We start from the raw sequence: 71,134 nt of genomic DNA, 5'->3' as shown, positions 1-71,134 counted from the left end.
CCCGGATAAGGAGAAGCTCCTGTAGGAGAGAGGACAGTTCCAAGTAGTGTTGCCTGAGCTCAGTTTCTATAGTGGTCAAGAGGCGCCCATTACTAGCCTATATTAGACTGATGGCTGCTAGACTTACCCAGGGAGAAGATCTCCCAGAGAAGCACTCCAAAGGACCACACATCACTCTGTGTGGTGTACACCCGGTCAAAGATGGTCTCAGGAGCCATCCACTTCAGAGGGAGACGCGCCTGTAGCGATGATTAATAGTTGATACACAGATTAGGGATCTGCTTTACAGTTCATAACAGTACTATCTGTAATCTACGTGTCAGTGTAAGGTGACTCACGTCTCCCTTGCGGACATAATCTGGGTCTTTGTAGACGTCTCTAGCCAGGCCAAAGTCACAGATCTTCACCACGTTGTTCTCTGACAGCAAGATGTTCCTGGCTGCGAGATCTCTGTGGATACACTGCAGACCACACAGACACAGAGCAGTTAATGAGAGCAATTTATTTGAACTGCCAATGTCACTATTCAACTTTTGTATCAACTTTGTTTGTGTTTTTATGTTGGTTTTCAATGTTTTATTGTTTTTATGATTATATGATTAGAGCCAGCTACCTCATTTTGTTGTGTTCTATACAGTGACAATAAAGTTGACTTTGACTTTGACATAAATGCACAGGTGATGGTGCTCTCTACAGTCCATGTAGCCATTTCACCTTGCGAGAGGACAGAAACTCCATGCCCTTGGCCACCTGGAAGCTGTAGCTTATCAGGTCCTCCATGGTCAGATGGTCACAGTCCGAGCTCTCTGCAAGCGCATGATGCATGTCAGTACTCAAATGACAAAATATTTAAACAATACTATAATAGACAATGTATACAGGAAATCAAGGACAGACATTTGTGTACATCAGCAATGAGCAGGGAGCAAAACTGAAAAGCATGTGTTGTTTGCAGCACCTTCCTGGCTGTCCAGGTTGATGTCTGAAGTGTTGTCTCCCAGTCCGGAGCAGACAGCTGTCCCCGTGCAGATGTCCAGCTGGGTGCTCTTCCCGAGACCCAGGTCCCCTTCAGTCACATCCTCCTCCACACACACCCACCCCTGGCCCCCCACCCTCTTCCTCTGTCACCACAGAAGAACAGCAGTGTTAGTTAAGAAAACAAGAACAAGAGTTGGAAAACAAAATTCACCACACAGTTATTGTTGATAGATGCTACAAGTTTGTTAGTCTTTTATAAGAGACTGAAACTGTACACATCTGTGGGCATCTGTGGGAAAGATGTCCTCTGTACGGTTACCTTCATTTTACAAATGGAAAATATTAATGAAATATTCTTTGAGTATGTCATCTGTGTGTGTGTGTGTGTGTGTGTGTGTGTGTGTGTGTGTGTGTGTGTGTGTCAGTGTGTGTGTCAGTGTGTGTGTATGTGGGGAGGGGGGCACAATACATTTGACTTGTAATGACAATAGTCACTGTATGGGTCAAGCACCTCAAAAGGGGCAATGTATGAAATTTGATTTATCTTAGAGAATGTGAATATGCAATTTGTTGGAATGTAAATGTAATGCATTTTGACCCCCAAACACTCAATAAGAAAAAGACATCTGTGGGAAAGATGTCGTAAATCTCACAGTAATGGAGTGTATTGCTGTGTAATGGTGTGTGATCAGTGGTGTGGCAGTGTGTGTACTGGTTCAGAGTGTGTGTAACCACATCAGAGGCTGTCTGTGGTTTACAGGCTGCATGGGGGTTACAGATCATTTACCTTAAAGGGACTGTACTCTCCACGCTTGCTCTTCAAGTAGCTGGAGAGGTTTCCATGTTTACAGTACTCTACAATCACCATCAATGGCCCTGAGGAGAAAGGGAAGAGTAAAGCGGTTGGAGATCAAAGTAAGAATGATCAACAACTCCTAACTATGCGTTACAGGACCACAGAATGCATCTAGGGTGTATTTTAACATGAAATGTGAGGCATATAAGGGAGAGAGGAGAATAAATACCAGCCGCCCCCCCCAGTGAACATGGCTAACTTTGTGTTTGAAGCAGATATGTAATTAGGTCAGAACACTTGTTAAACTCCATCACTAGTTCTCATAAAGAAGACTCAAAAACGCCATGTGCTCTGTACACAAAAGGAACAAAGTAAATGGGCTCGTCTCACTGGAAAATCCAGAGCAGAAGAAACAGAAGCAAAAAAAAAAAAAAAACCTATGCAGTTATGCTTGAGATATATGTATGATTTAAATAAACAGTAGAGATGTATTGAATGGTGTCTTACCCCCTGGCTTAGTACAGGCTCCCAGCAGGTTGACAACATTCAGATGGTGACCGATGTGGATGAGGATTTTCAGCTCTGACATCAAGGCGCGATGCTCACTAGATGTGGCGCCCTCTGTGACAGACAGAAACTTTGCTCTTCATCTATGTATGTGTGCACATGTGTGAGTGCACGTATGCAGGTGTGTGTGTTTAAGTGTGTGTACACCATATATATGGAAGCATATGGTATATGCAATTTGTGAAATGGTGACGTAATCCTACATTTTAATTTTAATTTAACATTTGGCTCAAAATACAAAATTAAAAAATAATAATATTATTCATATTCACCATTTCACATACCACTACTGACATTTAATTTATAGATTTTTTTTTTTTTTTTTTAGCATTTTATCAGCCTCAGTCAGATGCAAAATGGAAAATTAAAATGTATTTCACAAGCTGCATACATGTGTTTCATGTTCTTATGTGATAATGGTATCATGGTATCAATGAAATTTCATTATCAAAGACTTACTACACTGTAAGGAAATTAAAATGGTATAAAAAGTATAAAAAGTGTCTGCTGTATTTGCTATTTAACTCACTGTTGTTGCACTTTTTACATTTGGACCATTTGAATTTTACTATCTTTAATGTAGGTTTTTGATAATTACATTTCGAATGCCTTGTGTCAGTACTAGTATAATAAAATGTCAAATGTAAATGTCATTACTGAATTCGAATTTTCATTGTGAGCCAAAATTTGCACATTCAAGTGGCAGTTTTGGATTCAAACGAGGGATTACATTGACATCTTACATATTGCTTTTCCATTTATATTATGTGTGCCGTTTTGTTTCATGTACGTATCTGTCTAGAAGAAGTGGACACGATACCAACCCTTAAGCATCTTGACTGCGACAGTCGTACATGTGGTGGCTTTCTCAATCCCAAAGGCTGCTGCTTCCACCACTTGACCAAATGCTCCTCGGCCCAGGGGATCACCTTCAGACAGGAATGAACAAAAGCTCTGGGTTCACCTCCTTGCAGCCAATAACATCATTACAAATATTTTTACTCTGATTTTTGGTATAGTATATACTGTGTGTGCTCCAGTGTGGGGTGACGTGCCACTATACTGATTCCTAGAGTGAAATTCTCCACACTTTTTGTCACTTGTCTGTAAATGGCCCTTAGTTTAGTCGGCCCTCAATTTTGCAGAGGGCACCTTTCATAAGATCTTTCTGACACCTCACCTAGCTTCAGCCTGTCCCGAGGGAACTCCCATTTGTTAGCATCATAAGTGAGTCTTTCACACTGCTCGTCCATGGGCATGTCCTCTGAGTCCAGGATCATGGACAGGTAGCCTGTCTTCAGGTCCCCACCATTTGACTGAGACACAGAGACAGAGAGAGAGAGAGAGGGGGAGAGAGGGAGAGAGAGAGAGAGAGAGAGAGAGAGAATGAGAGGCATATAGAGGTCTGATGTGTGTATTAATGACCTACATCGTGTTTCTATGGTAGCGCTTCCCCCTTTCCCTATAGTTCAACTGTATATGATTTTTGCACACACGGTGACCGGTGCCTCTTCAGTAAAAGGGGCCATGTCAGTGTTGTGAGCGTACGTGACTTCTGGGAGCAGAGAGCGATCCTGTTGTCTCTGGATACAAAGGAGAGTGTCCGCTGAGAGCCAGGCCAGTCAGGTCTAATTAGTCATACACAGACTCGCTGTGCGTGCTTGTGTGAATGTGTGTGCTTGTGCGTGCGTACGTGTGTTTAATTGTTATCTTTAATTCATTATAGGCTCCTCTGTGTGTGACAACAGAAAAAAACAAGGTAGAAAAAGTACAGCAAAGGGAGGATGAGAAAGTTCTTACTCTCTTTCTGCTGCGGATGACAAAGACGATCAGTAACCAGAAAAACATGGCAATGACCACTGCACCAATGGGAACAATCAGCTCCACAGTAGTCTTTTCCTCTGCACCTAGAAGAAGCAGAACATTATAATTTACAAAACGTATTCATTAATCTTCACTTGAAGTATTATGGATGCTTCAAATAGATTATTCTACTGATACAACTTTGAGGCACATTCCCTCAGGAAAAAAAATGGGTTTGTCACTCTAGCATGTGGAATACAATGTTTAATGACGTGTGTTGGCAGCACTCCACATGAATTTCAGACAGGTTTGTCTTGGGCGTTTATCTCTATGTGTATGTGTGTGTGTTTGGGTTTGAGGAAGGAGACTTTTGGAATTTGGACTGTACGCATACTGATATTTTATCTAGTCATAACAAATGGCCAGAAGTCAGTAAGAATAACTGCCAAAGCCAACTTGGCAGTAGTTATCTCAGCCACCACAGTGTAGACTTGACCACCTCTCCCTCCTCACCCCTTTCTGACATTCAAACCAACTACAGACCCAGTAGCTCTTCCTCCCACTTGCGTTCTCAATTCCTCCCCCACATGAGACGAGCTCCTCGTTAGCACTCTCCATCCCTTGTTAGCATGGCTGGCTGGCGCCTGAGCAGCCCTGAGAGCTAACTGGGGGGACAAGCCGATGGCGGGGAACAGGTCACGTAGGCCCTAGTTTCCAGTTAGCACATTTGTTTGTTTGTTGCTGTGTCCCAGTGTTCAGGACAGAAAAGGGTGGGGAGGAGAGCTGAGGCTGGAGCTGGGGCAGGGCTGGCCTCTCCTTTTGTCCTGCAGTCTCCTCATTGTTTTGGATTTAGAAACTCCCAGGAGGATGTGTGCTAACAGGGCCAACTTCCTGCCAAGCGGAGGTTAACTTCATCTTTGATATAAAAAATGTCATACGTGGAACGTGTATCAAACCTTGAGGTCATTTATAAATAGTCTTTGTAAAGTGATGGGTAGTGATGATGGGTTAAGGCTCAAAACACCTGGGGAGACCAATGACTATATATTCTTTAATGTAATAATATCCAACAGGATATTATTACATCATTCTACATTGTTACATTTCAGTTGGATTATTAGTAGTATTTCCTGCTTGGCACAAATATCTAATTTGTGAGTACGGGCAGGCTCTGACCTTCAGTCGTCAAAAACGCCTGTGAGGTGTCGCAGCCACGGAAGTTACATGCAGTGCAGGTGTACAGACCACTGTCGTCCTTCTTGACGCGCTGAATCGTCAAAATCTGGTTAAGACGGCTCAGAATCACACCTGAAAACAATTCATGTTATACGTTAAGAGATGTGCCAGAGCACCACCTTACGAAGTGAGTGGATGGTGAGTGACAGGCCATGCGCTCACCTGAGCCTTCCTGTACAGTGTGGTTGTCTTTGGTCCACACCACGATTGGGCTGGGTGTACCGGCAACATCACAGACAAAAGTGACTGTTGCACTAACATTAACTTTTTGGTCCGTTAAATTATTCAGAATCCGTGCAGCTTCAAGACCTAGAAGAATTGTGCAGAGTCATAAAGAAATCATTTTAAACACACTGCAAAAATAGTCAAATGATCAGTATTGAGTTTAGAAATGTTCTTTATCTTTTAATACATGGCAAATAACACCATTCAACAGACCTAAAAGGGGCTGGGCTGTAAGCAAATAATTAAGTATAAGTGAGGTAAATAAGTAAATAAGATAATGAAAGTAAGTAGATAAGTAAGGTCAAGAAAGTAAATAACTAAATAAGTAAGTAAAAAAGAAAGTACAAGTAAATGATACAAGTAAATAATTGTAAACAAGTACAAATAAGTAAACAAGCGTAAGTCAATATAAATAAGTAAGTATAAGTAGACTTAAGCCAATATAATCCAGTAAAACTGAGTAAGTTAAAGGAAGTATGACTACTGTTTACATGAGTTAGTAAAGGCATCTTCTTTCTCCAGCTTCCTAGATTTCAAACTTGTGTTAAAAATTCAGTTTTCAAGCAAAAATTCGGAGAATCAGCATATAAACTGAACTTTCTGAGATGGGTGGAGTTTTCTAGCTGTGTGTGTTTCTTACAGCCAAAACACACCAGGCACACGTCCATTATAATCCACTGAAGCTGCAACACTGACCACAGAGGATGTGTGCACCTGCAGGAGCCTCACACTACAGATATCTATTTTTGTGTGACTGGTTTATAGTTTTTTCTCTATGCACAGCTACGTGGCTCACCAACAGGGAGAAACACGACTGCCACGCACCCAACACACAACACAGGCGCAGTTGGTGTAGCAGGTAAAAAAGCCTGCTCGGCCCCACCAACGTGATGCGCCACATCCATGTCTGGTGTATTTTAGGTGTAAGTAGACAGAAAAAATTGTAGGCTGATAGGGCCCTAAATGAGAATTAGAAATTAGAAGTGGGAGAAATTCTGTATTTGTGGTCATACCTCTGAGTGAGAGGTGGTGAAGCAGGCAAGTCCTCTCCCCAGTTTTAATGCTCTCCACCTGACAGGCATACAGACCCTCATCCTGACGGGACGCATTTGGCAGTGGCAGCTCCAAGGTCAAGTTGGTGCCCTGCTGTCCGGCCAGCACGGCCTGAGACAGGGGCCGCGGGGGCAGGGGTAGGGAACGACAGGGCTGCACCGACGGGACCTGCCCCAAGTCTGAGATGTTGGACACACGGAACCAGGCGAGGTTCGAGTAGATTAGCTTGTCTGCCTTGCACCTCAGAACCACATTGTTCTCCTCCAAGGGCTCGCTGGACGGAGACACACTCAGCTCAAGGCCACCTAACAGGAACACAGATGGACAAACGAGCAAGAATGAGAACTGCATGATAAAAACAGCCGTATAGCACTGATTACTAAAAGAGCATCCTACATAAAACAGAAAGAAAGAAAGAAAGAAAAAGAAAGAATGAAAGAAAGAAAAAGAGAAAGAGAGAGAAAAAGCTATGTGTGGTGCTCACGTGTCACAAGAAAGACGATGACGCGTGAATCTTCTCCTGCTTTGTTGGCAGTCAGGCATCTGTAGAGGGTGTGGACCTCAGCTTTCTGAATCTTCAAAGAACTCCCAGTTTTCTATTGATAGGGACAAAAATATATTTAAGCACTCTCTTGAAATTCAGTTAAATAATAATAATAGTACATAATAACAATAACATAATGCACAATGCTTAAAAATAAAATAAATGCTTGTTAATCTTTTGATGGGCTGGATTATGTTCTGGGATGTGCGAGTGTGCAGGTGGTTGTATTGAGGAATTTACCTTTTGTGCATGATCGGTATCGGTCGTAATTCGCTCAATACGGTTCTGACCAGTGCTGTTGCTGATGTCTCTCCAGCTGGTGCACTTCTCCAGGTTGAACTCAGACTTCATCGGTCCCGACCTGTTGAACAACAATGGGCAGAATCAAGATGACGCATCTCAAACATCTTAATGCGATACTTTATTTCTCAAGGGGAATTTGTTAGATGGGGTCCCAGTGTGGAGTTGGTTATAGAACAGCCCCTCTATAGGACACCACTGCTCCCTATGCCACTCTGCTGAGGCAACAATACAGATGCAGCAACTCTACCTACAGGACCTTGTGTCGCACTGAGACACACACACACAACACACAAACACACAAAATCACAACCCTAGTATGAATAAGGAACTGTGACTTTCATAATAACGGTCATGTACTTGTTTTTCCTAATTTCCAAGAATGAAAAAAGAGAAGACTATTTTGGTTGGGTTATGCAATGTCATTTAAACTGTGGACACAAATACACATGTGTACACACACACACACACACACACTGCTGTCAGTCCAAGTTAATAAAGACAGAAAAACATGGTATTCTGAGAACAAAAAATGAATGCAATTTAGAAAAAACAGAAACTAGATTCTGACATGACAATGAGGACAAGGAGGCTTGGCTACAAGCAGAGAAGCAGCTTTGATGGGAAGAAGTCCTTTTTGATAGAGAGCACAAAGAGAACAACAGGAAGCATAGCGCAGGACAGAGGAAGTGCTCTGATGTGCAGGCTGAAGATAAGACCCTGCTGATGGTCTGCTCTGGTCAAAGCAGCCACGCACTCCTGCCCACCTCTATAAACAATCTTCAAGTCACTGCATACCTGACCAGGCTGCTGTGCAATCAGTGTTGCCAAGGCCCCAATTTTTGCATCACATTCACAGAGTAGCTCTCTTGAACATTAACACAGAACACCAACAGAGCCAGGGAGGTAAGCATGTTGCTTGAATTAGTAATATCTGATCGTGCATACTGAGTGAAATATTTAGCAAATACATTCCAAATCTGAATAATTGATATTATTCTAAAAATGGACATTGTGAAGAACATGAATCACATCCGCTGATCTGCATCGGGTCACTGTTTTGCTCTCATTGTCTCTTCTCGTGTTTTTATCAACATCACGAAAGCAGCTATTCCTCCGCTACATCAACAACCTGTTGACAGAAACATGAATACACAAAGGGAGGCTCGCCCTTTCTCTCTCACTCACTCACTCACTCACTCACACACACACACACACACACACACACACACACAGGGTTAAGACGGTGTTAGTCTGACTTACTGGAATGCATCTGGACAGTCCTCTTTTGACATCCACTGCCACTGGATGTGTGAAGGTGTGGGGATTCCTCGGGCTGTGCACCTTAAGGTTGGGCTGCTGCCATACGTGTGTACATCAGTATCCACAGCCACCTCTTTCTCAATGATATGAGGAGGCACTGTAGAAGAAAACATACAGAATGGAGATAAGATAGTTAACAGCACTTTCAAAACTTCAGGATCTATGCACCGTCACAGGGTCAGACGTCTGAAGCAGGGTTTCCCAGCTGACCAGCAGGATCAGGCAGCTCAGGAAGACATGGGAAAGAGGAAAAAGAGCAGAAGCATGTACATGCCATTGACCAACAGCTGGAGAGAGCGCTTCTGTTCCTCCTTGGTGATTTTATTGGTCAAGACCACTGTATAGTTCCCTGCGTCTTTTTCTGTGATTCCACGGATCACCAGGGCATCGTTTCTTGGTCTTATCCTGTAATCCTCCTTGCGAAGTTGCTGGCCATTTTTATACCTGCACAGACAGAGATGTGTCACATTTTAAAATTATCTGTGGTAATCTTATAATATATCTTGGGAACAGCAGATTATACTGACAGATCATATAGACTGTGACTTGGGCTACCAACATGTTTTCTGTGCAACATGATATGTATGTTTAAATGCAAGATACACCTCTACTACTGTTACTTCCGCTTTAATTACCACTGATGCACGTACCATTTAACAATGGGGTCAGGGTAGGCCGAGTACTTGACAGGAATCATGGACTCAGACGCCTGATCGCCCACATTTACCTCCAAAACCTTCGTCCACGGATCTTTTATCTCAATGAACGGCTTTTCTGGAGGCAGGAGCAGAAATCACAAATCATTGTCAGCTACATAAATCAACAGTATATAACGTAACTTCAAGAATTATGGTTCACTCAAGCTGACACTTGTCAAATTTGACACATTAAGTGGTTTATCTTTGGTGTTTGCCAGATTGCTGCTGGCAAAATAATACCAAACTACATACTGAGGAGTTTTTTTCCACTGTTCAGTTGTATTCCTATAAATTATAACTGAAGTAACTGATAGGCCTACAATCGGTCAGTGTTGGACACAAAGTTGGAGACATCAGGAACCCCTCCATGTGCAGGTGTAGCCTTACAATAATAGATACACTGGTCACGTATTAGTTTCAGTTTGTTTGTTTGTTTGTTTTTGTTTAGGACTATTCTTTTCTTTTGGCTGACATGGTTGATGTTATGTTGGTTCATGCACAAACATGAGGTAAAGTTAGCCATAGCCACTAAGCTTTAGCTAACATTATCATTAGCTACTTTCGTTAGCTTTGTTAGCTCCTAATGTTAGCCACCAAGCTAGCTTTAGCCACCAAAACTACTTGGTTACGGTTAGGAAATAAATAACGTTAAAAACAAACACCGGTCTCGCTTGACATGGGAACTGAACTCTGGTCTCCCATGTGATGTGAAAGTCCATGTAGTTGAGTCGTCCACCATCCCATCCACCTCCTTACACAGACTTTATTGCTCATTATAGAGACTGCCAAGATGATGTTAGGCCGCGCTGCATTGGGTCGCATCCGCTATCTTCCGAGGAACATCTTTGGCTTGTTTATTACCCATTATCTAGCTTCTGTCACTTTCATGAAAAGAATTTTTTTTAAAAAAAAAGCTGAACGACTTATATGATCAAGATGGTAAAAAATGGTTAAATGAAAGGAAAATGAAAAAGAACACTATCATGATATAGATCCTACTCAGTTAGCAGCTCAGGACTGGATTACCAACCCGTGAAATACATAGTTGGTGTGAGTTCAGGAATTATAAATCATTGGAATTGCATGAACGGTTTGGCAGTGGATGGGATTCACAAGCCGGAGAACTGCAACAGCACATTTGTACTCTTTGTGGCCCGCGTTGCCGGTAAAAGAACTACATAAATGCCCATGCAGAGCAAAGAAACAGAAGCAACTGTAAAGTTTTTAGGTCATAGTCAGTGATCAGGTCACTGGTTCCCGGATTGAGGCACAGCAGTGTACAACCAGCCAGGTACTTAGCTTAGTAGCTTAGTTTTTTCCACATGGGAAATGAGAAAAAAAGATATTTCGTAAACACATACGATCCTCGGAAGATGGCACCTGTTGCCCAACACGGAGGCACGATGTAAATTTGCATTCTCTATACTACACAGTATACTGCACCCTGATACAACCTTGTGCTTTTGCTTTCCTCCATGTACTTTTTTTCCTCTGGTGAACCAATGTAACTATCACATGTTTTGATGTGACACTGGGCAGACCAGAAATAGCAAATATAGGTGAATACAGGATGCAACCTCTTGTGGTCCCATTAACAACTACACCCACACTGAACCACTTGTCACATATCATAGTTTCCTCTGTAGTCATCATCAGGACTTCAACATAAATGGGTCCAAGAGTCTGTAACCAGTCCTTCAGTGCAAGTGAAATCATTGCTTTTGTGGCATGACATATTCCATGGAGGCAACCCAGCAGAAATAAACAAAATATTAGGAGCTTCAGGGAGGGAGGAAAATATTTGTCAGAATGCCTTCAGCATCTCCATACCTACCATAAACCTTAAGAAACGCTGAGGTGCTTTTGTCCATCTGGCCACTAGATGCAGTGCAGGTGTATTCTCCAGTGTGATTTACTGTCACGTTCTCCACCACCAGCTTGTTGGACAGTTCCAAAGAGTTCCACAGCTTCTTTTTTTGGGAGACCTTCTGGGAGCCGTTTATTGAGGTCTGAGTGAACAGAAACACGTGAAGAATGCATTGTGAATTGGTCTGTTAAAAAGAAAATCCTCGCTCATTTTGGCACCTGAGAAGTATGATGATTGATTTCTACTATATAGAACATAGTGTGAGAGAACTTAATACAAAGGTGGTGGCTGTAGTCCAGCAAGGTGATTGTTGTTATGTAAGGAACAAAGCTTATGCAACCAGAGCATGAAAAAACACGTGGTCAACTTTAAACTGTGACCTTGTACACAGCTGAAGGATTCCTGAAAGCAGGAAGAGAGGAATATTTGCGAGGAAAAAAGGAAGTGAGATTTGATGTTTCTGGTGTCTCTGATCAACATTTACAGGATTATATCTTAATGGTTCATTTCAAATATATCAAAAATTACCAGTGTGATTGAAGGCCATCACACCAGTTCTCTAAAAGTTTTCACAGCAGCAAAGCAGAGATGGCTTGGGTTACTGACCAGGGCCTGGCCAGAGTGTGTCCAGTTGAATTCGATGCCCACATTGAGCTCGGTGCTGGCAGTGCAGCTGAGCTCCAGTCGCTCCCCCACAGACAGCCTCACTAGCGTGGGGGTCAGGATGAGGTCATGGATCTTGTATCCTGCGGAAAAGGGAGGGAAGACATGGCAGTGAGTTGACAGCCTATTGTTCCAGACTACAGACTGGCTCACTCACTCGTTATTCTGATGCTCTCTCTCTCTCTCTCTCTCTCTCTCTGTCTCTCACAGACTGTGTAAATAATAAAAATCCACCTTACCAACAACAGCAACTATGTAGAGAGGGGACTTGAACGTCTCATTGCCTATCTGAGTCTGGCAGAACACGACACCGGCATAGCTGATCAGGTGACTGGGAACGGTGAATCCCGTCTTGGCGTCCCACAGAGAATTCCCGTCTGGATAAAGTTCCTTCTTTGGATACTTCTGACCGACAGAAAATTAGAGATGTGTCATATAATTGAGTCTCACACTCTTTTTTTTTTTTTTTTTTTTTTTACTTTTCAGCTCCTGATGCACAGTATCTACAATTAAAGGGGCACTATGTCAAATTGCAGAGGGTGGATTGTGAGCTGAAATAAGACTCAGCTATCATAATCTAGTGCAAGCTTAATTTTTGGCAGTGGAATCAAAAGGGTCCTCAGCTCAACTGATCCTCTGCAGCCCTCTGGACCTTTAACTTCACTTTGGAATCTAAGTCAGTATAATTTATACTGGCTTAATATTAACAACAGTTTTTTTCATGTTACATCGACCAGAATAAAAAAAAAATTTCCATGGCATATGGCATATGACATGAAAACTCTGTAATAATTTGAATTAGAACTGATATGCCAATAGGGAGAGCTGGAAACCCAGTTAACAATGTGATTATCAGTTTTGTACATGTGGCGCCCATGTGAAAGAGAGTATTTGAATCTCACTGGGTCTCCCTGTATAAATAAAGGTTAAAAAAAAATATTCACCATTTCTGTCAAAATTGTCATATTAGCTTAATGAGGGTGAAAATTAAAGGCACCCTGTATAGTTTTCCTTGCAAACACACTTGGTTTTGTTTACATTCATTTTTTTCCATCATGATACAGTGTCTATGTCCATGGGACCAAATAAACATGTTGAAAGAATTTTTTACCTCAAAAGATATTGAAAGCCTTACTTTGAATATTTTGAAATATTTTGGATTGTTTACATTAGTGTGTGTTATATGCCAACCCCACAGTGTGCTGGAGGAACATGTGGTGTAAACTGTATTTTCCTGGTGTGCACTATAGAGCCACAAATGGTCAAAAACCACATTGGGTGAGTTTAAGTGAACACAAAAACAATTTTGATACAACTCTCGCTTACAGTATGGAGTGTAACGTTGAGATTCTCCATTGAACCGCGGCATGGTATGACCACACGTTCCCCTTCTCGGATGAACACCACTTCGTATTCTTTCTCTAATGGCACGAACGGCATCTTGTCATCTAAAATTGAACCAAATGCACAAATGTTACATGTATACAAAATTCAAGGAGAAAATGATTCAATTAAAAGCACCACCATGCCCTCACACACAAGAACTCAAAGCAAAACAACATATAAGACAAATTACAGCAACACAACAAAAAACAATATAAACATCATAAGATAACAAGATTCAAGACAACACAGTACAAATCACAGGAAAGCACAACACAATGACACAATGCACTGCAAAACAAAACAAAACAAAACACAGCACAGCACAGCATAAGAGATTCCCTGCAAAATTGAGGATTAGTGTATCCTCACCATAACTGAAAATGAAAACATCTAGTATCTCCTTAGAGATTCTAGTGGTGAGTTGTGCTGTTTCTTCCAGTTCAAGCTAAAATGCAGCAATATTAGATTGGGGCTGTGGGACTGCGATGCAGGAGTGGGAATGCTGTGGGAATGCTCTTGTTGCACCAAGGAAAGGTCAAGTTGGACTGTACCTCTGACAAATACATGCACAGCTGCTGAAGTCTTGCCGTCCTCGATCTCTAGGTCTTTGTAGGAACAACGATACTGCCCGGTTTCATTGACAGTTGCGTTGGAGATCCGTAACGACGTGCAGAAGAGTCCGGATCCACTGCAGTCGACTGTGGAGAAGCGTCTGCTTGTAGAGGGAGTCGTCCACGTCAGGTACTGGCGACCACTGCCAGAGTAAGGAAGAGAGATTTAAGTATTTATTTGTTTATGTACATGTATATGTGTGTATGGGTATGTGGATAAATGGATGGATGGATGGATGAAATGTAGGCTATGGCATTATATTTATATACTTCATAACCACTTCTTGGCTCTCACCTGCAGGTGAGCTCCAGGTTATCAGATTTATTCATCCTCTGGTTGCCATGGATGCTGAGTGTTGGGGGATCAGGCATAAACCTCGGTTCGATAGCTGGAAGAATGATCAACTGAAATCAATCACCTGAAAGACTGACTGAATTCAACAAATCCAATCAACAGTGATGACATTAGCCAATGTATGGCCTTAACAAAAGCTACTTTTATAAAGGGTTCAGTGGTCACATCACCATTGTTTGCCAAACTCACACAGGATGCTCTTTGAAGACATTTTAATGGAACATAAATTGATTCAACAGCACAAGTTCTACAACAATAGCTGAAAGTGTGTAATATCCTAGTTTGGGGGAAAATTGCAATCAGTGCATCACAAAACTGGGAATTCAAGTCAGGGCTGATTGTTTTGTAACTGCTTTTCTGGCTACTCTGGGCTGTTTTTCCACTGCTGCAGCAAATGGCGGAGCTGTGTCAAAACAGGAAGCAGGGGAAGATGGGCCGGGTCAGGCTCAATAGCCCGGCACTGTATCGCCTAGGTGGGGTTCCTGTTTCTGAGGATGCAGGCAGAGCCTTCCACCTCCCTGTGAGGCCCCCGAGCATGGGCATATGGTCATGCTGAACAATAAAGCAATTAAAGACTCCTTAATGTGTCTTTATTTGAGTTAATAACCCCCAGATTAAACTGTATGTCAACCCTTGATGCTATTTTATAGTAAACAATAAAACTGTGAAATAGTCACCCCTCATCCACATTTCATATTTCCTTGTGCCCATGAGAAAAGAAATTCTCTACCACTGCTTTATGTTGCTCACATTTCAAACTTAACATAAACACTTTTTTTTATTAAGTTGCAAATGTATTCATTATGTTCTGGATGAACTGACAAATACAATTACCCCGCAAAGCAACAATTAAACACTTTTCCACATGAAACTGATCAAGTAGAGAATAAATAGGTAACATGTTGGTGTAGGAGGAACACTTGACTACAATCAAAACATCTTAAACCATTATTAAATTTCTAATGTTTTAGGTATATGACACAGTTATTAATGAGTTTTGCTCTCACCAGCGACATAACTGATTTCCAGAATAATGCCACAGAGGAGAATGACGGAGACTGCCTGAGCCATCATCCGACAGTAGAGATGGACTTGCCCCACATTCACATCCAGCACAAAAGTTCACTCCGGTGATAATCCTACACGCTCATCACATCACATGTCCGTTGATCATTTATGCTTTATAGTCCCTTCAAAGATCCGTCTGTGAAAGTTGGCCACAGTTATGCTGGAAAAAAAAATCTCAGGAACACATAGGAAAGTCGCTCCGGTCTGAGAGCGGTGAGAAGCGCCGACACTGTCGCCCGGTCCCCATGGAGTTGAAGTGCTGCTGAGGAGGGATGGAGAGGCAGGGGAAGGCGCTTCAGCAGGGAGGAGCGTCACTCTGTCACACTCCTGCTCCGTCTAAATCCACTCACACACTTGTTTGGTAATTTAGGAAAGTTAAAGAGTGAACTTAGAACAAATAGACTTCATTGAGAAAGGTACAAAAGGCACAGAGCCTGTGTTTGACTGTCTGTGTTAGTATAGCCTAAAACTTTTTTTTTTTAAGATATGGTTTAAGTTCTGCACCCTGTATTTGGCATACAATTTATGTTTGGCATATTTATTATGCACTGAACAATCAAGCAATCAATAACATCACCATCATGACATTTTGGAAAAACAAGAAGTTATCCGTCATGGTAGTTTAAATGTAGGCTGGAAATGCGTTAGTAGCAAATTCTTTGCACCAACACAGCAGCACATAACTGATGATGTGTTTGAGCTGAAAAGATGCAAACACAGCCTATTGCTCTAAAGAATTGCATTCAATTCATAATACTAACAATACTAACAATAAAAAGACCATTTGAGAACATTTGCACCTGGTCTGACATAATGATATTTAAACTGCACTGTATGCTGCCTTTACTTATTTTTTTTATTTATTTAGCATTTTAATTATTGCTATCGCTTTTACCAATTGTCTTATGTTGTGTGTACTTTTAATCTTTTAATCTTGTGCCTTGCTGCTTTTATGAGAGTGGCAAACTCAATTTTGTTGTAAGAACTGCAATGACAATAAACTTCTTTATGTCCTTATATTAATAGTCATCTTAGTTACAGCTCTGAGGATACAGTCATCAGTGAATTTGGAATATTGACTGATTAAATTTAGATAGCGTTTTCCCCTTCTCTTTAATCCCTTTACATGTCTGCCTATTTATTTTAATTATCTGAACCTGAATAAAAACACTAATGAGTGAAACTCAGAACAAAAGAATGTCCTTTTTATTTTTAGTTTTCAAAATAGAAAATCCACCAAGGTCCAATCACTCTCACAAAGTGTGCTTTTATGATTGTTATTTCATGGGCAAAGATTCAAACGTATCCTCCGTATGATGCTGTATTTCAGCTGATGAAATTAGGTGCTCTGGGTTTTGATGTTGGCATGGACTGTGGAGGGTTTGATGAGATGGGGTTGAATGTTATGCGCTATCTCCACATGTTTCCTGTCCTGGTCACTTCTACAGGGATTCTCCTGACTAAACCACCCACTCCTCTCCAGGCCGACACTTCCTGCAGGGCACTCCAATACCAACCGCATGTTTGGAAAAGCTGGAAACAGAAACATTTTCCATTTTCAATCTGCTTTTGTTTTCCAGATTCACAACATGAGGTGATTGCTTTGAACTCTGGCCCGCTCAAAGACAAAGAGCAACATAAAAGAAGATATATAAAAGATATATAAAAACATATATATAGCTGGGGAAAAGCACAAACAAAAATGCTAAAGCTTTATGAGATGCTTTATGAGGTGCAAATCCACAGTTTCTCAAACATTATTTAAAAAAAAAAAACAGTTAAATTAACACTGTTAGTGCATTTAATGAGCATTGTAAACACCCAACTACAAAGAAACAATAGCACAGAGGAAAGACATCGGCTATAAAATAAAGATTTGACAAAATTCAATTCAACCCCTGATACAGTATTAAACATATAAATGGTAGGCATTATAGAAAAGATCAAGGATTTGCACATCATCTCAAATGGTGCAAAGTTACCCTCTCCTCAGTAAATTAGGTTTGATTATGGACACTGAGAAAAGGGAGTCATTGTACAGTATGTGTAGGTTTTCAGTAGCAGCCTGGGAGTGAACTCGAGCTCCTTTTGTGGGGATTCATCATGATAAGATGCAGCAAACAAAGACAGTACGGGCCTCTATATCATGTGCTCCAGTTTGTACGAGACAAAGGGAAACAAGTATAGAATCACAGCTGCATCTCTCTTTCTCTAGATGGTGGATTTATGCCATCCACCAACCTTCCTGCCATGGCCTTTTTAATTTTACATCTTGTTACTGACATTGGCTGAATCTGCAGATAATAATTTATAACTATATGGTAATAATGGTAAATAACTGTGTCCACTGAGCATAAACTGGTTGGAAGAAGAGCGGGTTTTGCAATCTATAGGCAAGGGGCCTGGTGAGGTTCCTGCTCTTGGCACAGCAAAGAGGAGAGGAGGGACAAAGGAGGACAGGGAAGGGAGGGAAGCAGGAAACAGTACACACTTCCTCAGACAGGATACTGTGCTCCTCTAGAGGCATCCTGGAATCAGATGCCTCAAAGGCTTTACTGTGTCTTCCACACACAACACTTACTCGCCTTTGACACATTACCGCATTGTACGCAGGGGAAACGCTTCAAGAGACGGGGACATGTTGTTCACATAAAGGACAGGTGTTGCAAAATAGCATCAGCTTTAGACATTATGATAGTTGCATCAGATGACTGCCCTCATACTGTATCTGTCCCTGTTAAATATACCATGCATAAATAAAGACCTCTGAATCTCACAGGAAATAGAAACAAATCAAGACTATGTTGCTGAGAAAAGACATTTCTGTGGCAAGTGTTAGTGGTGCAAAATTAATCGTTGTTTGACACATTAAAAAAACGCAAATATCACCTCAATAATCGTTGTAATACTGACTTACACAACGGTATAACACTAATATGCAGTGGTGGAAAGAGGACTACAAATTGCTACTCAAGTAGAAGTACTGTTACTTTACTGATATTTTACTGCAGTAGAAGTACTGCTGTAAAAATCTACTGAGGTAAAATTAAAAAGTAGCTGTTTTTATGCACTCAGAGTAAATCTTTAGATCTTCTGCATGCAGTTATGAAAGAATGAGGGTACAGGGTTCAAACTAGATTCTTTCAAAGGTGCATTCTGCAAATCTGCCGAGAGCTGATTGAAGTGAGGACCCTGTAGACTCAACACAAAATGACACATAAAATTATGCTTGAGCCTATATGGCTCTCAGTTCAATTCACCAATATTATTCCCTAAATCCACATTTTTGTCAGCTGAGTCTCTATGGTCCTGGTTTCAATCCATCTGTAATTTCTTCATGGTGCACCTTTGATTGGAAAAAAAGAAAAATAAAGCAGAAGCAGATTCCTCTTCCATCTTTGCTAACTGAGCGTTCATCGTGAATGGTCCCACAATCTGTCAGTGATCATTTGTTCTCTGTAATGGGTGTGATTCAAAATGTAGAGAAGTACAATACTCAAGCAAACACATACTTACGTCACTTACTAACTTTAAACAATACTCACAAAAGCACAGGTACACAAAAAGTTATTCTGCTGTTCAAAGTCAAGACAGAAGCTACTAAATCTTAATAGGAACACCAGGCATGGGCCATCAGACATTTTTAAAAGATGGACAGCAGTGTGGAAAGGTAAGTGGTAACTGATTATTGCAAAAAACGTCAACCACTTCAGGTAAACATAAAGCTTCAAATTTCTCATTTTGCTGGCAAGGAGCAAGTCTCAATAGGACTACACAGACAATAAACACAGTCTGTTGACTGGTTATGACAAAGCACTGCCTTGATCTGATGAAGTTTATTGCTAATTGAAGATGGTCCATGCTTTCACTTAGTTAGGACGGCTGCTCTACAAGCTGCTGCATGTGGTTGCACAGATCAGGTGCTGCCATCTGCTGTAACCTCTGCCTCTAATCCATGTGACACCAAATTCCAGTTTAAACGCTGTTATCGCCGACGTTTAATCTGAAGAATTTTACGTAACTGTGAATAATTTATCCATAACATTTAATTGATTAATTGGCGTTTTCTGTCAACACTCCGATTACAACCGGAATTGAGGCGAAATGTTTCCCACCGGACATTTTCTCACGGTGCACAAAACAATGCACACCGACGCCGAGCAGGAAAATGCCGTGGAGCCCGATGGGTTTCTGCGCTGTTGATGCTCTGTGGTCATTCTTGTCTTTGTGTTTTTTCTCGGCTTATTTTGTTCACAAGGTTTCACTGCAGTGGCCGAAAACATTTGAACGATCTTGTGTTTATGTGTTATTCCAGGATCTTATTCGCTACGGCAAAACGAAGCAAAACGTACAGCGAGACAAGTGGCTGCGTGTGTTTGACGTCCCAAAGAGGTAAACGTGTTGAGACAGCTTTGCAGACCCCCAGTTACTAGAAATGACAGCCTACAGTTTGGTTTCATTGCTCTTCTTGCTCAAACTTAAATCCCAACATGCAACAAATTACAGTTGTAGTTGATTAGTTTTGGTTTTTCTGTGCTGGTTTTGTTTTTGTTGTCCAATCAGATGGTTCTGGCACTTCTATGCACTCTCTGTTGGCTGGAATGGCCTTCTCCTGGCCCTGTCCTTCAGTGTGACACTACAGAGTCAACCGTACCCATCATGGTTGACTAGGATAGTGGAGCTTCTGACTGGTGTGCCAAGGCCTGACAGCCAAGGTGGGCCACATTCCCTCTGTGCTTAATGTCCTCCTCAGTGCATTCTTCATGGTGTCTAATATCACTCTGGCTGTATAGTTCCCCAGGTGTCCACTTTGCTGGTACAGCTGCTGCTCTGGCTGCACTGCCTCAGGAGGCTGCTGGAGTGCCTGCTGGTCAGTGTTTTCTCGGATGGAGCCATACATTTGGTCCAGTACGTGTTCGGCTTGGGGTATTACATCATGCTGGGATTGACAGTCCTCTGTTCGGATCATGTGGGGCTTCAAAAAGGTGAGAATGGAATTAGCCGTGCCCAAGTGAGGTCTCTGGTGATATTCTGTGGCTATTTATGTTTGTGCTTCCCTTTTTCAGAGGCTGGCACTCTGCTCTCCCAGCTGGACTGGCTCCATGTAGCTGGCACTGCACTTTACATATGGGCCTCACTGCTGCAGCACCACTGCATGGTCACACTGGCCAGGCTTCGCACTGGAAACTCAGGTAGGCTTGTGCAGTTGTCTCAGCTCGAACTAGTAGTAGAGATATGTACTAATCATGTAAACAGGGACGTAAACAGCTGTGGTCAGAACAGTTCCTCGCATCACAGTGTTGGTCTCCTGCAGGAACAGTGCAGACGCTGGCTCACAGGGTGCCAGAGGGAGGCTGGTTCAACCTCGTGTCCTGCCCGCATTACTTTGCCGAGCTGCTGATCTACGTCTCCTTGAGTTTGGTTTCCGGAGGCCTCTCCCTCACCTGGTGGCTTGTGGTGCTTTATGTGCTCTTCAACCAGGGACTGGCAGCACAGCTCTGCCATGAGTTCTACATCAGCAAATACAACTCATACCCAAGACATCGCACTGCATTTATACCTTTTGTTTTGTGACTTAAATGTCAGAGAAGTGAGGTTGGGATCTGTACACATGGACACATGGACAAGGAAATCTTGGTGGATAAAGAAACTCACAGCTCCCTCAGCATCTTCCTGTCAAGGTGCCTTTGACAACAGAGCTTAACCCCCAGCTGATCCAGTGGAGCAGCCAGCAGTCAACAGCACAGGACTCTGTTTGTTCTAGACGGCTCCTGGGTGTGAATGTGTGTGTACCTGCATAAATGTGAAGGATGGCAGTGCTGCACAGATATGCATACTCAGCAAAACTTTTTTCCAGATTTAAAAGTGATTGCTCAGGAATGCTGTGAGGATATGGGGTGAAAAGAAACTACGCTTTTTGTTTTGTTTTGTTTTGTTTTGTTTTTTTGTTACTATAAGAAACAATCTTGTACTAATTAAATCTTGCAAATACAATCAGTAAACGTTTATGAGTGAAGATGGAACAGTTGATGTTTCTTTAAATTTCTCTGTGGAGTCTGATGCAGACTCTACAGATGCACTTTGTTTACTAATGTTAAAGATGAGGCTGAGGATAAAACCCTCCTCAGGATCATGCCAAGACCAACAACCTGGAACACTTTTAAAATGCCTGTCTTGAATCAAACGTTTTTGGTGTCAAATATTCACAAAAACATAAATAATGGAGCAAAATGCTGTTATGTTCTGATGTTATGATGGAGTAAAAGAGTTGTCCTGAACTCCTGAAGTGTTTTTAAGTTATTTTCTTGTGAGAACTGGCACTCGTTATTCCTAACACACCATATCAAGGTGGGGCTCTGTGCTTTGAAACTGCGCAGTCCGCCTTTAAGGTTTTCCTTGTGGAGCTTCGGCTGCAGCCACCAGGGGGCGACATAACTGACGTCTCCAGCGCTATAGCAGTAAGTGAGACACACTGGACGTGCAGACCCCACCCTCCTCCGCGTCTGATTGGCTAGTAATCGCTGCCGTCGACTACGGTTGGGTGAGAGCTACGCTTAACCAATCAGAGGTAGAGGGGGGCGGGGCTTCATGCGACGTGCACGTCCACTCTGTCAACTGCCGACCAACACTGAAACCCGACAGAGACCGGTACCCGGAGAAAATAAAGGTCCGTGCAAGTCTCGACGAGCCACCACAAGCGACATTTCCTAACAAATCTTTTCACATATACACTTTGGAGCAGTTCATGAATTATAAGTTACCAGTGTTACAATGAAAATCTGTTATTCAGTGGTTCAACGTCAGGTGTATGGGACTTGTCTACTTCCTGTATGCGAGCGTTCTCTCACATTAAAGTGCAAAGTTACTGTATTTGTAATAGTGCCGGTTTTATGGTAAATGTAACCGACGGCATCTTTAATTGTCGTGTTTGAATATTCACTGTAAATGAGTCTACTGATTATTCAGAGTGTAGAAAGTTTCTTTCAAATATGCTGCTGGATGATTAAAGAACACTTACATTTTTAAAAGATAGCTGGCCTAGCTTAGGCCCTTGTGAACCAAAGAAAATAATAGAAATACTGGTTCGACTTGCATTGACAAATCAGCCTGTCATATAACTACCCTGCGTTCCAATACCCATACTACCATACTATTTAGTAGGGAAAAAAAGAATTAGTATGTCCCAATACATACTAAACTACATACTTTGTAAGGGCAGCTGCAGTACATACTAAAAGTAAAAAGTATAAGTATGCGATTTGGAACGCAGGGATGGTGTCTTCCTCATATCCTTGTTTTGCGTGTCTGTCATACGGCACCTTTTTTCCATGACACACTTGTTATTGACAGTGTGATTAGCCAATCACTATAAAGAAACAGCAGACACGTAAGCTTACGACGCACACGTCACTCTCTCAGCGGTCCAATCGGTTCACTGGGTTCCTCCCCTTCGAGGCAGCAAGTTTCCAACTTACACCGACTTCGCTTTGATGGAGAGCCACTGAGGAGCTCGTAATTTTTCCTTTTCCAAACTGTTACTATGAAGTCACCCACTTTCGCTGCTACTGATATCAAGTGGACCACGGAAGACAGTTTTTAATTCGCACCCAAAGTGTCTTTGTTAAGTGTTTTCTTGGAGAAGGAGCTGTTTGTTTTGCTTTGTTGAAATGCCTCTCATGGTCGGCGGAGGAGATGGACGGGCTGCCACTAATGTGATGTGCTGTTTCCTGTTAACCCTCGCCGCCGCTGTTGTGTTGTCGTCCGCCGGAGTTGCGGCCAGTCCAGATGAGCACAAACCGGTCCAGGAGCAGCCCCCGCAAGATGTTCAGGCTGTGAGTTGGTTTTCACCGACAGCACCTCTCACCGTCGTCGGTAGTTTGAAGTTGACTGTGCCGGGCTAGCGCGTCCTAGCTAGTTAGCTAACTAGCATCACAGCCCCAAAATGAGATCCTCTCTCTTTTTTTTTTTTTTTTTTTTATCTAGTGTTAGCTCAGGTGGGCCTGTTTAGAAACCCAAATATTTGCGGAGATGCTGAGAGGGTATGGTGACAACCGTGCAGAGTGGAGGTAGCTGGGTCAGGCTGACACTTTCTCAGTTTTGTTGTGCAGTTTGGCCTCTTTGAATATCCTGATCTCCTGTTTTAAAACCCCTGTCTCTGCTCTTGTTGTTTCTTGCCTTGCAGAAAATCCCAAGTCCCCATCCTATAGGTCCAGTGGTTAGTGAAGATGACCCCAGCAAGGGAAACCTCGGCTTCATCCATGCCTTTGTGGCTGCCATCTCTGTCATTATTGTCTCCGAGTTGGGAGACAAGACATTCTTCATTGCAGCCATCATGGCCATGCGATACAACCGTCTCACCGTATTAGCGGGGGCCATGCTGGCTCTGGGCCTCATGACTTGCCTCTCTGGTTGGTAGAAATAATGTTCTTGGTCCTGTTCATATCTTTTATGTGAAGTTACCTCTCCATGTTGTGTTGAAGTTGTTGTCACTGTGTTTCCCCAGTGCTGTTTGGCTATGCCACCACCATCATCCCAAGAATCTACACCTACTACGTGTCCACAGCTCTGTTTGCCATCTTTGGTGTGCGAATGCTGAGGGAGGGGCTGAGAATGAGTCCAGATGAGGGCCAGGAGGAGCTGGAGGAGGTGCAGGCAGAGATCAAGAAGAAGGACGAGGAGGTATAAACTAAAGGGAACACCTGTAGATTTATAGGCCTTGCTGTATGTTGTCCTGTTACAGCTACAGAAAATAATGTTTGATTTCTTTCCAGAATGTGGACAGAAATCAAACATTATTTTGGCACAAATGACTTTCAACCACCACAACTTTGGTGTGTCCACAAGTCACTCTTGTGAGTTCACCCCAGTCAAATATTTTTCCCTCTTTTTCAGTGCAAAAATGTCTCAAGATGTCTTTCACAATTTGGGTTCCCTTTCTGTCAAAGCTTGCACCGCTTCCCTTTTTGTTTGTTTTGCTGGCAGAGTGTAACACATTGTGTCTCTGCAACACAGTGTCAGCCACTAAAACAGATGACTTGTCAAATGGCAGCATGATTTAACAATTTAAAGGTAAAATTGACTTAATGGGAGTTCATGTATTAGCCTGGTTGTTTACTCTAAATTAGACTTTAAAAGTGTACCTTAAAATAAAAAAGCCATAAAGAAGTGTTGTCATGGATTAAAATTGAGGGGCCTGCAAAAGACACAGATACTAGTAAAAAAAAAAGGTCACACCAAAATCAATAGAAATTAACCATTATTATAGAAGCTATGTGGGGAAAAATGTTTCCTGCACAAACTTATCTGCAGTCATTAAAATCTCCCCTTATCTTCAGCACTATGTAACAGGCGTCCACATCTCCATATCTCTGTTCTCTGAAATGTGGTAACTGCATGCAGATGGATTTAATGTGACCTCTGAGCTCAAACACATAGTAAGGAGGTATGAACACTTACAATAATAATAGTAAATAAAAAAAAAAAATCTCGAACTGTGATCTCTGAAGCTCTTCCAAGCTTTCCCACGTGTATTGTACAATTATTTATGTACAGTAAACACATCAAACAACTTTTTAATTTATCTAAGTTGCTACACAGATATTTTTATCCAGCATTTTAGTCAGATGTCTCTGTCTGTGCAGCTCCAGCGGTCCAAGCTGGCTAATGGGGGCCTGGATGTGGAGGCGGGAACAGGGACTACGTCACCTCAGGGAAAGTGGCACAGCTTCATCTCACCGATCTTCCTCCAAGCCCTCACCCTCACCTTCCTCGCAGAGTGGGGGGATCGCTCACAGCTGACCACCATTATTTTGGCTGCCCGGGAGGTTTGTCCGCTGTCTGGCACACACCACTCATCGGATGCTTTTACACATATGGCCTTACTGTACATTTTCTAATTGTGTGTGACCCTGTCAGCTACGGTTTCTGAGCCATATCACAAAGGGTAGATGTCATTTATGTTTTAATACACTGATCATTAAATTTCAGGCAAGGCAATGCATGTTTTCATCTTCTTTGGCGCTGAAAACAACATTTTTTTTAAACGTATTTATTTTGATTCCCAGGATCCATTTGGAGTTGCAGTGGGTGGTACACTTGGACACTGTCTGTGCACAGGATTGGCTGTGATTGGAGGAAGAATGATCGCCCAGAAAATATCTGTCAGAACTGGTAAGAAAATGTTTAGTTATTGAACACATCTATTATAAAGATCATGCATAGTCCTTTCTTAAAATGTATTACACAGTAGTTACCTTTGTTGTGGAAGTAAACTATTTAAGAACACATTCTGTTGACTGTGACAAGTCTTAAACCTCCGTACATCTTTTAAAATAGCTTACATATGCTCACCCCACGATTTAATCAAAATTAAGCTTAACTGTGAATATTTGTTTTTGTTTCCATAGTTACAATCATTGGTGGGATTGTTTTCCTGGCGTTTGCCTTCTCTGCCCTTTTCATCAAGCCAGAAGCTGGATTTTAATTGGACGAAAAGACTTTCAGGCTAATTTTGTACATAACTGTAAAGCTCAGTTAAGTTCCTGTAGAGGCTGTAGTTTTGGACTCCATATGTGTGCGAAGGAAAGTGTGCGTGAATAAGAGCTGTACTCTAAAGGTGTGTGGGAAAGAGAGAAGACTGAAGTGTTTCTGACTGCTGCCCTCTCGCTGCGTCTGCGACCCCTCGACTAAAGATTCAGTGGCCCAGAAACCGAACCTGACCGAGTCTCCTCACGCTCAGGCCGGACCATGAGACACTGCGTCCCTTAAATGTCTTTATATCGTTTTTTTTTTATGTCGTTTTATTTCATTTGTTTAGAATGAGCCCAGGGGGAGTTCACAATGCAGAATTAATAAGTTAATCATGTAACTGTGAAAAAAATATTGCTATATCCAGGTGATACTGATTTGAATATCACATTTAGGAGTACAATTCAGTCATGCGTGTTGATGATTGCCAAGAAAATTTGAAAAAAATACCACATAACACCTGTTAAAGTTTCGTGGCTGACTTCCTAATGCTGCTGTGTGAAATGCCCCCAGGTGCTGTCAGGTTACTGTTCACTGCCTTCTAACCTTAGGCCATGAATTCTGTCTAGGAAAGGGAAACTCAGTTAGCAGAGCTATTACCAGCTGCCACAGTTTCCTCACAATATGTCCAGCATTTGAGGTTTGTATTACTGTGTTATTTATTCCACTGTTCTCTGTGATGACCCTCACACTACCCTCATTTTTGAGAAAAAAAGAAAGCAGGACTTTTGTCATTGTGGAATTTAAAACCTCCCTAGAAGCGGTCCTACTTTACTTTTTGTCAGATATTAATGATGATAACGTAGTTGTACTGTATTTCTCACCAAGGAAAAAAAAAACTATAGACCAATTGTGCCAGTTGTGATCATTATGGGGATAGGAGAAGAGTAGGAACCCATTCAGTGCTATCCACTCTGTGGCTTAGCGACAACACATGAGAAAAAATCCTCTCACCATTCGATCGGAGTTGAGGTTGTAATGTGAGGCAGTGACAATTCATTGAAAGGATTCTTTATATGTTTAGACAATTTTTTAATGACAGACACACAGAGCGGTCTTTTAACCAAGACCTGAACCACTAACTCCCACCTTTATTTAAAAAGTGGTTTGTATTTGTGTTAAGAGCACAGATTGTTTGTTTTGTTTGCTTCTCAGTATATGTACTGTAGACAAAGGAAGGGTGGGCAAGGAACGATAAACAAGGAATGGAAAATATTTTTTAAGTGAACAGGGTAATACTACGTTGTCAATATTTGACAGGCTGTGCCCAGCTGTGAAGCATTTCTGAATTCTGTTTGTGATACAGATGTACATTTGTTGAAATGCCTAACTAAAATGCTCAATAAAAAAAACAAGTGTTGTCTGATTTCTAATCCAATCACTTGTGCCCAGGATGGATACCACTGTGTTTTTGGACATGTTACTTAAAAGTCAAGAACCTTTGAATTGCCATCAGATTAAAAAAAAAAAAAAACAACAACACCTGAGATGTTTCATACAGTTTTATTTCCAAATTCAAGGGGCGCAAACGGTTGATACATTTGCTTTAAAAGGTTGTTATGATTTAATTTATGAAGGTCTGGCTCAAGAAAAAAGATGCACACTGGCACACTACTTGCAGTCACTCGCATCTCTCAAAGTGCCGCTTGTGTTTACACTGCTCTTTAATTAGTAGTGCGCTTTCTTTATTAAAATATAGTGAAAATCACACTTGTCTCACCAGCAGGTCTACTGTATGTAATTTCTAGGAATGGAATGTTTGTTGGTTCAATTTCCATGACCGACACCAGAAAATGACTGATCGGAGAGCTCCAGGAGCCTACCACTGATTTATCCTCCCAGTGAGCAGCAGGTGGCAGTAGTTGGTGAAGAGTGCAATTGTTGCCCTCATATACAAATTGGCCTACATCCAGACAAACCATATAACCCACCAGTTAACAGTGCCAGTCAGATGCTCTTGCTGCAGAGTGTACCGTGCTATCAATTTCATGAGCCAAACAAGAACGCCACACAATATTAAATGAAAGCGGAGAGAGAACACCAATAGACATTCAGAGTTTCTAGTGTGTACATCAGAACTACAGAACATTTAATATAATTAACCATGTCCTTCCATCTGGAGTTTCCTTCTCTTTGGACACAAAACATTCTCCCTCATAATTTTTATTTCTCTGACTGTTACAAACTTTGAAACCTTGAACCTTGAAAGCCAAAACTGGTGCCACTTTGAACATTAAGATTTGAATTCTTTTTTTTTTTTTTTTTTTCCAAATCGTGTGGTCTTTGTCACCAATTTTCTCTGCCACTATGAAGTAAAACTTCATTTTCGAGTATCCTGATTTTAACACTGAATCACCGTTCACGAAAAGAAAATATAACTCATAAATTTGATACCAAGTCAGTGCGTCTTTGCATAAGGAGCTCAGAGGTTGCCTTAATATTTCTGTCTGTGGGGAAATTAGTTCAACAGTCTTCGTACATATGTCACAGTTTGTTTAGATCCTTTATATGTGGTTTAAACCTTGGGCTGGAACTTTGTGGTCTTTGCACATATTAGACAGCTGGTGCAATTACAGTGTTTGACGTCATACATCATACTATCTCAATGAGGTCTATTTTGGCCGTAGAAAAATAATCTAGTTCTATTATTTATTTCTATATCTTATCATACATTGTGCAAAGTCCTCCACAGCTACACATCTCTTCATGCAAAGTACTTGTTGATGATTAATTACATTCATTCAGGTATTGCACTACGTATCCCACTCGACAATTATGCCATTTGTGTGCAGCATAGATAAATCTGATCCACGATCACTCAACAGGTTGGCGCCACAATTACAGTAAAGTACAAGATGAGTATATAACTAGAGTGCCTTATTATTTAAGTACTGATATGCGTTGTAGCACCATAACGCATTTGAAATGAGATGTTGATCATTGTGTAAGAGGCCCAGATGACATCATGGACCACAGCTGGCCCCCCAGTACACAATATTAGGTTAAAAAACCAGAGAGACAAAGTATTGAATGACTTGCTACAATGCGAACAATGAATGAATGAAAAAATACAGAAATAAAGGCTTGAGGTGGCTTATTTGCTCCAATGTGCTGTAATATCAACACCGATAAGCTATTATCAAGGCCAACTGTAGGCTGAGAACAGCCTCTGAGGGATATTCCACATAGGGTTATACTGTCGAGCTGACAATGAGGTATGGAAAAAAAAAATAATAATACAGAAAACTAAGCCAAGAATGCAGGGCAACATGCAAATCACTTCCTTGAAAAACAACCCAATTACACTGTCAATATCTAATGGCAGATGAACACACCGTAAGATGATTGTTAAGACATTTAAATGAATATTTAATGAGAATTAAATCCTGAATCACAACCTGTAAAGTGACCACTGCATTGTATTTGTTGTCATTCTACAAAAGAGAACCGTATATGGCAACTGAAAATACAAACACTTGTCTTGTTACGGAAGTTATTATAACCTGCCAAGCAAGTGGTAGTCTTAACAAACTGGAGGGAAGTATATTGTATACTGCGTGGAATACTTAATCAAAACCCATATTCTACGTTTGCAAAGATACAGCTATAGTGTTGCTGCACTTTTGGGAATACCACTGAAAGGAACCAGCTGCTGTGACCAATCATTTCTTCACTCACAGACCCAAATGGAGCCACTTTGACCTGTTAGAATGGCTATTTCTGTGTCAGCCAAGCAAAAGGTTATAATTCGCTTCTCCCCAGTGCTTCAAGGCTGGGCTTGCACTGAGGGAAATGAAGCATGACCTCTGTGGTTCATCACTCAGATGTTGCACACTGGCTGAGTAGGTCTACTGTGTTCTCAAGTGCTATACATTGGAAAGCCCACATGAAATCAAACTGACTGCGAACAAGTACCACACTGTACATTTCCTGCACTGACAGCACTGAGTCTGTCTTGACAATTTAAAGTCTCTTTGTAAGACAACATCCATCCACATCTGATGCAGATGAACAGCATGCCAATCACACCCAAATGTCATTCCCTCAGGCTGAGCGCTAACTCTCCATGTACAGGGCTCAAAGTTTCTCCAAATACATAACATTTTCCAAAGACAAGCAGTAGTAAATACACCATTGCCTTAATTTGCCAACTGGTTGCCTTGGGCAGGGCAGGAAGAGCAACTATTTCAGTTTTTTTTTTTTTTTTAAACGCCATGAAGTTTGTATTTCTGACATATTTTAACATTTCTGTGGAAAGAAGAAATACTAGTGACCATATTAAACTGAATATATCCTCTGTATAGATTGTTAATATTTGCCACAAACCCAGCATGCCAGCTACTCCTTGGTTCAAATTATTATGGTTGGAGAGGTTTGTGAACCTCAGTGACACTGGGAGCTTACATTGGGAGCCTGGAGCTCTGCACAGGGACACACATGGCAAACTGTGCTCAGGCAAGGGGCCAGACAAACAGTGATTCAAGAGGACCCTCATGAGTGGCTCAAGATCTAAGAGATTCACCAGGAACAGGGACACTGGAGCCAACTGAACCCAGGCCAGGGAGCAGTTGGTGGGTGGCTGACCCTCCCTACCTCAGACGCACTGCCTGCAAGGCAAAGGTAATCCAGTGATTCGCAAGTCATGCGGAGGCAGAAGCAGAACCAACCTAGACCTTGTGGGCTTCGGAAACAAAAAACGGCTCTTGGAGCACGGAATATCACCTCTGGGGTCCTAATCTCTTGAATACTAAGATTGGGAAGGATTGCCTCCCTGACCTTTTATAGGACTTGTCATGGATTGTTCATAAATGAGCACTGTGTTCAAAGATGAGGAGGTGCATGAGTGTACATGGTGCTAAAGTGACTCAAGTCAAAGGGGGATGATTGATTTTGTTTCATCAGACCTGAGGCCACATGTTGTGGACACTCAGGTGAAGAGAGGGGCTGAACTGTCGACTGATCATCTGTTGATGAGTTGGATCAGAAGGTTGGCAAAGCTATCAGACAGGCCTGGTAAGCTATACAGTGAGTTTTTTTGAGATTTAGAGTGGATCCTGTTCAAAACCTCTGTCAGCAGTTTGGGTGTTGCCAAAACCTTGCTGGGCCAGGCTGGTACAGGACACTCCAGCTAAGGTGCAGAAATGATGAAAGGAATGAATGTCTTTTGGCCAGTTGTCACAGCTCACAGATTTAGAACAAACAATGTGGATTCTGTCCTGATCGCAAACTAGTGGATCAGTATATTTTGCCTCTTGTAGATAACAGAGGTCTCATGGGAATATGCTACTCCTGTCTGCATGTGTTTTGTGGATTTAGAAATTTGGAAGGCTTACAATCATGTTCCCCAAGGTATTCTGTGGGCAGTGAAGCAGGAGTGTGGGGTGCCAGGTCACGGCTGCAAGTCATTCAGTCTCAGTACACTCAATGCAAGAGCTGTCATCACATACTTGACAATAAGCTTGTTCAAACTAGCACTGGAATCCAATCAGGACACACATTGTCCCTTCTGCTGTTTGTGATTTTTTAATGGAAATTATATGAAGGAAAAACTGAGCTCTTGACAGTATCTGATTCCTTGACATTAAGGTTCCAAGTCTGCGGCTACGGTTCTCTACCAGAACAAGACGGCTTGTCCTGTGCAAACAAGGACAAAACAACTGCCAAGCGGAGTACCTCAAGAATTTCAGTCTTATGCACGACTGAAATAAAAAAGGATTGGAAGATTGACTGCTGGTTAGGTGCATCTGCTGTAGTAACATGGCTAAGAGAGAACGGAGCCACAAAGCAAAGCTCTAATTTCTTTCTGAGTCATTTTGAAAATGGACTGAATATATGCAGCTGAAATTAAGTTTCTGCAGGGTAGCTGTCATCACTCCTCATGACAGTGAGGAGCTCATGGTACAAAAGCACCCTGATGTTAAGCTGCTGCTGCTCCTCCACACTTCGAGTATGTTGAGGTGACTTGGCAGTAAGGATGCCACTTAGGCGCCTCCCTAGAGGTATACTGGGAACAGACTGGTAGGAGTCCCTGGGGCAGGCCCAGGACACACTGGAGGGACTATACCTCCTAGCTGACATGGGAGCAACTATGGATCCCCTAGAGGGAGCAGGAGGCAGATACCCTGTAGATCCAAATCAGCATCCAAAAACCAGATGAATGGTTCAGCATGACAATTTAGCTGCCATCTCTTATCCATTTTAACACCCCCCCTCCCACCCTCCTTTGAGTAAATATGATTTTACCCAAATCTGGGTCTGAGAAATTGTAGGCATAGGCTGGTGGACTAATTCTATCTCTGAAGGACTAAGTACATTTTAATTAATTAAGGGAGAAATTATTGTAATTCAACTTAAGTTTTAACAGATACTATGCATGCAATATGGCTGGCTCTGAAATGTAAAGACTGTAGTAGAAGTGTTGAACTAAATTAAAAAATTTAAAAAAAAAAAAAAAAAAAAACTAAGTAAATTAAGAGACTGAAAGTTACCAAGACTAAGATGGCAAATCTTATTGTGGGATACATTTAGCCTAACCTTTGTAGTCTTTATTTCATTCACAACAACTGACTCAGTTAAATTTTGAGTCCTTAGTGTGCTGTTTTAAAGCACTTTATATAAAGCTTATAAATATTCTAACTTTAAAACATTTGTCTATTATTTTAACAATTTTATGAAAATACGGGGTAAGGATCAAACAAACTGTGACACAACCAGCAGCATTGGCATTGTCTGCTATGCAGACACACACAAACATAAACACATCCCCTAAGAGAAAGGAAGTCTGTGAAAATATCAGCCATTGAGCATATTAGGTTCTTTTTTTCTTAGAGTACTAGAAAAAAAGCATATTCAAAGCTACAAATAACAGACTACGCTTTTCATTTCATGCATCATATAAAATATTAGTTCTCTTTCTTTTTTCCATATATTTACATATTATAATACACATGATGTTCTGTACAGTAAAAGTTCAATCTATATGACATTCTTGAAAATATTTTCTGACCCATAATTACTTTGACATGAAAAACAATAATAGAAGAAAACACCTAAAACAAACGTGCCATTGGCTGTTCTGCAGGACTTCTCTGAAGCTTGAGTAAAAGCTCCACTGCATTAACTGGACAGTTCTGCATTAATTAATCCTGGTGAGGGTGACCAGATCACACACACACTAAACACACAAGAAAATGGCCAGGGCAGAAGGACATGAGCTCAGTCCATTACAGGGATCTTAGTCCCCTGTTAGCTTGGAGAAAGAACTCAGCCCAGACAGTTTTAAGCCAAAGCCACATGCCAGAGCCGTGGTGAGCCCAACCTTGTATTCTCTGCAGCACTCTGTGCTCAGGAATTAAGTGCAAGAAGCAAAAGATCCTGGGGATGCCACAGGTTACTCATCCAATCACTTCTCTGCCTCTGAGGCATGATTTCAGGACTGCACATTCAGCAGAACTTGTTATTAGACTCCTGGTCACAAAGACAACCACATCTGGGTACAGCTCATTCTGCTTCTGATTGGCTTAAGCCCCCTACTGTGGCTGTGTACTGGAGCGATCAGATAGGCTGTCTGCCCTGTGAGAGGCTAGTTGCTGTTGCTGCTGTTGTTGAAGTTGTTGCTGCTGTTGCAGCTGCTTCTGCTGTTGTTGTTGATGTTGCTGTTGTAACTGTTGCTGCTGCTGTTGGGTTGTGGCAGTGAAGGTGCCCTGCTGCTGCAATGGGAATGCTGCCTGCAGGATCAACTGAGTGGACTGGTTTCCATGGAGCAGCCGGGGAGCCTTGAGCAATAAGCAAAAAGGTTAGGTTAGTGAGGTCCGACTACTTCAAAGAAGGATTTTACCACCATTTAAGTAATGTGTATTAAGATGGAACTTAAAACTGCACTAACCAAGTTGGTAAACATGAGTGTGCTGTGTGCTGTATACTGATGTGACATTCTATGATTGTGAGGTATCAAAGGTAAAATTTTTGAAGGGGTTAACTATTGCTGACAGTTAGGCTCACCAGTGTATAACATTGCCGAGTGCAGCATTAAATTTAATTCAAATCGGATTGTTACCGGTAGAAATTGTGTTTGCTGTTGGGTCAGCTGGGCCTGCCCCGGTTGTATGGCTGTGCCCTGTGACTGTGGCTGTCCCTGCTGCTCCTGTTGCTGCTGTTGCTGCTGTGGTGGCTGCTGAGAGATGCTGATGGTCTGGGTCTGTCCCTGCTGAGGAGCGAAGGCTGTGACCACTTGGCCCATGAACATTGTTGTGGGGACCATGACTGCCCCACATGCCATCGGACCTGTAACCAGCTTGGTAAGCAGCTGAGGACCAGCAGGGAACCTGGCAGAGACAGAAGAGGGCTAAGGTCACATAAGCGAAGGTAAGGAGATTTTTTTTTAGCCCCTGTATCGACAAACATCTGCTGAAATACTTCAGTGCCATGGAGTAAGATAATGAATTACTGTAAGCACATAATCAGAGAAACAGGAAGAGTTTTGTTTTGGCCTCCTTCTTCATTCTTCATCACTGGATTATCAGTTTATCTCTCAACAGCATGTGTTGTCATATTGCTTCTTATGATTTATTTAAAACTGAATGTATTGGCAGTAGAATTTCTGCCTGTTTTCAACTCTGTAAAATGCAGAAGAAAATGCGGAACATGGATTTTAATTCAAAAATATAATACAAAGTTTACTATTTACATTAAGGAAACAACTGTTTACAAAATCTGCTGTAACCATACTGCTGACAGGCAGCAGGCTAGGCCTAACTGCAGTTAGCAGGATAACTAAGTCATTTACAAATCCCACAAACAACACATTCCCCTTTTATGAGGAAATAAAAGCAAGTAGTGTCAGATGATGATCCAAACCTAATCTGAGCAGTGCGGTCCTGGGCAAATGTTGCCACAGTAGGTGTGTTGGGGCCACTGTTCTGGGCGAGGCTAGTGGCAATCTGGACCACATTGGCTGGGCTTTGCTGGGAGATCATCATTGTGTTGTAGAGAGAGGCAGGCAACGGATTTTGCTGAGGTTGTAGTGTGAGAGATGACCGCTGAGACTGAAATAAACAGAGGCAAAAATAGTGACAAGCTCCATAACACGACATAATTCACGTTATGTTTAATAAACAAAATTAAGCCTTGACTAAACTAGATCACTGAGTGTTTGTTTTAGGTGCAGTAATGAGAAGGCCAGAAGGAGAGAGCTGTTTAGTGTATCTGACCTGTGAGAGTGCTGTGCTCTGTTCCCGTAGGAGGGCTTGTTGCTGGGGTTGGGGCTGGACTGTGTGTTGTGGTTGCTGTATACTGCTCTGTAGAGTCCCTGCAGATACCACCTGGCCCTGCATGCCAAGGGTGCTCCCTTGCTGCACAGAATTCCCCTGGGCCATTTGTATGGAGCTGAGATTTAGTCCTCCAGCTCCTTGCTGCAGGAACATCTGTAACAGAGCACACAGTGAGACTCCTTCTGTCTTTAGGACAAACTTTAAAAGCAATAGAATTATCCAGTCAAACACAAAATGGTTATAAATGCAGACTTATAAAACTTGAATGTTCAGTCACTCACAACTGCGTGGGTGTATCCCCTAGATGAGTTTAGGAGCTTTTGCCAATATATATATATATATATATATATATATATATATATATATTTTTTTTTTTTTTTACCAAAGTAGTTTTCATTAAAATTTTTAAAACCTAAGACTTTTTTGCCAAATTACTTCATGAGAAGATTCAGTGAGATTTATATGTTTAGGTTTGAAATAAGTTGAAAATAAGGTGGATTTATTTACACTACGTCTACTGATTAAGCTGGACAAAAATACACTGAGAGTATAGAGTAAGAGGATGTCAAGAAAAAATAAGAAAAAATTCTAACATAGAATTGGGGGAAAAAATAAAACGGAGTCTGGAAAAAATTAAACAGATATCATAGGGTCCCACAAACACCCATGAGCAACAGTGACTGTCTGACCTGTAGGCTCTGCCCCTGCACCCTCTGTAGCTCCTCCTGGATCTGGCGAAGCTCATCCTGCTGCCGCTGGATGTTGGCCTCGATCATCCTTGTTCTCTGCTCTAGCTGCTCTTTCAGGTGTTGCATGGCTTCCAGCTGGTTGGAGAACTGCACCAGTGGCTGTCAGAGGTTGTTGACAATGACACAATGCCAGGAAATAAAGTGGTGGACAAATAATGGGTGTTCAGATTAAATGCTAATATCTGGTGTGCCATGAGATCAGCAGTTCATTCAAACGAGTGGCTAAGTGGTGCTTTCAACTGAGAGGAATGTACATCAAGGGTCTGATTCATGTTCAGACTACAGAGCATTTTTCACCTCAAATCTTCTATCCGCCTTTCTAAGAGTTTTGCTTTTGCAACAAACTCATGGCAGAAGCAGAGCAGAGATGTTGGCTGTGACTAGGAGCGCACTCACATTAGATCCATTTGGCCTGTATCGTGCTAAAGCCAAAATTCCTCCCTCCCCAGGGAGGGAGGAATTACCTAAAGCCCATTACCTAAAGCCCAACATTACCTAAAGCCCAAACGCGCCCAAGCGCGATTGCCCCCGGTATGCACGTCATCACGTTGAAATACAACAACAGGCATGGCCGGACAACATTATAAATCGATGTAGTTCAAATACATTCATCATGTCTTCCTTTTAACTAAAAGACGTTTTTGTTCCTTTTAATCAGACATGAGATGTTTATTTACCTTGACAGTTACGGAGGTAACTTCCTCCTTCTTCAGAAAGGCCCAACTGACACCTGTCAGATCCGGCAGACCAGACCTGACCGGGTGCTGCAGCTGGTGCCTGCACGGTGCCGGCCAGCACCTGGTCTGCTGGATCTCCGCGCACACAGACTGCTGTACTTTCATTATAAACCGACTTTTGTTTATACGCGGTTGCAGCAGCACAACGGACAATAGGGAGTTTAAGCAAAGGCGGATTGTGCGGCAGCTACGGCAACCGGAAATGGCTCTCTCCCGACGCTCTTGGCGTAGCTGTCGAATCCACAGTAGTCATTAAGCAAACTACCGCGACAGCGTTTTCCTCAGCGTTAACGTGCAGGCAGAGAGCAAAATGGAAAGAAGTGTGCATTTCGGACCATAATTGAAGGATTTAATTAATGATAATAATAATAATTATTAATTAATTAATTATTGACAATTAAGCACACATCTGATCGGAGTGTGAAGTGATAGTTCAGTGCGTGACCTGCATGCGTGACCTGCATGACGTGCAAGACCACATTTAACTATATCAAGCGTTGTAGCGACTACGTGAGAATGATGCTTTCGCCGTTGTAGGTCAGGCTACTACGGCAGACAGCGCCAGCACGATGGCTGAAGTCTCGATCAGCAGAGCGCAGATCCATTTCCGGTTGCCGTAGCCGCCACACAATCCGCCGTTGCTTAAACTCCCTAATGACACAGACAACATGGTTGATTATTGATTGCGCAACACGGCCATTCACCAGTGATAGTGCTGCGCGCATTAAACAATTTTGCAGAGGCAGGAGGACAGTTGCATGATTTACGTCCGCGCGCTGCGTGCGTGACCGTGCATGTGCTCGTGTATGCACCCGTACCGTGCTGAAGCACACCCCCTCCAACCGTGCCAGAGCGGGGGAATTGTACTGTATTCAAGCACGGAACGGAGCGATCACACTGGTCAAATAATCCAGATTTTAGGGACAAACGTGCTTGGGCACAGAACAAACTTGCCAATGTGAGTGGGCCTTAGGGCTTGAAGCATGGAGCCTCGCAGCCTGTGCTGCAGACAGAATTAACTGGTGGGAACCAACTGAGTTGGGTACAAATTGGTTTCACAGCACTAAAGACAAGGGCTTAAGCAGGCCATTAAAAGAATGAGATGAATCTCTTACTTGGCCACTGGGCTGAAGCTGTTGTTGTTGTTGCTGTTGCTGTTGCTGTTGCTGTTGTTGTTGTTGCTGTTGCTGTTGCTGCTGCTGTTGCTGTTGCTGCTGCTGTTGCTGCTGCTGCTGCTGTTGTTGTTGCTGCTGCTGCTGCTGCTGCTGTTGCGAAACCATGGATGGTGTCATGGTCTGCGCTGTATTCTGGGAGCTCATAGACTGCTGATGGAAACAGTGCAGAAACCATTTTTTCAAGTTTCAAAAATAAAGAGAGGATGAGTTAAGTGTTCTTTGAATTTCTTCATGAGTAATCTAATCCCTTATAACCCATTGTGCAATTAGGCAGAAATGAACTTAAATCTTTCCTCCATTTGCTCTCCTCCCTGACTGACCTGACTGCTGATGGATGACCTTCGTTGTGATGTCATCTCAACGGCAGAGACAGACTGACGTCCTGGTGTACTCCTGTCTCCCTGAAGCTTAGTCTGTGATGCTGAAGGGAAAACACAAACATGTTGCTTTCATGTTACAGTCAACAAGATAATATGTTGAGGAGTGCTAGCAAACAAACAGTAGTTTTCTGTGGATACTTACAGGCTGGGTCAGACACAGCGGTGTGTGAGGACTTGCGTGAGCTGCGAGAGGAGGCTGAGGGTGTTCGGCTCTTGTCAAAGCGCTCAAGAGCCTCCTTCAGGCTGGAGGTGTTGAGCTGAGACTCAGACCCAGAATCCTGGGACTGCTGTGAGGTGAGGGGGCAAATTGTCAAGTCAATGTGGGAAAAGCCCACACGTAGCTCTGAATTGATTTCATTATGGATTACTACTCTATCATCCACTGACCACTGAATCAAATAAATAAATATATAAACCAACAAACAAACAAGCAGACTCACATTGGGACAAATGTCTCACCTTATCTGCTGCAATTTCAGGTGGCGACTCTTCAATCCCAAGCTCTCTGCGCTGCTCTGCTCTTACCTCAGCGTAACTGTAGAACACACACAGAAAATAAACATCCAGTCCTGATCAAAGTGAAAGTACAACATATGGAAAAAAAAAATAGTGGGCAATAATCAAAGCTTTATACGTTTATGGCATGCAGTGGAAACATGTGCTTCTTTATCTGTGTCTACAAATGTCAAAATCACATGGTATATTGTTTCTGTACCTTACAACAGTATGTGTGCAAACGATAAACTCTGGTCTGGAGTTCCACTGGTGGTAGGTGATATAGTAGTGGGTCTGAAGCCAAATCCACTGCTGCCCTTTGGTGAGGAATCTGTAGTAACATGACTTTCCCTTGCCATATTGCATTACTACAGAGACAAGAGGAGAGGGAGCTGACTGACACTCACAGTTTGGAATGAGAGGACAGGAGAACTGGGTCATAATAGTTGATCAAGTCAAGATCAAGTTAATTGAATGGATAATTGGCAGAATGGTACTCACAGTGTTCATGGCATTTGGCCAGAGTCTCCAGGTCATCCACATGGTAGTAGTCATATCCTGATGTACCTAGGACCTCAAACGGCAGGTAACCTATAATGGGCGGAGCTCTGGACATAAACACAAATATGACAATGTCACTGAATAAGCCAATGGCCTTGTTTAAAGGGCACAGATTGTCCTTGGTGTAAAAGTATGTAAAGTATTAAAGGCTTGCAATCCAAAAGTTATGTTTTACATAACAGACCCCCAAAATATTTGCACATAATAAAAAACACCATTCCAAGAAAAAGTAACACTGCACTCTTCCAAAGGCTCATTCACAATCAGACACTGTACCTGTGGTCCAAGAAGAGAAATTTCCATTCTAAACTATGTCTGGAGGTGAATTCCTCATTAGGCTCTTCTACAGTGCACATCTCCTGTTGAGGGGACAGAGAGAGGTAGAGAACTGAGAGGCAGGGGATGTACTCATGAACTTCTAAGTCTCCAAAGATATATTATTTAAATTCCTAAAAAGAATACACTTTTTAAACCCTTAAGCATGGAATGTGTGTGTGTCAAGCAGGCAACACTCAGGCTAGTAGAGAAACGACTTTTAATTCTCACCTTGATAAACTGTGGTTTGGCTAGCCTCACAGTTGCTATGAAACAGACTCTGTCTTCAAAGGCAGAGTGAAGCGATCGTTGGAGCACTCCTTCAAAACCATTGCGGGTACAGTTAGGCACTAAGGGGATATAGGACAAAAGACAAATTAAACCTTAAAGCCAGCTGGCTGGGAAAACTAAAGGCACAGGCACTTTGTTCAGTGTAACTCACCATTATTCAGGGACTTGAAGTTTCCAATGAACTTTACATATTCGTACACAGGGGGCTCTTTAGGGTCGATCGTCCCTCGGAGCATGTGGCAACAGAATTCTAGCTGATTTTTTGCTAAAACAAATTAAATCACTGTTACAACACTGAATAGGAAACTTTAAGAAGTGGTACCTAGGGCCTTCAGCAAAAGGTCTACTGATGTATCAATAAATCCTGAATGACTCAGTAAATGCAATTCTGGCAAGAGAAAATAGTACAGATATAAATAACACAACCCCAGTGAAAAAGTTGCATCACTTACTTTTCAGATATTCAGGTGTAAGTGTCTCTCCCTCCAGTATGTGAGAGGACAAAGCCTTGTACACGTCTGAATGCTCTCCCATGGGTAGGAAGTTCAACAGGTTCTGATCCACAAGATCAGACTGAAACACATAAAAGACTTTAAACTCTACTGTGCCTATGAAAATGTGTAGCTATCTTAACACTGAATGCCATGCAGGTAACACAGACCCAATAAAAGAAATTTTTATAGACTATCAAACAGTCTTTAAAGATATTATACTGACATTACAAATAACTAAACTGATGACAGGAAAGACTTTTAAGGACTTTACTGACCCACATCATGAAATGAGAACACAGGCACATTATACTCACAGGTAAGTGTTCTAGCAGGGAAGTCACACTCTCAGAGACATAGATTATATTCCCATCAGTCATAATTGCGAGAAAGAAACCATCCAGTGCCTGAGAGAAACAAAAAATAAACTCTTTCACTTCCCACATATTCTCACAAGTGACAAAGAAAACAATGAGGGGAAAAATGCACTCCATGTTAGAGTGGTACCAGCTCACCTCCAACATCAGCTGAGTGAACTCTTCATTACTAAGAAAAGGAGGTTTCCAGTCTTGCCTGATCTCAGTTGACTCTGACTGAGCAGCAATTTCTGATAGAAAGAGAGTGGAATAAAACATGCCAGGATCTTTAGACAGAAAAATGGGTCAAATGCAGAGTATGAAACTCCCACTCAGATGAACAGATTGCAGGCAGTTTGGCGAGTTCCTTACCCTTGTGTTTGCGCAGGAAGTCAATGCTCTTCTGCAAGATGGTAGACTTGTCCATCTTCCGGGTGTTGCCCGGCAACATGGTACCCAGCTCCTTGATGAGAACATTGAACTGGTCTCTGCGTTTCTTTTCAGACTTGTTACGGGACACACTGTTGATTCAGACAACAAGAGAAATAACCACTCAAATTAATTATGCCTTGATTAAATATGGTTTGGACAAGAGGAGTCATTAATTTGTGTCATTTTGCATTCCATTAGCATCTCTGTCATTCAGGGAGCAGACCAAAATATCCCTATGGAAAATATGAATGAGCTTTTCAAAAATAATGGCTGTGTTGGACAAATACCCTTTGACACATTTTTGTCATTTATATAGGACTAAGTCCTAGGTTTGGTAATGAATTTTGAAAACAAAATGATAGTCGTTGGAGAAAAGGACTACCATATCATTTATGAGCTACTTTCTTACCTCTCCTTAATGCACACTTTTTATTGACAGAACTAAATGTTCTGACAACAATGTTGCATAATTCAAATGATTAAAATAGAAAATTTAATAGATTAGGACTGTATATATAAGTATATCTATTTATTTAACAGACAGACAGCTATGGCCTATTGTGGTGTACCTCTTTCCCAAACAACTGGCATTTTGCTATCAATCACCAATGTAAGAAGTCATTAGGGAACAAAACATTTTAAAAAGCTGATGTTAGTTGGTGATTGTTGATTAATCTCAAAACAAAATGCAGAATAGACACTTTAGACCTTTGTCATTTTTTTCATTTCTCATATGTTTCACAGGGAAATTCTAAATTAAAGTCAAGAAAATTACAACAGACTTTGGTTCTCTATGGGTCAAAGCTGAACTTTGCAATTTTGCACCAATCAAGTGGCCCCGAATAATAACAAGATGTAACTGTTTGACCCAGAAACCCAGAAATCATGTTAAGTGACATCAGCAAATACTGAGATATCAAATCATCACTTCCTGTGTGCAGAGATGTTCTTTCTCATATGGACTATATCTATCACCAGATTTTAATTTACGCAAACTGCTGGAATCCACACAGTCTCAGGTAGGGGGCTGGGATGGTTTTATCTGTTGCACCCTCACTTTGTGGTTTAGTCCAAATAAAGGAGTATTTTTACATTAAAATTTTGCTCAGTGCAGTTTTAAAAATAATGGAATGTTTTTTGAGCTGATGTACAAGTGGTTAAATATCTTTGATACAAATATAAGCCACAGGGACCTCACCGTTTTGCTTTGTCCTTTTCATCTTCTTCCATTAACCCATCAAAGACACTGCTGTCATCCCTGCAGAGCAAACAAAACACCAGTTGGAATAGATCCTCCCATATTAACAGTCCAACAACCATTCAACAAAAAGCCAGTTTTGCAGGTTTAAATATTCATATGAAAACCAACTAAGCTGCTACGGAAGAAGAATTTAGGTTTGTTAAGGCTCAATAACAGGGTAGACTTGCAATGTACAGAATCAAGTACTTAAAAAGAAGCAATATCTACCAGCACCGAAGATAGAATTCTCATCCATCAAATCATTACATCAATTAGAAAAACAAGCACAGCCCAAGCTATAGTTAACACTATGACAATGACAAACAGTTGTCATCTAAATGGGCCTCCTGTTAATTAACTCAACAGGTACAGCAACAAAACAGGGTCTCTTCTATCTCAGCACAGATTTTTTACTAAGTAAACTGGGTTTCAAAGTTTGAGAGCCCACAAAATATTTATTTTCTCCTGCATTACTGAAAAAATAAACATAATGTTGAAGTCAAGATGAATGCAAACTCATGTGGACCATGGGAGATCCTTCTAGTTGTGTGGATATACTGTATATGTAAACACACATGTGCCCCTGGACTGAGAGCAAATGGCAATGTGTGTGCATAATATTTCCTCAGGGAAACAGCAGTGATGTTGCCATCACATTTTAGCTATGTATGTCAACAGCAAGGCAGTGACGCACTCCATCGAGCCTGTCAGTAAGAGTAGCTTTATGAGCCACTCTGAGTCAGAGCAGTCTGGGCTGCCCGTTATCATTTCCTCCCATTCAACATCCATTCATAAATATCTACCAAACAAACAAATGCCTGCAAGTCTGACTTAATGTCAAAGAGGCTATAACTGAACTTTGTAACATAAATACATGTTACTACTGTAAATACATGTAGTTTAGTGGTTTAAGAGACCATCCTTAATGTGGACAACCCAGGAAGAAGCTGTGTCAACAAACATCCAGCCTTCTGAAACAAATGAAACCCTACCAGTCATTTTATTTCATCCATAACAACACGAAAACTGCAGACCTCACACTCCCATCACTACATGCCACTCATGAAATGCTGTTAGGCAACTTGCTCTGTAATGTGACCTACCTGGAGGGGGGCAAATGAAAAGTGAATTTCACTATGGAGATTAGCCAAGTATCAAATTATTAGTCTACTGTATATGTCTCATTAAGATGTACTGATTTAGACACTGTACATACATATTATCGCATGTGCGTCTGTCTTGTATTTCCCCAGAGGTACTTCCAGTCAACAATAATTATGCTCACAAAGTCTATATCTAGCAATGCATGTGTGAATGCAAAAAAAGCAGAGTGTGTTCACTAATAGAGAGACACAATCCAACAATTATCACTGTCGCCCCAAAAGAAATTAAGTTTGCAGCCAGGTACAAAACAACAATTCACACACACACACACACACACACACACACACACACACACACACACAATGAATACATCTGTGCAACACAGTGGTGCCCAGTTGACATTAAAAAATATACAACAAATTAACATGCTGTCTCCCAGCAATGGTGCATCACCCCAATTTCATCAGATGGGGGTCAACAAATACCGCAGTTGTCATACTTATGCCCTACTCTGGGGAGTCATCAATAGCCTTGGAGACAAGAACCTTTCCGCCTCTCTGTCTTTGCGTCAGGCACCTTGAATTAGCAGCCAGGGGACAGGAGCACAAACTCAAAAAGTGTCAAAAATTGTCAAAACAAAAAGTGTCATTACAGGACAGGCATCAAAAGATTGCAATAGAGACATTTGCCTCAAAACACAATCTGATATAGTGAATAGATATTTATAATTTTCCATTAGCTCAATAGCAAAATCTTTGATGACTGTCAGATCAGGATAGGGGGGCCGGGGGTTACAAAAATCAATTCATGTTTGGTCACATCAAGAGAAAAAAAACAGCAGGCCTGTGTACATGTTCCCCCTCCCTAAGAAGACTCACAAGCCTTGAATCAACTGCAAATTTAATGATGTGCCTGTTGTCATATGAACTCTGGGAGACATTTGTGTACATAAAGTACACAGGGGGAGAGAGAAACAGCCCAGAGGGCAGTTGGTGGTGAGGAGAGCTGAGTGGAGAGGACACCAGTTACTCTGACAGTCCACAATCCAGCCAATCAGGCTAAAATCCAGATTAGAATCAGAGATTGGTTTCTGCCAACTACTGTTCCTGCATGGTGTTAAATGCAGAAGAGAAGTCTATTAAAAGCCTGGCATGAGTCTTTCAGCCCTCCAACTGTTTTACAAGCAACTTCACCAAGGCTGGGACGGCACCCTCTATGCTTCTGCCAGACTTGTATGCAAACTGTAGAGGGTGCAGCACTTTTTCTACTTGCCCTAAAACCTTCTTTTGATCAGTTTTTCAAATGTGAGAGTCATTGACTCAAAGTTATTTAACACCTTAGGAGTTTTAATCTTAGCAATGAGGACAATGTTAGAATCTTTGGCACCTTCTGCAGTTGGAGGAAGAGTAAAACTGTAATGAAAAATGCAGGACAGTAGTTGTGTACAGGTCCTCAGCACCTGGCAAAAACATCCATTTGTTTGAAGTGTTTTTGCCAAATCATAACATCTAACTGAACAGATGGTCCATTTCTGGATTTATCGCCTATCTCAGAGACTTTGGAGGTAAAGTCTTATGTCAGAAATCTTTAATGTTTATTAGAAGGATAAATACCTTGAGATGAACCATCTCATTTCCAAGCAGGTTCTTAACACAAACATACAGAAAAATACAGTACATGAAGCAAAACAATGCAAACACACTCACACACACAGAGACAAAAGCTTTAAAGCTTTAACAGGCCTAGCCACTCCCACATCCACTGAAAATGCCAAAATACATACAGTAAATGTGCAGATACACATACAAAGCTACATTAAAGCTACTAATGTGTAGGTACATTAAAATGTACCTACACATTAGAGATACAAATTTTCAATATCTCAAGTATAATTACAAGAAAGAGAAGATTGTTTGAAGATATGTAGAGAGAGATGCCTTAATGTAATGAGGGTGTGTAATATCATACCATCTTGTGTCACTGTCACTTGTGTACATAATATACAGAAGGAGAGAGAGATGACAGCCCCAAGGGGTTCGACAGAAATCTTGGTTTTCATTGTTAAAGTAGCAGTATAGCAGAAATAAATGTCAAAATGCTGAAGGTATGCACAGGCAGAACGGCTAATTTGCAAGCAAAATTTACATGTTGCATTGTCCTTGATGGTCACGGTGAGCTGAACAAGTCATACATTTTACACAGTTTCGTTCACTAACAATGGTATTCCGCTCATTAGACCACCAACACTGCAGTGCTAGTGGGATGCTAAACCCCAGCTAAGAAATGTTGATAAACCACTGACAGCTCACATGGCAAACAATGTCTCTATATGGGTGTGGTTGAGCCAACAGCTTTTTCCTCTGAAACCAATGGTCAGAGGAGCTCATGCTCACATAAAAAAAAAAAAAAAAAAAGTAATTTCCCAATCATGAATCATTCATTTCAAAAGCAGGAGTGGTACCAGAAAATACTTTCACTCCTGGATGTAAACAACATAAAACTGGGTGGAGTATTTTGTGACCTGTGATCAACCCCTTCCATTTTACTAAGCCAAGAGAGCTCCCTTTACATGAGGTCACGCTCCTCTATGTTCCGGCCACTGCCTTAGTGCAGCTCTATTGACAGCAGAGGGAGAATCAGGGGCACAAACAGCGGGGGCCACCCAAGCCTCTGAGTCACATGAGAAGGCACACTCACTCAGTGAGGAGGAGCACAACACCTCACAAAATGGAGGTGGCCTGTGCCGCCTGCTAATCCAGGGATTGGGGTGGCAGATTCCAGCCAGTTAGAACAAAATAAGTTCTCCAACAGTCACTGAATTGTTCAGGCAAATAATTTAAGTTCTGAATTTAGCAAGCGATTATGTTTGATTGTATGACCATTTTCTGGTATTTTTGTAGCCTTGTGTTCCTAGCATCATTATATTTTAATCCTAGTATTATACATCTGAATACCATAGATTGCTGACTGTCACAAATCAAAAGCTCTCACATCTTCGGTGGTGTCATATCAGCTGAATATCAGCTAAAATATATAGCCCACACCACACGTTTCATCTGTGCATTTTTACCTTAACTTTCTTGTCTTATCCTTGACTGTTACTTTACTATGGGCTTGACTTGGCAATTCAGAACTGACTACACAAAGCCTAGTCAGGGACACCCTTAATAAATAAGTAACTGATGTGTGAATACCTTCTTTGAATCAGTAGCTACACATGGTATTCAGTAGCAACAATTATTATTTCACTGCTGCACTGAGGGTAGGTAACACCAAACATAACACCTAGTGGTGGCCCACTAGGTATTACGCACAGCATCCACCTTAAATGCACTAGAAAAGCTAAATTTTCTTTCATCTAATTGTGTTCTACTGCAATAATAGTAGTACTACTTGTAGTAGTCGCATAAGTAGAGCCAGCTGTTGTGGTAGCAGTCGCAGCAGCACTAGCAGTCGTAATAGTAGCAATACTAGTAGCAGCAGTAGTGGCACCAGGAATTTTAGTAGTAACTATAGTGACAATAGTAACAGAGTGAGAACAAGAGAGCCGTAAATGTTTCTGCGTAGGTCTGTGGTTTATGACAAAACGCACCATCCACTCTGCTCTCTACATTTCACCATTAGTGTATACCAAATGAATATTTACAAAACAAACAAACAACCAAAAAAAAAAAAAGGTCAAAGCACACCATTCCAAAATATGCACCAGTGAAAATGGTGCATCTTTCACTCACCGGTCAATGCTAGAGGTCATTTTGTATCCTGTTCAGGGTCGCAGTGGTGGTCGAGAGGGGCCTTTTAATCGTGAGGTAGACATCTGTGAATGAACCTGAAAAAGACCAAATAAAAATAATAATCCAAGACCAGTGGCACTGCACATTCGACAGACAACCAAGTCTATATAGTGTCAGAGGAAAATGTCGCCTTACCTACAGTATGGCCAGTCCTTTGAGAGGATGAAAAACGTAATGTGGGACGAAGGCAGAGTCTGGCTGGAGACACTGTGGTGACGGCAGAGATCTGTGAGCCTCGGAGGCAAGACACTGAAAGGGTCCTGGGTCAGAGGGTAGAATTTTGCCAAAAGGTCTTTGTTGAGCTGAGTTTTTCATCTGCTTTGGATGTGGGTGTGGCACATGTCAGCAACATCTGAATCAAAGATGTAAAAAAAAAAAAAGAAAGAAAGAAAAGAAAAAAGAAAACATGGTTAAATATTACTGTTAACAACTATTAACAGGATCCAAGCCTACGGGGCCACAGCTGCCCAGGACAATTTGGAATGTTTTATCAATTTGTAGAACTGCCGATTTGTCCTCTCCACAACATTATAGAGCAGAAACTCCCCAACCAGTCTGCACCCCCTGCACAAATAACATATGTCCAGTTTGACTGCTCTAACATTGCTTAAGTCCATATTGGCTGTCAACTTCATTTGTGTCTTGGTCAAATGACTGTATGTATCAAAATCGTCTGGAAATAGCCAAATACACAGTTGAAATATGCAATGTGCATATGTGGTGGAGACAAATTTGCACAAAGGATTAAAAAATAAATGTGTTCTGGAAATGCTGGCCTGATGGTGGTGGCATGGAGCACAACCATGTGGTCCAATACACTTTGGAGCCCGTCCAAAACATACATGGTAAATCTGGCTGCCAAAGATTTAAGCATATAAAAATGAACTCTCACTTAATATTTGCCCATTTTCAACATCAAATTTGCTTATGTGTTAGAAACACATTTAAATTTCAACTGCCTGTGGCAGCTGTGATCAATGACGTCCAAGTATGCTGTTTGCAAAAACAGCATGAACAAACATTGTGGAAGAAAAGAGGAAAAATGTCTGAATGAAATGAAAAAATTTCAAGGTAGAAATGAGTGTATGCAATGGATTCATTGTGAGTCAAGGGAGGATTCTATGCCATACAGTTCATGAGATATAGGCCAAAATTTAAAGCTGCTGTTATAGCGCCACCATTCAACAGTTTTTTGTTGATTTTTTTGTTGTTGTTTTTTCCCGCTTAAGTGTGGGAGACAGGACATCCATCAACAAATCTGACTAATCGACCGCACGGTATTTAGCAAATTTTTGCACATCATAGTCATGAATCTTGTTGGTGGATCACAAAAAAAAAATCAAACAAACTCCATGCAGTAGCCATTCATTCTTGACATGGCAGTACTGGATGGGTGAGGCCAGGACAGATGTTAAGTTTAGGTTACATAGTTGGAGACGTCACTTATCTTGTTGAAAAACAAGTGTCAGATGAGAAACTCCTCTCATCAGATGAGAAACTCCTCTAGCTGTCGATTACCTCATCTACCACCTGAAGTGCTATCAGCTCTCTTGTTGCAATTTGTAGATATTTTTGGACACACACACAAAAAAAACATCACTGATTTTGTTGACTCTCGCTCCCAGTAACAGATTACCTGGTTGTGAAAAATTTCAGGAAAATTTCTGGGTAAAGCTAGATGTGTGAGTGTCTATTGGCTAAAATGAAAAATATCTTGTTCTTGACTAGGATCTGGGTGATGTATTTTTTGGGGGTGAGTAAAAGAGGATATTTGAAACCTATTCACAAATCTAACAACACTGAAATTAAAGTCTCCAAGCTCCAAATTGTTTTAAGTCAGAAAAAGAAGCATAAGAAAAATCCTCTTAAAAACACAGACTCCAGGACCTGAAGAGCTTGGACCTCTAATGAAGGTAGGTCACGAGTGGAAGAAAGATACTTAAGGATGCCTCAAGAGCTCTCCATCATATTTATTATAATACAGTGCTCAAGGAAAAAAAATGCTATTCCACCACTCATCCTCAACTGACATTTCACTTAACTTCATCATTTAGTCTAAAAATATCATCGTGCAATAGTCTTCACTGATGTTGAAACAGTGCCCACTTTTAAAGTCAATTTATCAGTAGCTGAAACACGATGAAATCCTGCTTTACCAACATGGGCTTGCCCAACCATTTGCACCACCATCTCCCAGCCAATCCAACAATCCTAGATAGCCTTACAGTATGAAAAATAGGAGCTGAAATGGATATGGCTTCAGAGTTACAGAGATTACAAGGCAGGATCCAGGCAAAGCACTTACCAGTTACACAGTCATTGTGAGGCTACAATATCATTGAAGAACTGGAAAGCACTCCTCTTTTCCTTTTGAGCCTAACACACAACACAAAGAAAAATGCATATTTAAATAGACAGATATAGGTTGACAGCAAGAAAAAGCAGTTTAATCACATAAAAGATAAGATTGTGGGAGGTTTTTGATACTTTCAAAGCTCAAGTTATCATCAAACATCTGGTCATGGTATTATTTTCAAGATATTCAGATGTGATTCACAACAGTAGAGTTGACTACAGCATGGCTGCATCTGGAGATAGGCATGTGACAAAGTAAAAGATCACAAGGAGAAGATTCAAGAGCTAAAACAGGAGTTATGTAAAGGCGCTGAGGGGAGTGAGAAGTAACAGGCACAAGGCAAATTAAAGTTGTGGTGTCTGCTCTTTGGATTGTTGCCTTGGCTATGGACCCTTGCTGCATATCAGATATCAAAAAGCAGAGAAAGGTTAAGGCAGTCCCACAATGTCTTAGCAGTTTTTTTCCTGTCATTATAAAACCTAGGCACACTGCTTAAGAGTTTTTGTGTAGCACCCAAGTCGACTGAACGGGAAATATGAAAAAAAAAAAAATTTAATATGCATATCCTAATAAAAACATTTTGCCTGTCAGTCTGTGGATGCACAGCCTCCTACGCAGACCCTCGCACAAATGCAACCGAGTCAAATATGAACTTGCGCTTTCCAAAAAGAATAGGTTTTCTATGCGATAATTTTTGGTTGCACTCTAGTAGCTTTGCCTTCACTAATGTTCTGGAAAACCACAGTCATTTCAGCTCTGGCTTCAGACTTACCTTACTGATCAAAAAGGAAGCTGCTGAGACACAGACATGCATGTGTACACACGCAAACACACTCTCTCGCTCTCAAACTCTCTTTCCTACTCACTACACATAGGACCCCCCACCACCACCTCACACACAACACACACACACACACACACACACACACACACACACACACACACACACACACAGCACCTCAGCCCTCCAAAAAGCCAGGGAAAACCCTGCTTAGTAGTGTGACTTAGCATGCGAGCAAGATATTGGAACTATCTCTATATAAAGCATGACAGAGGAGTTCGAATGTGCTAAGTAGGACTGGAGATATTGCTGAGAGACTACAGATCTAAGAGGTGTATCACATCTATTATAACAGCGGGATGTGAGTGTGAATGTAACAAGAAAAGACAAAAAACCCCAACAGGCAGAGTCAGCACTGAGGTACAGAAATATTGTTGGGAGGGAGAGTTTGATGCAATTTTGTAGGCTTCACATTTCAAGGCTATCTGTTCAACACAGCCCCCATTTTTCGCTTTTTTTTCTGGGAGGTGGGAGCATATTTCCCCTACAGTTTTTGGACTATACACCAAATGGCATAGATACTAACTAAAATACTGCAGACAGATACAATCTCAACAAAAAGGGTTTGGTATTGTGTTGCAAGGTTCTTTAAGACCAGAGCTGATGTCGTGGCGAGCAGAGCAGAGTGTGTATTTTGATGAGCTCACAGTGTCATGGGCAGATGCTTCAGATGAGGCATATGAAACTGCTTAGGAATATCGTATTGGCAGTGGAGGCAGGTTTGGAAAGCTAGAGTGCACACAATGGGAGTTGGGACACTCACTGGTATTATTTTAGTAGTCAAATATTCTATTGAGTATTATTAAACTCAAAAAAAAAAAAAAAAATACTGAAAATGTCAGCTCTAGCCTACATAACCAAGCATCATTTAAGTTTTCGCTTCTTTATTGTCCCCGACTACAATTAATAATAATACGGCAGGTTTGCAAGCAGCACATGGTAAAAACAATACACACATTTTAAAAAAAACAAACAAAAAAACAGTGTTTGGCATTGAGCTCATAGTTAGTGCTGCTGTTGTACTGGACTGCATTTTATTGAGAGGTGTTTCAACTATTCTGTCCAACTCCTGTGTATGCATACGAAGGACAAAAAAAAATAGAAACACCTCAATATAATGTAGACCAGTACAAGACCTCTGCAAAGTACAAACTCATACCTACACAGAATTAAATTTACACATTCGCCACAAAAACTGAACATTATAAACTTTCTGAAAAGGTAGAATTTATGGCAGAGTTGTTGCATTGAACTGCTTTGGATGGTATGAGTGGACCTAATAAAGCGGCCACTGAGTGTATGTTTAGACATGCAAGTGGAAAACACTATTAAAGATGACAATACTAACTTAGAGAAAATTCACGTGAAGGGTCTCCAGTTAGAGCTCGGCAATATAGACAAAATCAAATGTTAAGATATCTTCACCAAATAACTCAATATCAATATTGTGACAATATGTAGGGGTGACTCTTGGTGCTTTTATGAAATATTTACACACAAGAGATTTGTATGCACATCAGTCATGTGGATATGATGACCAAGCAGGTAGAGACAAATAGCAAAACAGCTACAACGGTCTAATGAGTTCATTAAAAAAAAAAAAAAAAAATCCATTTCTTTACTGTAATGCAGCCTTTAAAACCACCATGAAATTACAATATCTGAAATCCCAGACAATATATACAGTCTCATATCATGATATATATAGATATACCACTCAGTCCTACCTCCAGCAGCTCAAACAAATTCCTGGCTTTTATTAGATTTTAATCAACAATCTGAGCTGATCCTCTTTCGTGTGATCCTTGTGCTCACAGAAAGAGACAAGACACATCTACGGGAAAAGATAGGGAATGGAGTGAGGACACTAAATGACAAAAGGAGAAAGGACAGACTGTATAATGGCAAACCGTCTTCAAGCTATGCATGGCTATTTCACTGCTCCCTGAATGTGATGTGTTTGACACAGTCAATTCAAAAAGTATAAGGTCTATCTGACAGTGTTATCGTTTACTGTCAACACAAATGGTCAGACATTTTGTGACAACATTAAAAAGGGGATGCTTGAGAGCTGTCGTCAATGTTTTGCTTGTTTCTCCAGTAACAGAAGGTTTATCCAGACTCCTTACCTACTAAAATCAAGGGAGATAGCATTAGCATCACATTAGCATTAGACAGGCTAACTGGAGTACTGCTTAAGAATGAGGAAACAGGGAAAATAAAACAAAGAAACACTGGTACCAAGAGAATCCAATGAAGACATCAGCACTAAAATAAGCAAGAAAACAAGTCAGGGAATGAAAATGCTGTCCACCGAGACAAGTGTAGCAGCAGAGATTGCAGCAGTAGCATGCAGTAGCTGCAGTGGAAGGCGGGGTTGTGTAACTGGGAGAGCAGGGGTTGTATAACTGTGATGTCATCTGTGATTCACTGACCTGCTGACCCAATGACCTACTTTCCTCCTCCTCCTCCAATCTAACTTAATCACAGCTCCACAAGCAGCACCTTCCTGCTCATACCAACAACACCACATTCCAAATCAACATAAAACCTCAAAAAGCCAACCATTCTGCAGAGTGTGTCTCTAAAAAAAGCTGTAAGCAGCCAATCAAACTCCTTGCATGTCACATCTCTCTTCTTAATTGTATGGTATGCAAATGCATCCTGGTTTCCCCTGAGCAACACAGAAGTAGAGGAAAAGAAGAACAGAGACATATGGGTTGTTGAATTTCAACAACAAATAATCAGATGCTAACAATGCCAACCACGCAAGATAGCAGATGTAGCTAAATTACCACACCTCCCACACATGGAACTTTCCACAGTGTTATTCAACAGAAAATATATCACCTAATGAAATAAAAGCATTCAGAGGAACACTTTATCTCATTTCTCTCTTGCTCACATACAACATTGTTGATGTTATGTGTGCTCTGGGTGTGGGTATGTGTGTGCATGTGTGTGTGTGTGTGTGTGTGTGTGTGTGTGAGCACACTCGCTCAGATGTAGGGCAGCTGAGCTCTGAGGATATGACTCACTCTGAAGTGGATCCACGGCGCCACTCGTCACACACCCCGCCACATGCACTGAGACGCCAGCACAGCAACAGTGCCAACGGGCAACACCATAGCAACCACCCTTACCATGCAGAGTAAAAATAGCCTGGCTAAATTCCTCCACAGCTGATACTCCTTCCATCATAGATTGAAAATTATTTAGACGAGGGACTGACTCCCTTTGTTGTGGCTTTAAGCTTGTCATGTGGATGTAAAACATTACAGGTAAACCTGGGCAGCACAGCAATTATAGATGTGCCATGTAAATATTCCAGTCAATATAATTACATCAAGAACAGAAAAGAGTACAGGAACCAATTACAAGCAGTCCCTCCCTTCCATGTTCTCTCTACCATGTTGAGTGCTTTCCCTATTCAAGTTGAGGACAGGGCAAACAGAGCAGAACAAAGAAGACAGATCTAAAAAGAAATGCAAGGACTGAACACATCAAAGCTAAATAGCTTGTCAAGAATTAACAAGCTCTGAAATCATGATAATGGGTAATATATTAAAACTATCCCCTGTGAATACCATAATCTAAACCGCAGACCAGCTTGCAGTGTCTACCAGGTACGGTATGTCAGAATACACCATTTTTCTTTGATACTCTGTTCAGACATTATGATAGCATATTACAACATGTCAAAGAGTGCATTAACAACTTGTTAATATGCCATGGATGAAGTAGCGCTAGACACAGACACAGACTAATAGCAAGTATGCTGCTTGTGTTAGTGTTTGTGTTACCATAGCTTTTTTAAAATTTAGGCTACATTGTAGGAATGGGCCCAAGTAATTTTTTCCCAGATCAAGTGATCGCATTAATTACTTGAGGAGGGATTTATTCGTGGAGGGAAATCTATCTTTAGAACACATTTTATGGCAGCAACAATAAGAATGCACAGCAATATATCCAATGCATAATGCTCATTTTCCATCAAACCTGTCAAAGTAAAAGTAAACAAGTAAAGTAAATAACATCATTTTAAAAATAGAATTGTCGTGCCAAAATGGGAGAAAGCCTGCTAGTGAAATTACAACAAAAAACCCTCATTAACCCCTGGAGTTCTCTCATAACTGCGAGTACTCAAGGAATTGATTACTCACACCTATCCCTTCTACATATCGGGGAGTATGACATGACCTACTGAGTATGGCATAATACCTGAATTTTGACCATTGAAACAAATACCAGTAAAACTCTACAACTCTTCAATACCTGATATGATATTTCATTCAGCAAAAAATACTTATTCATAAACTTTGTATAAACATCAACAAGCAAACAGAAACTTCATGTCATTTAGGCTACATTAGAATAAGAATTAGAAAAACTGTATAAAATGCCTGCTCTAACAATAAATACAATCTTCATATTATGTGCTCTCATTTTCATTTACTTTCTTTACTGAGTATGCCATTAACTTTGCGTGATTCAAGTATTTAAAGCCATTATGTTATTTTGCCTGTGTCTATGCTGCACATACTCACATAAGTGACAAGTAATTCAAAAGCCTATTTCTGTACAGTGCTGTTAGAGGTTGGTGTGTCATAATACTGTCTGGCTTGTCTGCCATCATATCCATGGTTAAAACATCAGTATCATAGCAACTTTTGTATTTTCTCGATCATCCACATCTCATCGCGACACCTGAGAGCAGAAGGATTTGTGAAGCATCTATTAGTGAGAAGCTCACAGATCCTGGGTTTCACACTTCAGAGCACTGCTTTTACAAGAATTCAGAGAGGACCAGTTGACATCATTTTAAGCCTGCAACCAGCCACACATGGATTCAACACTGAAGTCAGGAGCAAATATGCCAGGGGGGGTATTCTGCTCTAAAAAACACTAAATATCTAGTAAAATGAAATGTACAAGGACTGAGCAATTAAACAATAACAATAATTATCTAAGTATAGTTTTCCTCAATATAAATGTAAAAAATGTCCAATAAAATATAGATAAATTTAAAACAATTAGTATATTCCATGATTAACACAGACTTGAGAATGGTCTACTTGCAATCCCGGTCAAGAGTGAGGAGACACACACTCTGCACACATTTCACATTATAATATTTTGGTAGGCAAAAGGACTACAGCATAATGATAATGATTAGCTCTCTACTTTCTTCATATATTACTCAGGAGCAATAAGTAGCATAAAGTGACAGAACAATTACTTGATGTAGACTGAGATAACTGTGGATACTGATTGGTAAGATCCATTTTATTGTGATAATATTTTTGGCCGTATTGCCCTGCCCCAAAATGTAGACTGTTCAGGCAACAAACATCAGGCTCACTGCCAGGAGGCAACACACATCCACAAAACCAAGAATCACTGCTCAGTCACACATCCTGCCTGAGGCAGCATCATGGACCATACCTCATGATGATCTTCACATTGTACTTGAAAGTGTGAAGCCTCAATGAGCACATTTATGTGCACATCAGTATCGCAATTACTGGGAGTTTGACTGCAACTTTCACATGATTCAAAGTAACATGATTTCCCTTATAAAGCTGTTTACATAGATTCATTTCACAATCCCTAAAACACATGCTGCCATGGTGATTGCTTGGTAAATATGACACATAAGCGACTACACCAAATTTCAAAAACCAAAGAAATTTTTTTGACTATGATTTTTCCTTGCACCTTACAAGTCAAAAGACTAAGCAGAAATCTAGGGTGGTCAGTTGGCTTATTTTTATGCTGATTAAGAACCCTAATTTCGATCAGATATAGTGAAATATATAATGAAACTGCTGGCTTGCTTAAGCTGAAATCAAAAATATTACTTTAGACATAAACATACTTACTCATAGCAGGAAACTGTGACTGGCAATACTTTGATGGGGTTGAAAGATACAAGTGATAACTGATAATGCAATAATCCCATGGTCATTAACCCTGTCCAAAAATCTATAGCACGTGCCCCTCTATACTGCTCCACAGTTTCACTGTAACCAAACTCTAGATCAGTGGTGGACAAAGTACACAATCCCATTACTTGAGTCAAAGTATAGATATCTCTGGTCAGGTATTACTAAATTAAACTGAAAGTTGTTCATTCCAATTTCTACTAGAGTATTGAGGTATTTCGGGTTTTTTAATATGCTTAAGTGTCCAAAAGTACATTTTCTTTCTAATGTCAGCACAGTGCTGGCTTTTCACAATACATCTAAGAACTTCTTACCTCTAAAACCTACTGTGTTTCTTGAGGCAACTGCCATTATTTCTTTGTAAAAGACCACTGTTAATTTTGTCAACAAAGACGATGACGAAAAATGTTTGTCAACAACCTTTTTTTCATGACTAAGACAAAACGAAACAAGCTAAAAATAACAGCTATGATAACATGTAAGTTTGTTTTTTATTGATGAGTGGAGTTATTAGTGGACGGTCAGACATTAAAAAAATCCTCTCATCTTGTCTCAAAATATAACCTTGCAGTGTGCCGCCCTGTCATTGGTTTAAGTTCAGTATGGATCCCTGTCATTGGTTGAATTGGTTGAACGGGGGCAGTGCCGCTGACACTGATTCCCAGACACAGACACACAGGTACATGAGTTCACTGTGATTCAAACCACACTAAAGTCACACTAGATGGCTTAGTTGGGGGAAAAAAAAACAGATCTACGGACACACCTTATTTATAATGCTGCAGGAAATAAAACCCAAAAACTAAAGAAGGAGTGTTTTGTTTCTTGATTAGGAGTAAAGCAACACTCGGTGCTGGGCCTGACTCCTCACACTGTATGCAATGCATGTAGTTCAGACTGAAGTGCATCTAAAATCATCTGTGTGTGCTTAATGAACAGTGACTGTGTTGATTTCCTTTTAAAAATCCCAAAAATGCATTTGACTTAAATGAGACTGAAACTTTAATAGACTGTCCACTAAAACTAGACTAGAATTAACAATAATTCAGATGACTAAATTGTAATTAAAACTAATATGCATTTTAGTCAAAAAACTAGGCTAAGACTGTGACAAAATCAAAATCAGCTGCCAAAATTAACACTGTAAAAGGCAATACATGCCTTGGTCAGATAGAATAGTGACAAAATTAGTAACTGTAAAATAAAACAAAATAAAACAAATAAAAAATAAAAATAAAATAAAAGCATACTGAAAAATATAACTTGGCTGAAGGCTAATAAATAGTTATTAGGCAATATCTGCTCAACTGTTTTGCAGTGACTTAGGCTTTGTTAGGCTTTCTTCAAAATGGTTTTGTTTTTCAGTTTGTTTGGGTTTTTTCGTTTCAGATCTTTTGATCTGTGTATTCTTAATGCTTCTATAATAAAAATTAGAAAATTCAAAATTTCTTTTCTTTTGCGATCATGACTGACTGCTGACATGACAGTGAGGCCACATGCATTTTAGAGGGAAAAACGATTTGAATCGCTGACATAAAAGTAACGATTAACGTCACCCTTTGTAGAAATGTAGTGGAGTCAAATGTAGCTTTTTCATCTTTCAAGGTAGTGAGGTGAAAGTCGCAGGTTTTCAAATAAACACTCAAGTAGAGCACAGATACTTGCAAAATGTACTTAAGTACAATACTGAAGTAAATTTATTTCATTACTGTCCACCACTGCTATAGACTCTAGACAGCCAGCTGTGTTTCCACCCGATGCACACGCATCCACAGGCCCGGCAGCACAAAAGGAGCCTTTGTTTTGCATTTTCACTCCACAGCCCACAGACAAGAATGTTTGAGAGGCAGGCAGCAGTGGTTTCCACTGGCAAGCAGCAGCAGAGGCTGGCAGGGGCCCCTGTGCTGCTGCTGGCCTCCTATCCCAGAGGAGCAAGAACTCGGCCAGGGACCTCAAACTGGAGCCAAGTGGGTCACTGGAGTTCAGACAGGAGATTGCAAGTACAAGACAGCCAGAATGACCATAGATCGCTGTCCTGTAAGACCATGGTCAAAGTGTGGTTACCTAAAAAATGTTTCAACTAGCATACATAATGACCAGCCACTGTTATGTATGCAAACCAGCCATTACTTAATTATGAATCATTATTTTGTTCCCATCTGTATGTAGCTACAGTTTGCTCAACAGCAAAAATTAGAACAGACATATAAACATCACTGATGACTTTATCCTGTTTTTGCCAATATGTCATTTGTCCATCTACAGAAAACTCTGTAACACATTATATTGCACACATGAACACCTAGTGCACGCCAAGCCTAATTTGTCTAGTCCAGTCTAAAGGCGCACTTTATTGACTGCATTTAATCTGAGATAAACAAATCATTTCCTATGACATGGTTTGCCACTACAGTGTTTTCATACATAGGCTGAGCAGCTGACACAGGAGGATTTGTTCTTGGCTAGGATTTTTTTTTTTTTTTTTTTTTTTTATTCTTTTTCATTTTATTTTCACGTATGTCAAATTTACTTTCCTTCTAAAGAGCTCGCTGTGCCAACTTCGATTTCAAAATGCACGGACCAGCAGGCAAGCAGCACTGTGCCCAATCCAACAGAACCTCTCACAATTCTTTATGTTGTACAAAAACTGTAAACAATAAAAAGACACTTTTAATCAGATTAATACTTAGCAATACCAATGCTTGGTGCAATCATATATGTCATACATCAAGTCGAATTTTACTGGTGTTATTACTATGAATAGTAATGAAAGTAGTAGTGAATATGAAAAAAATTGGATACTTTAAACAGGGTCTGGAAACACCGGGTCTGTGCTGCTGTCATGTCACAGAGGGGGCTAGTCTACAAAGGAGGTAGGCCTGGGCATCTCTCTCTTTTTTTTTTTTCAAACTTTTTACAATTCTCGATTTTAATCTAAGTTTTTCTTTTCAAGGAAGTTCTTCATTAACTACAACTAACTGATGGGAATCTTTGCTGGCATGATCATGTGACTGGTGATTCACACGTGTTTATGGGCATGCACGCTCTCTGTAGATGAGTGAGTTGGAGCTTGTTTGGCAGAGCGCTCCGAGTGTTTACCCACATTATAACATATGCAGACAAAATCTTAATTTTACAATTCAACTTTTTTTGCATCCTCTTAAAACATAAATTCACTAGGGATGCATGACAGTATTGGCATGTCATGTCATTGGCATATCATTAGTTGATAAAGCCTGAATACTGGCATATCAGATATCAGCAAAAATACAATATTGTGCATCACTAACACAAATAAATATTGCATATTTTACATAACGTAAGTTTAAGTAGTTTTCTTGGTTTGGGGGGGGGGGGGGGCTAATAACCTAGCATTACAGTTCACGGAGCAAGCTAACCACTCAGTCACCGAATGCTACCTGACTCTGCACAGCTTTCTCAGTTAGTAGTTGTGCTGTCTCCAAACAGTAGCCACTGCAGCTGGCCAACATACTGGCCGCTTACTGCTTCTCATAACGAATTACTGAATGGAGCAAATTGTGGAGTCTAAACCTGCCCTCACCATGGACACAGTTAAGCTACCTGCAAGGCATGTGCATGTGGTAATAAAATCGCTTGAGCAGACACCCATTCTGGATGTGCCACGTGTCTAGGGCAGCAACACACCAAGGCTGTGTTAGTATTCCTGGTTACCTGTGAGCATTGCGCATGCCTCTCCATAAAGACCTGCCAATGCAGGATAGCGTGCCAAGCTAGCCTATCAGAAGCAGACCCTATGATTGAGGTAGCCAACCCTCCACCACAGACATTAACAGAGAGCCCCCTGGGAACACACCTTCCCCACAGGGGCCAGCTAGGGTGGACAGCTCGATGCTGTCACCCCACTAACCTACACCGACAAGCCCAAGGCCAGCCTGACGGCAGAGAACGATGACATCACAGGAGACAACTCCGAATCAGGGGATGAGTCCAACAGCATTAGCTTCAGTTCTGACAAAGGCGAAGAGGATGATGACGAGTCCTTTATCCTTCCACTGGCTGCAAAGCCAATGGCCATAGGTGGTGCGAACAGCTGATCTCCAAATCCGACTGCCAGCATGGACCTGCATGATGCCTGTAATAGAGCGGATGCAAAGCTGGGCATCGAGTGGCCTGTCGTCCTCACCAAGACCAACACTTTATCTACGAGGTTAAAATGCTGCCAACAGTAAAATACTCCACCAGACAGATGTTGATGATTTTCCCGGCGTGCCTAGAGGAGGCCACTCAGCCATGGAGCAGTCCACTCTCCGCCAAGAACCCTGTCCAGGGAGGGTCGGCTTTGGACTGTGTAGACATGGAAGGAAAAAGTTCCTCCCACCTGCCTCAGATCAAACCGCCTCTGGCATCACATCTCCCCCACCGCATAAGTCCACTATGACTCTGGCAGGAGTGTTTTGCTTTTGACCCAAACATTACATTCTAAGCATGTCTGTCAGAGGAAAGGGTGAAAGCCTTTCAGGCTTATCTGGCACCTTTTTGCAAGAGGATCAAGCAAAAGTTTAGAATGTGTCTCAGGCTGCTGGGGCTAATGGCATCAGCAGTGGTCTTCATCCCACTCAGCCACCTACACATGAGCCTGTTTCAGTGGTGGGTTGTGTCACTCAAGTTGAACCCCACACACCACAGCTACTGTCAGGTCTTGGTTTCCATGGTGTGCGTCCTCGCTTTGCACCCCTGGAAACACACAGCTTTTCTGACAGCAGGCGTCACCATGGGGATGATCCTGGCAAAAAAGTTATTATAACAGATGCCTGTCTGACGGGTTGGGGAGCCACACATGAAGGCAGGATTGTAAATGGTACATGGAGCTCACACATGAGGTTGGTGTTGGTTGGTAAGGTTTATGTTAACTTGGTTCACATAAACTTTAAACTTTAAGACTTCGTCTTAAACAACAAGCCATTGCACTGGCACTCAAACGTTTTCTGCCTTTTCTGAGAGGGCATGTTGTGGTCAGAAAGGATAATACCACAGTAGTGGCGTATATCAACAGACAAGGGAGGTTACGTTCATGTCATCTGAACACGTTGGAACACCCTGATTATGTGGAGCCTGTTATTGCTGAGTGCCACACATCTCACAGGCATACTGAACCTGGGGGCAGATTTACAGTCCAGAGGCAGTCCTCACTACAAGGATTAGAAACAGCAAGGTAGTGGCTCAGATATGGAAGAAACACAGTCGGGCAGAGATAGACCTCTTTGCATCAGAGCAGAAGACTCTGTTTTAATCACTGACCGGTCAGAGCTCTCCAATGGGATTGGATGCCTTGGCACATGAGTGGCCATGTGTCCTCCTGCATGCTTTTCCCCCATTAGCACTGATCATTCCTACTCTCGCCCAGGTGCAGGAGAAGGATCTTACTCTGATTCTAATAGCTCCCTGCTGGCGCTGGGAGATGCTGGCTAGTGGAAGTATTTCAGCTGCTGTGAAACCAGGTGTGGCCGCTGCCCCTCCACAGCAATCTCCTGACGCAGGCACACAGGGAGCCTCTACCACCCTCACCCAGAGCACAACACAGTTGTGGCTTGGTCTGTAAGAGGTTAAAGTTGGCTACTGCCAGTCTTCCATTAAGTGTCATTACAACTCCTTTGTCAATTCATGAAATTGGCGCAGCATCTATGGCCAGTTTCAAAGAACCTTACTGCTCCATGGGATTGATATTACCATACAGTCCTACTGAGCTGTCAGCATTATATCCTCCTCCTTTCTCCACGCAGGAGCGTGAATGACGGAATACCCTCTACCCAGTGCATGCATAACGCACCTAGCAGAGATTAGAACAGCTGTTTGTGTCATGGGAAAATCTATCATTAAGTGTTTGTAACATTGGATCGTGGGTGCTATAACCATTGGCCTATGATAACAAGGGGATACTACCCCCTGCACGTCTACATGGTCTATAAATTGGAAGTTACTGCACCTGGACATTGTCTCATACAATCCTGAGTGTGGGTTCAGTACCAAATATTCCCAATTAATTGGCTATTTGTTATGATCAGTCTTTGAGGTAAGCTTGTGTGGCAATGCGGGAGTCACTATATCCCTAGTGAGATACCAAACTGAATGTTGAAAAAGAACTTCAGGTTCAGAAATTAACCCCCGTTCTCTGAAACGTGAATGAGGTATCTCACCATACCACCCTCCTTGCCTGGAGCGAGGAAGCGGTGTGCTTACTAGACTGAAGGTAGTACATTACATCAGACTTTTATAGCAGGAGGAAGTTCCTCCTCTAGGAGACAGACGTCACATCTGTCTGCCAGTCAAGACTGGCATAGTGCAAAATAGCTTCGGGGGATGAGAGGAGGGCATATCCCATAGTGAGATAACTCACTCATGTTTCAGAGAACTGGGGTTAATTTCTTAACCTAAAGTTCTCTGCAATTAGGTGAAAAAAAAAGTGCATATGTTGGTATTGGCAATCGACCAAGAGTTCAGATTAATCAATTTAATCGATTTAGCACCCAGCCATAAAAGGAGGCTAAGCAAAGCAGAGCTGAATATGAAAAGCCTGACCTGAGTTAACATACAATATTGATCTGGGATTAATTGGTTCCACAAAGCCAACGTCAAACTAACATAATCAAGTTAATTCAAGTCTGGTTTGAAGAATAAATATAATTGTGTATTCATGACTTTAAAACAATGACCCAAAGATGTCAAGTACAGACTACAGTTATCTACAATGGAAAACAGAGACACTCAAATAGAGAGAAGCAACATTCAGAACAGCAGTTATTAATATGAACAAAATAATACAGCAAAAAAGGCACAACCACTGCCACAAACAAAGCCAGAGGCAGACCTGACAGGAGCAGGGATGAAAACTGGAACATTTAAATTACCTGTTGCTTCAGCAGCTCAGCGTGTAAGTTTCGCAATTGAGTCTGCGGTCCAAATAATGTTCAGTCACAGCGTTACACTGTGGGGGCATCTGGGTGGCTCAGTGGACTAATGTACATTTAACACTAACAAGGCAGCTAACATTATTACATATAGGGCTGAGTTTAAAACAAGCACATAGGTTAAGATGGGGTTATGTTCAGGTCAGGCAGGCAAATAAGATTAGTCAGGGTCAGGTTAATGTTGTGGAAGTTGAATCTATACGTAGGGTAAACTCAAGATCAGGAAAAAAAGAGTAGTTCAAGCTAGTACTGGGTAGAAAAAAATAATTTGACCAAGAAAATTCAGGAATCTTGCGTTTTCTTTTGTGGCTGCAATTTTGGGGGCCTGAAACTGACACACACCTACTTATAATAACACTGGCACACAATGCTGCTATTACAGGCTACTTAAGAGTGTTGACAGATGCAGCTATACAATACTGAACTAATCTACAATCTTATCAAGAGCACACATAAAAATTGTTCTGGTGACTAAGTCAAAACCATCTCAAATCCATATTAATTCTATTCAGAAGAAACTGGGCTACACTGTGATTCAAAAATAGAAAATCACTGAATGTAGGGATAAATTCTGCCCACAACAGCTCTTCATGAATTGGGTTTCAAATTCCTTATTTGGCTCAGAATGTTCACCTCCTAATCTGAACAAGGCTGAAACAGCCTGCTTCATCCAGCAGAAAAAATTGTATGCCCAGTCCATGTAGGTTAAGTTAAAGTTTTTGTACCTGTTGTCTTTGAGTGCCGATCAGTTAAGTACCCACTTCATCTGATGACTCCTAAGAAATTTTCTTTGCATTCCCCACCTGTTGAACAGAGAGCGGATAGCAAGAAATATTCAAAACAAGTTACTTGCCATGCAAACTGAAATCATCTACATAATACCTAGACAATTCATTTCTCAATATCTGAACCAGAGTTTTATATCACGAGACTCCTCATATTTGTCCTCCGATACCCAGTCATCACCGTTTTCCATTCTGAGCAGCTGTGTTGCTGAAAAAATGTGTTAGATGGCGTTTGGTATGAACTGGGGGTGAGGTTTAGTCATGTTTTCAATGTGTAAGGCGGTACCAAATGTAATTCTCAAAAGTTGTTTTGGATCCACCGACCTGCTGGTCCCAGAAGTTCAGATTAGAAATGAATCAGAACTAAAACATCTGGGTCATCATGAGCTTCCCACAATGCCGCAGCAATAAGAGAACAGCTCTGTACACACACACACACACACACACACACACACACACACACACACACACACACACACACACACACACACACACACACACACACACCTCTTGAAAGCTCATTCACAGCCAAGCCACTGGCCATCAGCTGGAGCAGGGGTCTACTTGCAGGCAATGCAAGTAAGCATCTGCTCCTGGAAGCACATGAAAGTAAACCTGAGTGCCTGCTACATCTTCAGTATGATAGGGGGTGTGTGGGTGTGTTTGTGAGTGTGTGTTAGAGGTACTCAACTTCGATATTTCAATGTCCTTGACTTATTGTAACCTTTATGAAATGTAATAGCATAGAAATTTTAATTATTTTCAGTATCAATTTTCAAGTGTCAGTATAAGTGGATGTGGCCAATTGTATATAAGCATACCTAATGCTTTATTAAGGGGATGAACCAACCAAATTCATCTAATTTTGCTTGATCACAACATCACCAAAGAGCATTATATTTAGAGAGTCTTTGAGAGTCCTTGTAGATAATTTTTGTCCGCCTTTTGCAATAAAACATTTGCACTCAAGAAAATTGACAAAGCATTGGGCTTGCATCTGTCGCGTGGGAGGTTTATGAATGTGGGGTACATACATACTTTGTGTTGCATGTTGCAATGTTTACAGGAGGTTGTGTAGCCTACAAAGAATACAGTCATCAAAACTGAAGCCAGAGAGAGACAGACTATTCATTTAAGATTTCTGCTATAGCAGGTGCTTTTCCCCAAAAAGTCCACCTGTGTATTCCACAAAAAACACAACAGGGGAGATACAATAATTGTATTATTCAACTGTCACTGAAATTTTCATGATAGTCTTGTATGAAAAGTAAGGACCTGTACCAAATTCATACTTGCTCATGGCAATCTCTGCAACATAGAGTGGACCTACAAAACGCTTTTGATGTCTAGTTTTCAGTCAAAAGGGAAGAAAACAAAAAGAAAATGAGGCTAAGGCAATTTCACACAACAGGTTGCAAACAGTTAAACTAACATGGTTCCAGAGGAAAGCAGTTTGACTTCTTTTTACTTAGAAAAAACCCACAAATAGCTTCTGTTTTCAAAAGCTATTAAAGAATACAGTTTCCTACTGAGACGAAACCATAAAAATGGTAAAGCTGGTAGAGCTCCATGTACAACTGCTGCCCTCACGTAAAACCCACAATACTCTAAGTACGCCTATTCCTGAACAAATGATATATAGTTTGATAATGAATACATTAAAACAGCTAACTGACCAATGCACATTTTCTCATCTTTAGCTCTGTTCCTGCGCTCAAGGTAACAATGTGCCACTCAACCATGAATACTTGAATGTGGATGAAGTTATAACACTTACAAAACACTCATTTGCAATAAGCAGAGAGAAGAAGCTGTGTAGGTAATCTGTCAAGTAACCTGTCATTGTTTGAGTACTTGTGGTCCAGTTTCAAATCAAGTGCCTAAAATGCTAATATGACAATTTATAAAACACAAATTAATGCACTATGCTTTATTTGTGAGGTCAGGGTTACCAGATGCTGATTATTAGTGAAAAACTGCAGCCAATCACTCAAATTTTCAATATGAATCTGCTTTACACCGAATTCTGCAAACATGCATTTCACATTCCAATTAGAGGCAAGAGTGAGGACTGTCAGCTTTTGAAGTGAATAAAAGCCAGCTAAAAAAAACTGCAAGTGCATGGTCATCAAAAACAACACAAAATACCAGCTTTGTTTGTGTGATTCATAATTATTAGTCTTCTTTGTTGCTGCATCAGCTAAGAGCAACTGCACTACCATAGATACATTTTAAAAAGGGGGCTTGTAACAAAGAATCAGCTCTTTAACATTTAAAGTGATTTGAATTCTATTTTCTGCCATGAAATAGTTCCACCAATTTGGAGACCAGGGGGCTGAAGAAAGCTGAAAGTAAAACCAAAACAACCGTCTGTTGTTGTGCATCCCCAAAACAATTTTTCAGCTTTTTGACACCACTCAAAATCATGTCTTTTCCGGTCTGTATCTACTTCATTTATTTTGGAGCAGTACACTCCCAGTGAAGCTCTCTTGTTCTTGTGACATGGAAGAAGTTAAACGAACCAAACTTGGCAAATGTCTAACACTCATGTAGACCAACAAATAAAATTATATGTGTAGAATTCTGAACAATCATTTTTTGACTTTGCTGGAGTCCTTGGCTGTCGCCAATACCACAGATGGTTGCAGATATATGGCAGATCTAATGAAATTTGTTATAAATGGTAGATAAGACAATACCGAGGCTTGTAATAAACCTTCGATTTGTGAATCAACAGCTGAGTCAATGATAGCTCTGTCACCAGAAATTGTTCAACTAATGTAGTTGTACTAGAATTGAGTAATTTGGTTTCTATAGCACTCGATTCCTTAACTGGAACACTGCTCTGAAGTAATAGCGCCACTGAGTTAACCTTGAGACCCAGCGAAAGGATGAGTCCACTTAAGAGCAGCTACAACAGCCCAAAGCCTTGATGATGACAGTGGTCAACAGTAATACAGCCAACCTGTAATTTCAAAGGCTGTACAGGTAATTCAAAAATTTAATCTGTTCGGTAATGCTGAGTCAGACTATAACAATCCAACGATCTGGATCAATGTATCAATGAAATGATCCAATATCAGATACAAAGTGAAAACACTGGTCCATACCATTTTAAAGATAATGCTACACAATTATTTTAAAATTACCATGCCTCGTCCAAGTGCACCTCCAACAGGATTAGGTGGCCTGTTTAATTCAAAACATTTAGTATTTGTATATTTTTACTGTAAATAACCAACCTACGCAAAATTACAACTTAGCAACACATCATCTAAAATTACTTGCCCTTTTAGCATTGGAAATAATGCTGTGCCAGTTATCACTAAATATTGTGACCGCTAAAGTAAGTATAGAGCGGCATACTGAAAAACCCCCACACATCCTTGATTATGGTGTGTCTTTTCATTACTGTAGTGGTTAAGTTGTACATAAAAAATAAAACACAACAGTCTCCAGTAAGCTCAATGTATTCTTTTAAAGAAGTACGGCCTTTTATGTCAACCAGTTTTCAGCTGGTCAATAAAACAATAACAATTACAGCAATGCATTTTCCTCAATATAAATATAAAACTATTCAATAAAATACAGGCAAATTTTAATATAGTTATATTCCAGAGTGACGCACAAACAGCCAATTATGTGGCAAGAATACACAGCAGGCACACAATCACACAAAAACAGCCAATTATGTTGCAGAAAGACGAAGGTCTGGTTGCAGGCCAAGTTACAAGCGTGGAGGCACACACCGCACACAGAAACTGCACGCAGTACTGTTTTGCTAGGCTAAGAGAGATCTTAGCCTAGAGGTTTCTTTCAGATTTCACTTAGGATCATAAAGTAGCCTTAAAATTTGGCATAGTAATTGACTGATAAATATCTATATAATTATGGTTATCGGCTGACATGATACATTTTTATCATGATGCCATTTTTGGCCATACCACCAAGTGCATGCATTACACCGGTTTTGGAAACGCACATCCCTGGTTATATCAGAATTTATGTCATTGTTAGTTGTTTTTTTATGTGTTTTTTGGCATTTCATCTTTATTTGATAGTGAGCTGGCGACGAGAGAGACAGGAAAGGCATGAAAGGCAGGGGAGAGAAAGGGGATGATGCGCAGCAAAGGGCCTAGGCCAGATTCAAGCCGGCGTCCCTTCGATAAGGACTCATGGTGCACTCTCCAACAGGTGAGACTCGCCTTTGAAACACAGCTTTAAACTATTTATAAAGATTTGTGTTTTGCCATCATCTTCTTGATCATATTTTGCCATAGTTAAATAAATACAAATCTTTATTTTACACCAAGTGTAAATTTGCCTTCGGCTTCACATTTTAAAAGACAGAGGAACACTGGAAAACATAAAAGTCATGACAATGCCCCAGTGCATATCTCCCTAAAATACAAACACTACTCCTTAATGTGAAAAATAAAAGGTATTACTCTAAATATTCTGCTCTGTCTCTCCAGTAGCATAACTTAAGGGATCAGAGGAGATATGTATTTCATAAAAATAGACTGCCTAGTGTAGCTTTTAAGTCTTGTCATCAGTTGAAAAAAAATCCAAAAATCTCTGTGTGGAATGTCTTCTACAATGTGCAAACTATAAACATTCCCCAACTCTTTTTATCTCTTTGCAAGTTCTCTTTCTCACCTCTTGGAAGAACAGCATGATCTCTCTGAGCACTGAGCTGTGACTACACTTGGCTCGAAATTACACTGGGAATACATGTCTTGAGATAATTAAGAAAACGTAAACAGTATCTAATTTGCCGAACCAGCTAAGACATGATACTCATGATGCAGAGATTCAAAATAGACTTAAATGACTTTTTGTCTTGGCCAGGTGGTAGCCTAGAGGGGATCTCGCGTTTGGTTATGTGTATCTATCCATGTGCATGTCTGTCCACAGCTAATCTCACATAATACTGGGCCAATCAGCGTGATAGTTTTAGTGATTTTATGGTCAAGGACCTCTTATGGTTGTGGTGATGCAAACCTTTGTAGAGCGACCACCAGTAAAGAGGAGATACGCAGACTGTGTCTATGCATTTCCCCTTCTCTCACTGGTTGAAAAAAGGGGTGGTTTTTCGCCTAAGTCCGCGTCTGCAGCAAATCACGCATTCCACTGAGCCTTTCAGCCTAATATTTTTTGTACACAGTTATTACTGTATGATCAAGGACCTCTTGTGATTGCAGTTATTAAAAACCAATGAAAAAACTGTTTTGTACCGCAATTGAGTTTTTCGCGAAAGTCCAAGGACCAGAGAAGGTGAGATCCACCTGGCAGAGATCTGCAGACTAAAGAGTGGACTCTTCAAGTTCAGGGTTGTATTTCCTATTCAGTTGGGGAAATTATTTAAGCACACAATATGGCAGACTCTGTAATGCAAAAATGCAAAACAAATGATATTAAACTCATATCTTGGGCACGTTTTGGAACCACAGGTTAACATTCAGTTCCAACATGAATTACTCTGCAATTCTGAAGTATTAATCAAACTTTGCAAGCATGTGGCCCATTCACAGATAATTCATGTTACATCCCCTTATTAGGCTACATTACCTTTTGGTCCTTGCCACCATCACAGCAGCATATCTCTGACCCTGGTCCAAGTAATACCTTCTCTCTGACAAGATGTGAAGCTTTTGTAAAAAGCTCTTCAACAAGTGTGACAGGTATGGCACAAGAGTCACTCAGGTGACTACAGCGTTTAATGAGGTACACCTAAATTCCCAGCTGTTAACCAACGTTGCAAACAGATTGAATGAGGAGGAGCAGAACATACAAGTATGCACAAATACTGACAGAAAGGGAATTAACCGAGGCTGCCTTCACCTTCTGGCAGAAGTCACAGTGGGACTAAAACATACAAAACATTACAGTGGGGTTGCTGATGTGAAAATACCGTGCTGATGAGCTGTGCACGGGTGCAAAGTATTGAACTATCGTCAGCCTTTTCCCGACGAGCCCAGTCACTGAAGCTCTTGCTAGCTAGCCCGTTGCCGGCCGGCGAACCGGCCAACAACTGCCACAGGGCTACAGCTAGCTAGCTTGTTTGCTAACGGTAATTACAATGATAAAACAGCGTAATAGTTTGCCACACTTACTGCGACACACGACACGAACAATTAAGGCAAAGTAACCGTGAAAAATAAATGTGAAGTCATTTTTCAGTGGTCAGGCGACTCGATAATGCAACGAGTATTCAACTCACCTGCAATGTATGTCAACGTTAGCTCGGTTTTAGCCTCGGCTAGCGAGCAACGCGTTAGGTTAGATAAGAATGTGGGTCACCGGGCCTTGGCAAGTCTGAATCAAGCAAACACAAAACTGTCCCGCTCGTCGCTCAACGCGTATCCACGGCCACACACTGGCTGCCGATACATGCCATTTGAATGTGAAGAGGGTTTCAGTGGCTGAGATGTCACACTTACCCCGTTTAGCTGCGCCTTTCATCGGGATATCCCTGCACCCGGTGTTACTACTGATGGCTGCGCAGGACTCAAGCTGAGTGGAGTTGGAAGAGGAGCCAGCAGGGCCTAGCGTTACCTCGAGCTAGCGCACATGCCTGGTGTAGAGCAGCGAGATGATCAACATCCAGATTACCATCACCCAATTAGACCGAGAATAGCTAATGAGTGCGGATATGTGAATGAAACCTGTTTTTTTCCCCCCTAGTTGTCTTGAACCTCAGATATAATTAACTGAACGAAAACAAAACTGTAATAGCACATTATAGGATACTACACAAACATAACAGCAAAACTTTAACTCTCATCAGGAATATGATAGCATTTGATAACGGTAGGAGATGACAAAAAATATTGGTTACCACAAGCATAGTCCTTGTAGTAAAGGACAA

The 71,134-nt window shown here is 41.2% G+C and overlaps 4 protein-coding genes across 9 annotated transcripts in view; 2 read left to right on the top strand and 2 right to left on the bottom strand.

The window, feature by feature from the left end:
• Positions 1-15,718, bottom strand: part of kdr (kinase insert domain receptor (a type III receptor tyrosine kinase)) — an 18,845-nt gene extending 3,127 nt beyond the window's left edge. The window contains exons 1-25 of one of the 2 annotated variants that reach the window (XM_030049963.1): positions 15,413-15,718; positions 14,346-14,439; positions 13,991-14,193; positions 13,380-13,501; positions 12,293-12,458; positions 11,997-12,136; positions 11,358-11,532; positions 9,476-9,599; positions 9,100-9,269; positions 8,766-8,922; positions 7,443-7,563; positions 7,143-7,254; positions 6,619-6,963; positions 5,543-5,689; positions 5,321-5,452; positions 4,142-4,248; positions 3,522-3,657; positions 3,166-3,270; positions 2,282-2,395; positions 1,766-1,854; positions 959-1,121; positions 715-806; positions 339-461; positions 128-239; positions 1-19 (exon numbers count right to left, since the gene is read on the bottom strand). The exon at positions 1-19 is cut by the window's left edge and continues 81 nt beyond it. In XM_030049963.1, the coding sequence (XP_029905823.1) occupies positions 1-19; positions 128-239; positions 339-461; positions 715-806; positions 959-1,121; positions 1,766-1,854; positions 2,282-2,395; positions 3,166-3,270; positions 3,522-3,657; positions 4,142-4,248; positions 5,321-5,452; positions 5,543-5,689; positions 6,619-6,963; positions 7,143-7,254; positions 7,443-7,563; positions 8,766-8,922; positions 9,100-9,269; positions 9,476-9,599; positions 11,358-11,532; positions 11,997-12,136; positions 12,293-12,458; positions 13,380-13,501; positions 13,991-14,193; positions 14,346-14,439; positions 15,413-15,479 (3,335 nt within the window). In that variant the 5' untranslated portion in view covers positions 15,480-15,718. The remainder of the gene's footprint in view (positions 20-127; positions 240-338; positions 462-714; positions 807-958; positions 1,122-1,765; positions 1,855-2,281; positions 2,396-3,165; positions 3,271-3,521; positions 3,658-4,141; positions 4,249-5,320; positions 5,453-5,542; positions 5,690-6,618; positions 6,964-7,142; positions 7,255-7,442; positions 7,564-8,765; positions 8,923-9,099; positions 9,270-9,475; positions 9,600-11,357; positions 11,533-11,996; positions 12,137-12,292; positions 12,459-13,379; positions 13,502-13,990; positions 14,194-14,345; positions 14,440-15,412) is intronic. The other variant, XM_030049964.1, reaches the window with a different exon arrangement.
• Positions 15,719-19,594: 3,876 nt separating this feature from the next.
• On the top strand, positions 19,595-21,756 carry srd5a3 (steroid 5 alpha-reductase 3). The gene is made up of 5 exons (XM_030048770.1): positions 19,595-19,865; positions 20,037-20,188; positions 20,267-20,458; positions 20,540-20,665; positions 20,788-21,756. The coding sequence occupies exons 1-5, from the start codon at positions 19,642-19,644 to the stop codon at positions 21,045-21,047; spliced, it is 954 nt and encodes a 317-aa protein (XP_029904630.1). The 5' UTR covers positions 19,595-19,641; the 3' UTR covers positions 21,048-21,756.
• A 1,143-nt stretch (positions 21,757-22,899) lies between these two features.
• tmem165 (transmembrane protein 165) lies at positions 22,900-27,373 on the top strand. The gene is made up of 6 exons (XM_030048890.1): positions 22,900-23,305; positions 23,656-23,881; positions 23,977-24,152; positions 25,115-25,297; positions 25,538-25,643; positions 25,880-27,373. The coding sequence occupies exons 1-6, from the start codon at positions 23,141-23,143 to the stop codon at positions 25,954-25,956; spliced, it is 933 nt and encodes a 310-aa protein (XP_029904750.1). The 5' UTR covers positions 22,900-23,140; the 3' UTR covers positions 25,957-27,373.
• Positions 27,374-31,507: 4,134 nt separating this feature from the next.
• On the bottom strand, positions 31,508-70,816 carry clocka (clock circadian regulator a). 5 transcript variants are annotated; one of them, XM_030048884.1, is made up of 24 exons: positions 70,707-70,816; positions 64,204-64,281; positions 49,695-49,765; positions 47,525-47,741; positions 47,330-47,424; positions 42,450-42,509; positions 41,192-41,340; positions 40,979-41,070; positions 40,781-40,870; positions 40,425-40,545; positions 40,124-40,237; positions 39,913-40,031; positions 39,643-39,725; positions 39,307-39,413; positions 39,026-39,173; positions 38,770-38,845; positions 38,453-38,597; positions 38,251-38,351; positions 37,871-38,080; positions 35,959-36,117; positions 35,210-35,422; positions 34,857-35,044; positions 34,057-34,324; positions 31,508-33,775 (listed from the first exon to the last, which is right to left on the bottom strand). In XM_030048884.1, the coding sequence occupies exons 5-24, from the start codon at positions 47,347-47,349 to the stop codon at positions 33,530-33,532; spliced, it is 2,709 nt and encodes a 902-aa protein (XP_029904744.1). In that variant the 5' UTR covers positions 47,350-47,424; positions 47,525-47,741; positions 49,695-49,765; positions 64,204-64,281; positions 70,707-70,816; the 3' UTR covers positions 31,508-33,529. The 5 variants fall into 5 exon arrangements, with proteins under 5 accessions (XP_029904744.1, XP_029904747.1, XP_029904748.1 ...); XM_030048887.1 differs by having other exon boundaries at positions 37,871-38,077; XM_030048888.1 differs by having other exon boundaries at positions 38,453-38,594.
• Between the last annotated feature and the right edge of the window lie 318 nt (positions 70,817-71,134).

This window comes from Myripristis murdjan, chromosome 4 (genome assembly GCF_902150065.1).
Source record: "Myripristis murdjan chromosome 4, fMyrMur1.1, whole genome shotgun sequence".
Lineage (NCBI taxonomy): Eukaryota > Metazoa > Chordata > Actinopteri > Holocentriformes > Holocentridae > Myripristis > Myripristis murdjan.
Note: the sequence above shows the minus strand (reverse complement) of the source record. Positions and strands in the feature narration are given on the sequence as shown.

Excerpts from the sequence above, each read along its gene's own strand:
- srd5a3 (XM_030048770.1), top strand. The coding sequence starts at position 19,642 with ATGCCGTGGAGCCCGATGGGTTTCTGCGCTGTTGATGCTCTGTGGTCA. Across the intron at positions 19,866-20,036 it reads GTGTTTGACGTCCCAAAGAG|ATGGTTCTGGCACTTCTATG; the intron begins GTAAACGTGTTG and ends TTGTCCAATCAG. Across the intron at positions 20,189-20,266 it reads GCCAAGGCCTGACAGCCAAG|TTCCCCAGGTGTCCACTTTG; the intron begins GTGGGCCACATT and ends CTGGCTGTATAG.
- tmem165 (XM_030048890.1), top strand. The coding sequence starts at position 23,141 with ATGCCTCTCATGGTCGGCGGAGGAGATGGACGGGCTGCCACTAATGTG. Across the intron at positions 23,306-23,655 it reads CCCCGCAAGATGTTCAGGCT|AAAATCCCAAGTCCCCATCC; the intron begins GTGAGTTGGTTT and ends CTTGCCTTGCAG. Across the intron at positions 24,153-25,114 it reads TCAAGAAGAAGGACGAGGAG|CTCCAGCGGTCCAAGCTGGC; the intron begins GTATAAACTAAA and ends CTGTCTGTGCAG.
- clocka (XM_030048884.1), bottom strand. The coding sequence starts at position 47,349 with ATGACCTCTAGCATTGACCG. Across the intron at positions 40,871-40,978 it reads TCACTCAGCTGATGTTGGAG|GCACTGGATGGTTTCTTTCT; the intron begins GTGAGCTGGTAC and ends TGTTTCTCTCAG. Across the intron at positions 34,325-34,856 it reads GACCGCACTGCTCAGATTAG|GTTCCCTGCTGGTCCTCAGC; the intron begins GTTTGGATCATC and ends TGTCTCTGCCAG.